The sequence below is a fragment of the Pieris napi genome, chromosome 10 (genome assembly GCF_905475465.1).
Source record: "Pieris napi chromosome 10, ilPieNapi1.2, whole genome shotgun sequence".
Lineage (NCBI taxonomy): Eukaryota > Metazoa > Arthropoda > Insecta > Lepidoptera > Pieridae > Pieris > Pieris napi.
The window spans coordinates 4,922,386-4,994,474 of record NC_062243.1 but is presented as its reverse complement, the minus strand read 5'-3'; the positions used below and the strand labels follow the sequence as shown (position 1 = coordinate 4,994,474).

Below are 72,089 nucleotides of genomic sequence, written 5' to 3'. Positions count from 1 at the left end.
GCATTGTGTGTAATCAGCACATATTTGCTTGCGAATTTAAAAGTGTGTCATGTATAGGTTATATCACTATTCCTGCCGTCAATCTCGCCGGAGATCCGCTACATGCAAACAGTTTTAAAGTGTTAAATTCCTTAATAATTTCTCTTGGATTATGCTTGCGTATGGAACCATATAAAGGAGAGAAACGTTTGTTTGCTAAACGTACAATTGCTACTGTAAATAGTGTTGACGGATATGTTTGAGATTGTAAATACGTTCTTTAATATTCATAACCGGCAAGAAGTAAAGTAGGTTCTTCGTATTAATATCATTTCACTTTTAGCAATAGCAATAAATTATGAATATGTATTATTTAATAGCAGTATATAACTATATAAAATGCATTTTTATAGTTATATACTGCTTAAATGCGGAAGTTGCTCATTATTTATTTATTTTATTTATTTATTAACACTTCAATGCATTACAATATAAAAATTGAAGAAAATTAAATGACAAGGAGGGCAACTGGCGGCCTTATCACTTTCGAGCGATCTCTTTCAGGCAACCACTGTGAGAAAAGATTTTTTTTCTATTAAATTAGATAATGTAGGCAAGAAGTGCAAAAATACATATTACATTTGTTATTAACAAAAAAAACTAAACAAAAACAAAAAACAAACTAAACTTATAAAGGATACATGAAAAATAAAAAGTATTCTTAGAGGATGCACTATTTTTCTTAATTATAATAAATTATATTCACATTCCATAAATCGTGGAAAATCGCACGTTCGATCGAGTAGTTTTATTCGGAATTTCCCTAACATTAACAACAAAATTAACAATTTTCTTTCGCCGTTCCAGCGTCCATTGCAGCACAGCCGGGGATCGAAACTACGGCCTCAGGGATGAGAGTAGCCAATAAGCCAACGCATTATAACCATACCGGTGCAGAAAAGGCGATCGTAATAATTAAATAACCTCATTTAATATGATTATAAATTAGGATTAACTCATATAAGTCAGTTATATAAAACTAGATGCAATAAAATCGGTTTAGCAAATCGATTTAGAAATTTTCAAATATGCGAGTTTAATTAATGTTTACGGAAAAATTTTGTATTCGTGTCAGTGTTTGTAATCGAGGTCAGTTGGCTAATTCCCGTGACAAACGTTAAGGTAATTGGGGCGGATCGCAATTACGATCTTAACTAGCTCATAAACAATCAAATCTCTGGGATGTTTACGCGATAAACGTAGTTAGAGCACTCGTTTAGTGATGTAATTGATGGGTTAAGATTATTTAATACGGATTTATACACTATTTTCTTAGTTGTTATTAAACCTGGCCCTGGCTCGGAGAAAATTTCAATTTTTGTAATTTTTACGTTTTCATAATATATTTTTTTAAGTATACCGCCTTGCCTCAGTCGGGGAGTCGTTTTAAACGGAAGTTCGATTCTCAGCCAAAAATATAAATGTTTAGTATTAATTATAAGCCTGTATACTTTTTAAAGATAATTTCATCAATGAAACACACGCAGGCGTAGACACACTTAGATGTAAAATGTAAAATTACAAAATCAATATACAGTGTAAAGTCTTTATAACGTCATTCGTTATAACGAAAGTATTTTTTTTCTCTATAACGTAAATATTAATTATGTTTGTTTGGTTCAACACAAAACCCATACATTAATACTCTTCATAACGCCACAACCACTCTCTATTACGAAGAGATATTTACATATTTAGACATCAACAACATACTTAAGTGTACCTAATTGTTTTTATAATCAGCTTACAAAAATAACTTATAGTGGTGTCGAAATTTCTAAGAAAGACCTGATATAGAAAACACGGCAAACATAGTTAACAGAATATATGTGTTTGGAATAATTTACCTATTGATAGTAATAAAATTAGAAATTATTGAAATTGGTTAAATTTGGTTATTTTCTCTTCTCTCCATATAACGAATACTCTCCATAACGAAAGAAATACTCGCTCCCTTGAAATTCGTTATAAAGAATTACACTGTACTTTTACTTTTTGAAGTTCAAATATTATACAGACATAAATAAAATGAGACATGAAAGATCGAAAAGAAGCAAGTAACGTGGGCGTGCGCATTGTAAAGCCAACAATCTGAACAAACTACTCAAGTGCAGAAATTATACGCGAAGGATATCAAAGTGTTTGCTCAAGTGAATTCTTGTGTGCTTTTAGCAAACAGTTTGCGGATAGTACGCGATTTTGTATTAGCTTTTGTGGGTCACGGCTATGTGGATGGGTCATACATTGTTTTAAAGGGGCTAAGTAACTATTACCTTCTATAATGAGCCGATGGTTGTGCTGAGATTACCCGATTTTAAAAGAATATGTGCAGAAAGCTTTACCACGATGCAATGAGATAAAACTTACGTTGTAAGTTTTACTATTTTCCCATCCCGGTAGGTATCCCATCACAGGTAACAAAAGTATTTCATATGACCATACAAGATTGTCTATGGTGCACGCTGTTTACATACATCTGAATTTTACCTGTATCAGTTATAGTCCAAGATCCCAGAGCGTTCTGACATAACTTATTTTCACATGGATGAAACCTTCACGAATTAGTAACGTCTAGTATACTTTAAATACCTGCCTACTTGTGGAGCTTGCCCTGTGACACCTGGGCAGGTACCAGGTGAGAAAGGTAACTAAAAATATGAGTTATCTAACTTAAATTTGTATGGCTGAATTTTATATATACATATTTTGTAGAATATTATTCTAAACTAGAATTATAAAGTGTCAGACACTTTTCATGGACCAGAGCTTTTGTCAGACGCTTTAAAGCTCGACAAAAAATTAATGAACTTTACTTATTTTTTCATGTCTGACTTTTAAATATATTATTCAAGTAACAATAAGATCTATTAGATGTGTAACGATACCTAAGCCTTATTAGAAATAAGGGTGTTTTATACTCTTTCCTCTTTCTTCTGATACCACTAAAAATACATAGTTAAATTTTGTCAACGTTTTGTTACCATTGTAGACCTAAGACTATTTTAAATAAATCGCTTTAGTGATATGTATATCGCAGTCTATTGAACGCTGGCCATTCCTTATGATACAAGTGTCCACTAGATGATATTATGCTAATATGCTATTCAAGAAGAGCGCTAGTGCACTTGTATTGTTGGCGCCCTCTACAATCTACATATATCATCACATACAATGCGTTGCAATATTGCTTTTAAACTGTTTATGTCAATGTTTTTATTACTGCTGTCTGGGTTGCCACAATTTAACTTTTAAATTGAAAACTTTCCTTATACATTACGCGTTGCTTTTATTTTTTTATAGAACGGGGGGCAAACGGGCAGGAGGCTCACCTGATGTTAAGTGAGACCATCGCCCATGGACACTATCAATGCCAGAGGGCTTTTTTTTATAGAACGCGGGGCAAACGGGCAGGAGGCTCACCTGATGTTAAGTGAGACCATCGCCCATGGACACTGTCAATGCCAGAGGGCTTTTTTTTATAGAACGCGGGGCAAACGGGCAGGAGGCTCACCTGATGTTAAGTGATACCGTCGCCCATGGACACTATCAATGCCAGAGGGCTAACGAGTGTGTGTGTGTTCAAGAATTGGTACGCTCTTTTCTTGAAGGACCTTCAATCGAATTGGTTCGGAAATACTTTAGTCGGCAGCTGGTTTCCACATAGTAGTAGTGCGCGGTAAAAGCTTCTTAAAAAAACGCTGAGTTGTGGAACGACGGACGACGAGGTGATACGGGTGGAATTTCGTATTCTGCCTCGGCGTCCGTTCGTGGTGGTATGAACATATTTGGGGATAGCTTTTGTTGTATAGTTTGCATTTAGCAATTTGTTATATATTTTGAAGTCTGAGTCAGTCATTGAAAGCCCTAACCCTTCTATTCCTATCAAAACGTGTTTGCAATGTATGTACTTTTTTTAATTTACAAGTAAAAGTATAAAAATAATTGTCGATTGCTAATTTCATTTCAATAACGAAGTAGCTTTATTAAAATAATCAATAATAAGTCGTTGTAATTTACAAAGCTACCGAAGAATATAATTTATGTCACAGACATATTATTCATATTTTCATAATATCAACTAATAGCTTATTTATAAATCGATTTCGAAGTCGATAAATAAATTTTACGACAGTAATAAATATAGCTCCGACGTATTCAATCGGCAGAACTAAAACAAGATTATTCCGATAATATCATGATTGTGACGATGGTTCATTCACTGCTTGCGATTGGGTGCGTTTACTGAACAATGCTGTATTGTGCAATTATATTATCGTTTGCATTTCATCTCGGACATCGACTGCCCACGCGGTTACTTCCTCAAACATTTAGTACAGTGAAAGATACATACGCAATTCTCACCAATGACGCACATTGTTCAATCAAAAGCATGCGATGCCTAACAATAACATGACATCGGTGTTTTGAATGTTATGTCATCGAAATTGTCTGTATAACGGCGTACTGTCAAGGTGCCTCTTGCGTAAGCGCATCCGTTTGGAGTCATTGACATTACGGATGTGATTTGATTTGTAAATTTTGTGAATGAATTTCGAGTTTTCCGTATTTGTTATCCATGCATTTAAAACCTACCGCTTACTACTTTGAATTGAAAACATTATTTTCAATAGATACAAATTATTGTTTCTAAGGTTGCATTACTGGTTAGGTGATACAAACCTCTTCCAAGCGACGGAACTAAATTACTAAATAGGAATTTAATTAGACCTGTGAAATCAGTGGCGCTACAATCTTTTAGGTCTCAGGTTTCTGTTTGATGATCATTTGTCAATATAATAGGCAACTAGGTGATCACCCTTCAGTTTCCTCACGATGTTTTCTTTTACCGTTCGAGCGAATGCTAAGTGCGCACATAGAAAGAAAGGCCATTGGTGCATAGCCGGGGTACGATTCTACAGGGATGAACCCTGAGGTCGTAAAATCGAATCGAAGTCGCACGCTGAAGCCACTAGGCCATCGCTGCTCAATTAGACCTGAAGTAGATCTAAATTATATTAATAGTAAAAACTAATCAAATCTCCTATAAACGTTATTCTCGTATACACAATTATATGATGTCATACTAGACCAGAAGTTTCCGTGCCCACTCGTTTTCTTTTTACAAAGCTGCAATAATTCGTGGTATCAGCCGCGTAACTTATGCAATCCGTTCGCTATGAATTTGACTGGTTTATAGAACAAGATATTATGATATATGAGTTAGCAAACGGTGCGTCGTGACGCGGTCTAATCATATCGAGTTAAATGGCTAATGGACACTAATGGATATAATCAGAGAGCATCAGAGCAGTGCTGTCTGCGTCAGAGAAAGTGACAACTCTGCTATGCAATATCTTAAGGCAAAGTTTTACACATATTACCGTAATATATCCAATTAATGGGCCGAGATATACATTACTTAGTTTTAATTCGAATTATTCTGATTACCTATTAACTCATAATTAATGGTTTATATATTAATGATTTGCATTATTTTTCATAGTATTGAAGACAAAATTCTTTATATTTGTAAGGAATATATTGACTTTATACTATCTATTAAAAATATAATCAAATAGGTACATCATTTAAATAAGACCAGCCTTAATAAGTGAAGCAATGAAGATCAACAAATGTACATTTAATTATAATTACGCAAATCAATCATGCATTCATATCGTAATAACTAAGTAGTTTTTTATTTGCGAGGCAAGTAGTAAATATTGTTTTTGCAATTGTTTAACAGATCACATTTAGAGTTGAATGTAAACAACTTTAATTATTTTAATTTCACTAAATGAATAATTATTATCACTCAACAACTGAATGGATTTTAGTCCTACCCAACTCTCCGAACCATAGGCAAAAATATTTTTAATTTTATTTAGATCTATTTTAGATATTTTTATCTATTTTCTAAAGGTCAGGCCATACTAATTTTCATCCCGATTCCATATTTCTTAACATTTCAAATAATAGTTCCATATCTAAAGATCTTCCTAAACGTATGTGATTAATTAAACGAATTCTTTGCAACACAAACGACTTTTACCAGTTGTTAAAAACGATCAATTACCAGCTTCTTATGCAATGGACGGGTCACATTTCGTGATCGATGTCTCTGGAATATTATAAATCGGTAATTAGACAATATTAGCATTTTGAATTAAGTAACATTAAGCCGTGTTGATCTGATCAGTGCCTGCGCAATGATTTCTACATGTCAACGGATTGAGAAAACGTTTAGCGCGAGAACAACTATCATTTTTATTAAGAGATAAGTGATACTAAAAATTATGTATATTATTCTTCTCTGTCTACTCTATACAGCGTAATAGGTAATTCGACGTGTCTCCGACGTGTGAGGTCAGGGATATTTAACGCCATATGCATGCAAAAGTGAACCATTTTTGAGCTATCAAATTATAATATAATATAATACTTTTGAGGTTTTTTCACCATAAGTCAAAAATGTATTAAAAAGATATCAATTTAGATTTATTTATTCCATATAATTATTCTATCTTTACAGCAATTACTAATTCGATAGAACGACACAATATTTTACCCACACCAATTAACCTAAATACAAAACATTAACAGAAATATGTATGTACCTAAATCTTATAACTAATAATATAGGAAGCAACTCTTGTGAACTCAGCCAGTGTGCAAACAAATAAGTCTACCTTAATAGAAATCTTATTTAATATGTGTATTGCTCGCGTGAGTGGTGCTTCGCTAACCAAGTTGGAATGTGCGCGCGGTACATCCAAAATTTGAGACTTCCGCCTCAGGTTTCTACTTGGTACCCGTAGACTCAGTCTCTCCATTATGTCCGGATTATGAACCCGACCCGTAAGTATCTTAAATATATACACCGACAAGGCTAGCTCTCTTCTGAGGCGTAGCTGGTCATATCCCACCATACCCAGAACAAACAGGGTCGGGTACATAAGTGGATACAAAGGATACACTCCGTACAGTCTCTTGTAGAGGTACCGGGTGAATTTATTTTGTATTCGCTCTAGCATGAGACTGTATTTAGCCTCATATGGGATGTCATATTTTCTCCTGATTTACAATAACGATTAAACACTGGTTATTTATCAATATTAAGATAAATATTTTTGGGACTAATGAGGTTTATTCAAAGTACAATTATTCATAGTAGATAAGCATTTTTTAGTCGTAGAAAAAATATTTTACATGATACTTCCCAATAACGTAACGTAAAGGCAATCAATACGGAACGTACGTAACGTAAAGTTTACAAATTACGAAATTGATTTTAACTGTCCTAAACAGTCGATCTTATATGACAAGTAAACCTATTAATATTTAAATATATGGGGCACTAAAATTCTGAATCTACTTAAGTGTTTATCCAACACTTTAATTATTTACATTACTTCCTGAATAAACGAAGACTCCATGTACACACTATCTAACTTTAGTTACGACAATTCATTACCATTTACAACAGCGTACATTCTCCGAGGAAAACTTTATAAATAACTTATGCAATTCTTTCCTTTGTTCCATTAAAGGTCTCTAAAATGGCAAGAACTTATTAAATTGTGACCCTGACGATAGCACGATAACTCTTTTCAATTTAACTTTACAATTTTTAACCATTCATACGTGACCTTGTTGGGCTTAAGAAAGGTACTTGCGATTGACTAATACGCTGACGCTGTCGATATTACAACGAATATCGACAGCGTGAAACTTAATTAAATTAATTGTATTGACATAAGAGATGACATTGAGCAGATAAGCTTTTAGGTGAATAGGTGTCAGCGGGCCTAAATCTTGTGTTTTGTATATTTATATGAAATTAAATAATAAGACCTTAATGAAGCAAGTTTAAAGCAACTTGTACAAGATATTAAAAAGTGGTTTTAATGATTTATTAAATTAATTTCCAACACACACATATATACAGTATTTACAATTTACTTGACCAATATAAATGCTACATAGAAAAAAACTAAAAGTTTGGTCCCTGTGGCAGTGTACCTTTAATTACATTTTCATATTAATACTAGCTGCAAATGTATGTTTTGCCATGTATGTTATTTCTAGGAAACATTTTTTAGTTCAATAAAAATTCTACAATAATAAAAAATAGGTGTTGATCGTAGAGGGGTGAAAATTAGGGGTTGTATGTATTTTTATATGCTGTATCATAAAAAAATAAAAGCAAAAAAAATGTCAAAAAAATAAAAACAAAATTTTAGGGTGGACACCCCTTATCATTTTGGGGTTTGAAAGATAAATAGTAGCCGATTCTCAGACTTACTGAATACGAATATAAAATTTCATAAGAATCGGTCGAGCCGTTGCGGAGGAGTATGGGAACGAACATTGTGACACGAGAATTTTATATATATAGAGATGATTCAGTGACTAAAGCTTAATTAGGGCCTAAATAGTTATTTAAAGTTTTAAAGACCCAATAGTTGAATCCGTACCGAACCGTGTCATATATGTATACAAAGATATTATAATTAGAAAAATCTATTCAAATGTTGTTTGCAAATTAAAAATCGACAAATTTTATACTTTGATTTCGCTCAATAAGTAACCCAAGTTTATAAATCAGTTAACCTTTCGACAACATGTTATGTATCCCTTCACATTGAATTCTATTACACACTGTCAAATTCAATAAAACTAAACATTCAAAACACACCTGCTGACAGCTAGACCTTAATAAGACCAGGCATACGACCGTGTCAGTGCACAAACATTCGTAACCATATTGTATAATTTGGCTACATAACGCAAAGGTGATGTAGGATATGGATGTTAGGTATCTGTCAAAACGTTTTGACAGGCTTCCGATTGCCAAACTGACAGGGCCGTGAAAATGCCACACATTGCATCCGACTGTTCAGAGTACTTTCATTTTGCATAATATTTTACGTATAAGCTTATTATTAAATGTAACATTTATCGAATACAATCGATTTCGATATATTTTATAATTTATAAAAAAACAGCTAGGCTAACTAACTCACTCTTTGTCTTAAATTAGTTTTGACTAAAATAGTCGAAATGATGTTTTTAAGACAATGCAAATGTATTTTTATATTTAAAACGTGTTAAACTTTTTCGTACTTTACTTGTCACGTTTCTTTTGTTTTAAAATGGGTTTTTATTATGAATGAATAATGCGTTCAAAACAATACAAATACATCAAAGTACTACACAGTAAAAGAAAGAGAGGTCGCTCTATTGCATGGTGGTGACGGGCTGAAAGACGTCGGTGGAGAAGATTGGGAGAAAAATGCTCCAGATAGAGAGAGATGGAGTTGGAGGGGGAATATACTCTATAAGAGGTCCTTGAAAAAAATATAATTATTTTGTATAAAATTGTGTGTGTATCTTTTGTAAAAATGGCTGAATATTTTAAGGAATAAATGAGTCTTAATTATTATTATTACTCCCCAATTTACCACTATAACACAAAAGTTTATTTAGAAACGTAATAATATAGTATCTCACATAATGCTATCTACAGAAAACATGTAATCAAATTCTTAGCAATTTTTATAAATACATCGGTTCGGTTACAATCAAACACTTCGCCGTTGAGCATAAAAATATCAATACTAAAATCTTAATATAATCCTACCCTCTTAGCAATTAATAACTAAAACCATTTAAGCTGATAATTGAAAGACGGCTTCATCAGACTGATCTTCACTTTATATGAAACCCTTTAAGAGCTTCAACGTTTTTTGCAATAAAAACTTAAGCCAGTTAATAGTTGAGTGCACAATGAGTACAGGCGTGACGAGATAAAATCTAGGCAACTCTGTGAAGCTTAAATTGAATAAATACCTATCAAATTGAATGCAACGCCCTAAGGACGGCATTAAATGCAATTACAAAGTGAGAGCACTCGATATATTTACTGTAGAAACAAAACTGTTTTAACTTATTTGATTTACTGTTAAGTGTTTGGTGGATATGAACCAGAGGAGTGAGAATGTTTAACCTCGTGGTTTGTATTTTAAGTAAAACTATCTCAGGGTTCACACTATACGATCGCCATTAATAATCTAAATATATAAAACAAAGTCGTGTTACACCACTTATAACTCAAGATCAACCGATGTTAGTTATCTCTTTTTTGGTGGATTCTTCTCCGCTCCGAATAAGTAATAAAATATCGTAAATTAGACAGACATCATGTGCATCTGTTGACAAAACTACGCATCATTTTACGTCGAATTCGTGTCAGTTTAAGAAATTCCGATCTTGAGGTGAATGAGGAGATGCATAACCAGGCTTTGATCTTGATCGAAGACATGTGTTACGTCATCAAAAAAATTGTATATCAGAAAGTGCTTAAACATGCACCATCGCAATTTTGGCGTTAGAGAGAAGAGGCCTGATGTTTGAAATTGCCATTCTTCTTTCGCAAGCAAAATGGCAAGCAATAAAACATTTCTGTATTTGCAAAAAAAGTTGTACATATTAATGTTATTATCTTCATGAAATCCTTAAATATGTTTACCTAAAGTAACAACGATGTTATTAGGCTGTAAGGCGGAACGAAGTTAGCCGGGTCAGCTAGTAGAAAATAAATCAGTGTCATAATATGTCAGTTTTCCTTAATCAAGTGGCGTTAACACAATTAGACAGAATACTCTAGTTAAAGACGGCAATTCAGCGATTTAGTTATTATAAATAAAGGTGAATATAAATACATTAAAATATATGTTATGTATAATGTGTATTAAATTAGCACCTACCGCAATGTGTAAAATGTTAATGTAAAAACTAGTACAGCTGAGTCAGCGCATTTGTCACTTAAAACCGTAATGGTATTCGGGTTACAATACCAAATGTATGAAATCAGACCCAACTTGCATGTCTTCATTTCTTGTATAATGAGTAGTATAATAAACAAAGAAAACTTAAACATAAAGACGAAAGAACGGCGAAAATACAATTTCTATTTTATATATCTTAAATAAAGGATCAAATAAATTAAAAATACTATACAAAATGTTTGATATCTGAATGCACTGATAAATTGTGTTGTGCGTGTAATTTTGCACCTATTTGCAATGCTCAGTCTAGCTACCATAATGAGATGTTTTCCCCAGGGGATTTGATCGATATTTGCAGCAATTGCTTTGAAGTGCGTGGTTATTTACTGTTGGTTATTTATAGATCTATTCATGCGGCTCCAGATTTACTATGAGCGTCTTTTATTTTGCAGTCACAGAAATACTTGATTATTCGCGTTTAATTAATGCTGGGACATTATTTACAGCTTTTGTGTGAATTCTTGTTTTGAAAGCTAATTGATTGAAATTTATTACCAACACATCAATTTGAAATGAAATTTATCAGTTCACGGTAGTTAAGTAAATCATGCTTTTACGAGCTTTATTCGAAGTTGTAATGACATTTTGAAGTTTTTTACCTTTTGCATGAATAAAGTAATGTAATAACATTTATTATATATGAGGTGAGTTGAATAAAAATTACAATTTTAATTGGATTGAAAAGTTATTCTGGCTTGTTAGGGACGCAGATTTGTGGTGACTGGTTGTACTTGAATTCGTGTATTCGGTGATGTTAGTTGTTTCGTCTATGTATTTGTGTGTTGATCCCACGAGAATGTAAGTGCGTGCTCCTATTTCACCATGCCTCCTGCTGATAGAGTACAAATCTTTGTTTTTAATTTATTTTATTATTATTTATTACTTAAGATGTCATGTGGAACATGGTGTAATGGTTGCAGCTCCTTGTCTAAAACAAAAAACTTGGCGATTAAAAAAAGTTGCGGAGAGTTTAATGCCAGTTCTTCTGTTTCGTTCTACGCCCTTGATTTGAGAACTGGCAGTAAATGTAAAATTAGAAGCATTTAATGTATATTTATTTTTTGACGTTCATAAGTGTACATTGTATTACCTATATGAATAAAATATTTTTGACTTTGTAGACGAGTCTCTTTCAGACACAACAATATTTTAGTATTAAATTTTACATTGTTTTTTTGGAAAGGAATACGTCCTTATGTGATGTTCCTGGAAAGTAAAGGCGAGAGTTGTCCATTCATAAAATACTTTTGTGCCGATATAACAAATCGATGCACAAATTACCTGTCAAAGAAAATTCATTAAGTCCCCTTTATGGAAGGTTAAAAAGGGATTCCTCATTACTGTCATGAAAGGATCCGAGAGAAAGTTATTATAATGGCCATACATCAAATTCCTAATTGTTTTCGCTTTCATGTCCTGTCAATACAAAATTCCGACACTCGTCGGGATCGATGCTATCGGACAGATGGAATTACGAGACGTTGAACGTTATGCAATTTACATAAAGAGGCGGTGATGACGTGCCAATAAGGTTGTTCTTTTGGACTACGCCAGCATTCTTTTATTGTCGCGAATATATTTGTTGGCATTTTTTCTAGATTTTCACATTAAGACTTTTAACCTTACCCGATATATCGCTGTTAATGTGAATCTATAGTAAAAAAATCGCAAATATATTTTAACTTATTTGGTTTTGAAATATTTACTGGTGTTATTTTAAAATTATGCAAAGCTTTGATACATAATAAATCTTTATCCTAGAATTATTCAGAACGTTAAATCGCACACATGTCTTTATATATAAAAATGAATCCCTATTTCCCTTGGTCACGACATCACGCGTGAACGGCTGGACCGATTTCGCTAATTCTTTTTTTGTCGTGTTTGTTATTGTCAGTAGAAGGTTCTTATGGAAGAAATTAAGAAAATTAATAAGTAATCCTGAGCGCTTTAACAATTCAAATTCAAAATTCTTTTTTTATGTAACCTTATGGCGTTTGACATAACGTTGACAGAATGCGTGCTCCAAATATCGTCAAAGAGGATGTAATAAAATGAATATCGTTTAAAACAAATGCTTCAGTTGGAGTTATCAGTTATTATACCAATTCGATATCAATATTCATAGTTAAGACAGGACAAGGTCTGTCGGGTCAACTAGTTGACTATAGTTATGCTGATTAATATGTCTGAAATATTATTATTTTTACGTCAACAAAAAATATAATTCACCAAAAGTAATCGTGACAAAAAAACTTGGTCTTAAAACATACATTAATATCGTTTTTATCACAGCTACATGCTTTAAAATACGATAACTTGATAAAAACTTGCCGCCGATAAGGTTTTTAATATTGTATGGATATTTATGGATACAATTGGTCTTGTACCATTATACTAGAGTTATCGTGTGTATTATCTACCGTATGCCCATAACCGCCCCCGCGGCTCAGTTGGTCACAGTAGGGTCCGAAGTTCTGATCTAATTTTGGTAAATTAATAAGTTTTGCTTTGGAAGAGAAAAGGCAACTGAAAGAACTAATGTTATTACAGTATGTTTTGATATTTTAAATTACGTGTATTATTTTTATTTACGCATGCTCTCATTACCTAAATGGTAATATATCTAGTTAAAATTAAAGAAAATATGTATACACATTTTAACAATGTTGAACAAGTTAAACGGTTTTATTAAAATAAAGAATAACATTGTATAGACAGTGTACTAAGCTTATAAATAATTCGGTAATGAGGTAAGTACTTGATATTTTGTTGTTTGTTGACCAAATAAAATCGATGAGCGTGCAATTTATATCAAGTCAATCGCTATTTACATATATATGCAGGTTGTACACCCGGCCAACGATTTTATTGTTTTGTCTGATCATTGCCGTAGATTGCTGACAAGGGTGCTGTGATGACTAGTACCTAGTACCTACCAAATGATTTTGAAGCTTTTGATACATTTTAGTCTATATTTAAAAAAACTGCGTTCAACCTTAAAAAATGTTAACTGTTTTTTGAAGTTATACATCCTTTGGCGCGTTATGAAATGATGAGAGTAAATTTTTACGATGCGCTCCACAAAAAACCGACACCCTGGAGTTAGCTATAGTGAAAATTTTAGTTTTTTCTATTGTTAGTGTAGTTTTTTGTACAAATGTAGAATAAAGTTTTTGAAAAGATTTTTATCTTGATACGCCAAAGAAGTATGACTTCTAACGCGTGTGCATAAGTACACACACGTATTTTTTTTTATCCAGACATATTAGCGTTTAGCTAATGAGATGATACGTATTGAAATAATTGTCTGCTTAAACACGAAATTTGACACAAAAACTGGTGCTACCTTTCAACTAAATTTAAATTTTATATTATTTTTAAATACTTATTGAATTTTATTTTTGTTGTACCAATGTATCAGTCTGTCGAAATAAATAAACGTCAGTCGAATATATGAAAATGCTTTATATATATATACAGTCACAGTCTAACAAAAACGTTTTCGTATCAACATTAAAAATAGGTAATATACATAATAAAAAGCAACGTTAGTAATAAATAAGATTCAGATTTACTTTCGAACATTATTAGTAGTTTTCTCGCTAGTAATCATTAAATCATTAAGAATTAATCTCTTTGTTCATGAGTCACTTTGCTGCATTCTCATAATATCTTGAATATAGTCCCCGTATCTTCTACACATATATATCAATTTGATTAATGTTATCATTATTTTATAGGATAACAACAAAGTTTTACCGATATTCCATATATCTTGTGTCAGTTTAATGATAATATATAATTCACATAATTTATACATAAAAGGAAATTTTTAATGTTCCGTATTGGCTTTGTTGAATGAACGTGCTCAGACTTATGGCGCGTAGTTTAACGAGGCAAAGTAAATACAAATACGTAACAATATTAATAAACTCAGTGGTAATTAAACTTAGAATACGTTTTAGAAGCGGGGTTTTTAATGAACTTACTGTTTAGAAAGAGATGTATTTGTGTTTGGCACACGAAAACACAAATATTTGTACATAATTGTTTGTAGTAAAACTATTTCGGCTGAAAATAAATTATTGCCATTTGTACACGAATTTGTGTATCCGCAGGTTTGGCAGGTTTATACCCGATGATAATTATATGAAAAATAAAACTTTTTCGTAAATCTTAATAGCTTTTTTGGGTAATCAAATGCGATCATACTTCTTAATATATTGTGGTCATTTAAAAAAAATATTTAGGTTATCACAAAAAGTCACGAAATTTTATTTCTTCATACATTTGCATTAAGCTCAAGGGTAAAAAGTAAAGTCTGTACTAGTATTTGAAATAGAAACATTGATATTTTTATATCCTGGTAAAAAATAAACTCAAAAAGTACTGGACCGATTTCTTGTAAATTGTCTTATCATTAAAATATTACATTATCCCTACACATTATTAATTTGCAATATGTAAATTCGTAGTAGGCTAGTTAGATATTTTTATACGAAGACGTGACGTGACAATCAGTCTCTTCAAACATTCTATATGATAGTAAGTATCAAAAATGTAAAACGATAAAGCTACATGATCGTTGCATCAACAGAACCTGCGCCATCCATAACGTGGATTGGATAGGTTTAGTAATTGTTTTTTTTATTGTAATGTTTGTTTTGTTTAATAATTGTTTTGATTGATATTTGTATGATCTCTACGTGTATGTCATGTTTATCTTTAAGGCCCTATCCCAGCACGAATTGCTGTGTCAGTGTCTCGGGGTGGACTGCTCACTGCGGTGCGCAGAGAGGCGCGTCGCGTCGGCCCGTAATAACAATTAGTTATGTAAAACATTAAATTAATGTAATTTTATCATTTTTTTTCTGAAATGGATTACTTGGCTTGCGATTAAATATATCGTGTAAATTTCAAAATTATGTTCTGTATACATTTTCGTCATAAAATGAATTCAAAGTGTTAAAAATTGGCTATGTTTGGATTTTTTTTCTATTGAGTGAAGTTATTTAAATCGTGTATCGATCTTTCAAAATGGATACATAAACAACTCAACTCCACCATATATTTTTTCCATTCGCCCTACTTCAAGAAACGATGACGAAAAATGGAAAGAAACTGACAACAAAAAATGTACTTTTTTGGAGTTCAGCGATAGGATAGGTCCTTAAGTGCTTGTCACATTAATAATTGTATTTTGTGTTTGGTTATACCAATGTATAAGTGTGCCGAGCGTTGGCAGGCTTTTTATCAATAAAAAAAAACGTCGTACAAAACTTGTACCGTGGACGCATAGGTCTTACACGTAACTTAACACATTCGACTAAATAATAGCCAGTAGATAAACAAAGCTATTACGAATGATTACCTATTCTATCGAATCCATCACCATCAAACTTTCACTAGCATTGTTGTCACCACGTTCTCACTTTCGCCAACGAGAAGAAATTTGCTGTGTTTTCGCAACTTGCCACTTGTGAAACATTGCATCATTGAAATATTGGCCCCAAATGTAAAACAAGGCTAATCTGTTACTTTAGTATCAATTCTAATAATTTATTCTGATTGGAACAATATGCAGATTCCAATAATTAAGATGTCTGAGACAAAACCCAATTACAAGCTATGATTGTGTTTATAATCGCATTTCTTGGGCTAAATGGTACCAAATTTCAATATTGAAGTCGAAATGCGAGTGGTTACCGTACTTTGACGGTTCAAAGTCCAGAGTTCCCCAAACTTTTTTGTGTCGTAGACCCCTTGCCACGTTTTTCCGTGTTGGGTAGACCCCCTACTTACTTGATATTGATTTCCTGTAAATTTCTAACTGTAGTGAAGTTTAGTGTTAAAAACTTAAAATAAAAACACAATATGTTAATTTATACATTTATTAATTGAATTTAAATTAAAACTACTCAAAATAAAATTTTGTATCTGTTTGTTTGTAATGTTTTGATATTATAAGATAGTATGATGTAAGTAAATAGGTACTATTAGTGTATGTGTCGAGATCCACTATCGTGGACCCCCATTTTCATTTCATGGACCCCCAAATTTTTTTTCGCTGACGTAGACCCCTTACAGGTTGTCCTATGACACCCTCCCCTAGGGGTCGACCACTTTGGGAATCACTGTTTCAAAGTAACGTTACCTACAAAGTATGTGTATTTAAAATCTATAAAAAAATGACATAATAAAGTTATAATTTTAGGGCTGAGATCAGTTCAATCATTTAATTTGATAATGTTCTTTATTATTTGTTGTGTTTTTATTATTGCATATTTAACATCGTATTGGCGTTGTAAGGATAATATTTTTTTAATGAATTAATAAACGATAAAAATAAATAAGTTATAAGGACTGCATGATGTCTGAATATGCCACTACAAATGCCAAATTGATAATATATGCTTTATCATTTCACCTGGCAGCCCTATCGCTTTCAAGCGATCTCTTCCAGGCAACCACTGTGAGAAAAATTAAATAATTTAGACAAGGTGAGCGCAAGAAGTGCACAACTACTTAAGACGAATAGTTACTTAGACAAAAGTAACGGAACCAATCAAAGCAATTAAAATATATGGAAATAATGAAAGGGACAATAAAAAAGGCAAATCAGTTACAGAAGAGAGCGAATGAGCATAATAAAGCCAGGCGTAACTGAGATCGTATTCTACCTTCCATTAAAGAAGCAACCAAACGCCTAAAAAAAGATCCCAGTACAAAAATGAATCTGAATGCAATACCATGTTTGTTTCAAGCTTAGTTTAACGTTAAGTTAAATATAGGAATCAGTATCTTAATAATCTTGGCCATCGCAGTTTTCTTTCGCGATGTTTGAGCGGATATGGAAGGAATGTAGATAATCCGGTTCCTGTCAGGATGCTAATTGACTATCAGTTAGCTGATAGCGGCTATAAGCACTTATCGGATCTTGATCAATGGCCTAATCTATAATAATAGGTGGGTTATTTCATTGATAGACCCGGTTTTAGATGCATTATTTATTAAGGGATGATATCGAAAGAAAACTGCGTGGAATGCTGTCACAAGTGTAAAAGGTAAGTGACAAAGTAAATAAATAATTTCAAATCACATCTCAAATGGTGCTTATATGAGTTGCTCGGATATTCGTAAACATAGCAGGAAAATTTAAGCTATTCATTTAAATATCTTTCGATGGCTTAAAGCCTGTCCACCGAGACTACCACACCAAGTTCAAAGAATAAAACACAATTTTGACCGGATTGAAGTTATGTATTATTATAAATTTACAACTATTTGACATAATTTTAAATTTATCCGACGTTTCGCGTGCTTTACAGCGTGCGTGGTCACGGTGACTGAAGACAAAAGATGTTGAATGTCAAAAAGTATCACAGCTGCAGAGAAAGTTGAATTATCTGTATTTATTTCCCCGGAGTTGGTATCGACTAAAAGATGGAGGGTTGGAGGGTTGCAGTTATGTCAATCAAAGACAATACCAAGTTCAAAGAAAATTAATATATTGTAAGCATCATCCAAAAAAATTCCAATTTTCTTTTTATTTTAATAGGACAGGAGACAAACGAGCAGGTTGATCACTTAATGGTAAGCGTTACTTAATACCGCCGCCCATGGACACCTGCAACACTAGGAGGTTTGCAAGTGCCTTCCGGCCTTTAAGGTCTGTGTGGTACGCGCTTCTCTTAAGCACCCTAATGTTGTAACGGTTCGGAAATACCTGGAATGGCTGTCGCTTCCATAAAGTGGTGGTGCGGGGTAAGAAAGGTCTTAAAAAGCGCTCTGTCGTGGTAAAAGACGTCCAGGTTGGATTTTTGCATTCAGTCTTGATATCCGATGAAGAAATTTACCCGCTCGTATATTAATACCGACCGGATTACCGAAGAGTTCTCCAGAACATTCCCCATGATAAGCAATAGAAGATGCAGAGAGAGCGACGTTTGCAAACTAATAAGTTTATTTATTTATTTTATACTTTATTACCTTAATCAAAAACATACACAGCAAAAATTTAAAAAGCAGCATACAAAAGTTATACGGCAACGGGCGGCCTTATCGCTAACAATCGATTTCTTCCAGGCAACCCTAACGTTGGTTGGTCAACCCTAAAAGTTTATAATACACAAAAAATATATATTACTTTGTGGCGTCCTTCAGTAAATCAGATTGCATTTAACGCCTACACAGTAAAGGAACGCGGCTGGTCCCAACGGTGCACGGATTCTGGTGCATACATTTGCATTATTAAGTTGTTGTTATTCTCAGTGCCACAGCGCACTCGCGTCTCATTCATATTCTATTAATAATGGCTATGGAAACATGAATGACTCATAAAATGTATTTTACTATACCAAAGCCACGAATAGTGGGTCGGTTTGATACTGTATTACGCGAGGTGTTGAATACGCTAGAGAAACATCAGGGTTGACTTGTGCAAGTCTCTTATATACTTCTATAAACTCCTTTCCTATTTCACTATGCCTACTGCTGATAGAGGACTTTGTTTTTAATTTATTTTATTATTATTAATTACTTAAGATGTCATGTGGAATATGGTGTAATGGTTGCAGCTCCTTACAAACATCGTGTAAAACAAAAAACTTGGCGATAGTTTATTACCAGCTCTTCTCTTCCATTCTACGCCCTTGATTGAGAACTGACAGTAAATGTAAATTTAGAAGCATGCAAGCAATTTCATATACATTTCTTTTTTGACGTTCATAAGTGTACATTGTGTTACCTATATTAATAAATGATTTTCGAATTTTGCCATCGTGAATTAAACATGTAATTCCTAACATCAGAGTAAATTTTGACCTTTAAAACAAAGCTTACCACTGGAGATTATATATCCTTTATTTTATGTAAAGTGCCTTCTCAATTGGTCCTTATAGTACCATAAAAATTAAACCCACAATACCAGACATGTCTCATGATTTAGTTCAAGTTTTAATAAAGCAAGCAGTAAAATAAACACAAGTTCAATTGCATTGTATATGAATTCATTTCCAATATATCAATTACCAGTTTATGAGAATGGCAATATTTTGATTACAAAGATCCGTATCACATTCGTTATCGTAACTACTCAATATTAATAAGCGAAAGTGTTTGTTACGGTATTCGATAAACCGATATTGATTGATTTTGATATCTTAAATACTCCGACTTTGAATACAAATGTGTACTTTCAATAATAATCTAGATTTAATCCCGGATTCACGTGTGTAAAATGATAATGTGTTTGTGAAATTATTATGTTATAATAATCCTGTTGTTGCTGTTGTTATAAATCCTGGGAAAGTCGGCAATCAGCGGTTGGTGTTAAACACTCCGTCTATTTGTTGTATAGCGTTGATTTCTTCACGATGTTTTCCTACATCGTTCGAGAAGTAATAGAAAAAGAAAAAACTGTAATAATATAACTTAGCTTATATTGAGTTATACATATACCTTATATGTTATGTAATATTATTCTATGTATCGTGAATAGTGTTTGCACTATACTATCTATTCATGATATATATATGTCCTTTAATGTGTTTCTATATGTGAAAATAACATTTAAAACCACTTATTAGACTTATGACATTATCTTTTTCAAAAGTTTATTTAAAAATTGAAATATACATATCGAAGCATAAATTGATGTTCTTACCTTGCTATTTTCAATACAACGTGTATTTTGATGATGGTATCTCGGGCAATTGAAGACAAAAGTACCTGTTGTCATTGAACATTCTGATATTAATTTTAAAGCCATTACTTCGATAGTAATTTGTATACATTGTCAGATTATAATTGCAGTTTCATTATGCTCAAGAACGGAATAAATTCGTTATTAAATTATTACTTAGCAAAATAGCAAGCGTTTTTATTAAACATAATCTCGCATTGAGAAAAAAATACAATATGACAATTTTGTATTTTGCCTTTTATTTATTTAAATGAAATTTTATTCTAGTTAGCAAATAGCAAATTTATTAACAGAAACTATAAAATATAGCAATAAGTAGTCTCATGTTTTTTTTAACATCGATATCCATGAATGATCGTCCTCTCTTAAGGAGATGTTTCGCAGCCCTTTTGAATTATTAATGCGTGGTAATTACATTTACATATTTACCAAAATATTCTGACTGCAAGGTAAACATTGATGATTAATGATGATTCATGCTCAAGGGTTATTATATTCGGTAAAATAATGTCGGTCAAAAAGCTCCTGCACTTTCACCATCAACAAGAGGTCAAGTTTAATGTGACTTCCGATCTTCCTGTCAAAAGTGGGTCGCATCAATACATCCATTTGTTACAATGACAGCTTAAACATAATTATATTCTCGCCGGTAACGATATTGCACGGACAATTGCTTTAAGCGACTCTTTAATTTTCACGCTTTCATTTGTCCTACTTAAATTGAGGACTGCATTTTCAAAATAGTAGGTAATTTTAAAAGCTTTGAGATTCTGTAACTCACTTTTCGAACTCGCATAGCGGTTTTCACAGCGGCGGTCGCGCTCAAATCAGTCGTGAAGCATTTTACGATTTGGCATTATGATAAACAATAAACTACACGCTCCCTCCGCTTGTCAAGACGTAATGTGAAATTGCTTAATAGAATACCATGAGATTCCAAAAATGACGTGAGTGACGGAGGGTGCGTTGTTAGTGTGAGGTGAACTCACGGATTAACAGAATCGCACGGCTGTTCTTTTGCGTATCTCAACGTCTAAGCAGTTCTATTAAATGTCTTGAAGTAACAGTAATTTTTACGCTTGGTTATGTTTAACTCAAATGCACTCCATTTTGACATAAGTTCTTTGAGAAGAAAGTTCTCTTTCTTCAAGAATTCTCGCCTCAGAGGCCAAGACACATTTTGAGTCACAGAGTCAGCGAAGTGAGTTTTATCTTAACAATCCCTTAGTCTTGAACCAACAGTATTACAGCATTCTACGTGTTGCCTTTAAAGGGATATCTACGAGCGTCCTACACTTGTCAGACTTGCATCCGTCTACTTAACCTATTAAATTCAGTATGCGTGTAACGTTACTGTATAATGAATAATATATGGGAGTCAATGAACTAACAACTGCGAAGTTTTACGTGAATTTCACGTGTAACACGTGGAGCTTTATTGCCAAACTTTGTTGGATCACGTTTTCTTTGTTATGTTTTAATACGTCATAACCTAAAAAGGGACATTTAATCATAGACGCTCTGTACTATCTTTTGTTTTTCCCAATATTAACTTATAGTAATTAATATGACAGTCACAAAAGTATCGGAAATCTGAGATCTTCAGTAGGGCACTAACCGTGATGGTATGCGATATAATACGATAGGATAGGGCATACGAGTTCGGACCTAGAACATGGAGCCTATTAAACGATATTTCTACCGATGTCGATAAGCCGTGCCCTATTTAGGACGCCTCATCCGTCTCGTTTAACGAATTCAAATTTAGAATTCTTGGTGTATCCTGTTCCCAGCCAATTAGTCTTTCCTGGAGTTGAAATGTAATTGCATAAAATTGCCACAGACAAAATATTAAGAAAGTAGGACGTAAAGTGACAGGACATGTTTTTTTTATATGCGGTGGGTGGTCTTTTGTGAATATCCGGGGTGTATCCATCGTCATTGAACCAGATTAATTAACATATGCGATGCATGCACGGAATTTGTAGTAAAAACTATTTTGTTATGTTAGTAAGTTGTGCAGTCTGGATTGCCTGAACTAATTGATAATATATTTTGAAAAAAAAAAAAATTAAAACACATGATATTGAAACAAATGATATAAAGTACATGTAGTAATATTACTTAAAAAAAATAAGAAGAAGCAAGAAAGAAGTATTTTGATACTTACATTTATTTTTTTATTTGATTGTTGTGTTAAAAGAAAATATAGACTTACCAGTCACTGGACTAAAAACCTCATTTCATTAACACTGTTTTACAGTTAAATAGTTTTTTAAACAAAATCAATAAAACGGATTTTTTCTCTTACAAAATTGTAAACAACATTTCAGCGCGTATTCTTTATAGTAATGCATATGTAGAGACAGACAGCCACAATAAATATTATAAAATATTTCTAGGTCACATAACTGCAGATACAGAACGAGGTTTATTTTGTGTATACTATAGCAAAGTTCTAAGAAACATATAAAATTGTGTAAGCTTATCTCGTTGATCGCGAACAGTAGCAGCTTTAACGGTTAACAAGGAATTATGTTTTCGATCGTTATACTTTGGAATAAGTGTGATTATCGTGACGTCATTTGCGATAAAATTGCTTGTATTACTTTCCATATATACATGTACTTACGACGTCCTTATTAAATATCTTAAATAAACCTTTAGATAATTAATTAAAAGGTCGTATGTATTTGGAGATTCTATAGCATTTACAGGTTCTATTATCTATGGAGTGGCGCTCAATTCGAAATTCAAATAAATTTTATTCGAAAGCAGTTTTAATTTAATTTCAAATTCAGTCATTTGTTTTTAGATAGCTTTTGGTTTTTGTGAAATTAGTGTGGTTTTTGACGATATAGATAAACTGAAAATTCGTACAATTTTCGAATATGAGTGGAAATACCGCTGCGTAAACAACTGCTAACCTAACCAAATAAATACGGTCTTTTTATTCAAGCAGTTTATTAGTTCAATCTTATGACTTGTACATCACAGCTTCTTACAAGCTTGTCGCAACAGTGATGGCAGATGTCTATTGCCATGAATAGCCAAGCCATGGAATCCGTGCTTCTCAACGACAATTAAAAAGCTATACAGCTGGAAGCTCTTCGTCACTCACCGTACCCGCCGCACTCACCGGACGTGTTGGGGAACAGGCTTTAACTTTCTTCAAAATTTAGTCATTTTTAAGTAGGAAAAAATGGAGAGGCAGTTCAAAACGCTTTCGCTGATTTCATCGCCTCCCATCCACCAGACTACAGTAAAGGTATAAACAAACTGCCATCTAAATGGCAAAACTATTAGATAATTTAGGCCAGTACCATGATTAGCTGAAATACAAAAATTACCAAAATTTTTATATTTAAAAAATTCTCATATAAATGTCCAATTTCATAGGTCGTTTTAACGTACTTTTTATTCTTTAACATTCAGAACGTGTGCTAAGGGTCGTAGATCACCAGCTACGAAAAGCTACCATAATATAGAGCTGGTCTCTGGGCGGTGTAAGACCACACTAAAACCCAAAGTTGGCATCTTCTACACATCGCACTGATCATTACCTATTCTCACCCCACACTATCTAAATCAGCGTTTATACGCTACAAAACAAATACATGTTGAATTGTTTATACTATTTTATTGGTCTAGTTAGTAAAGAATATAACATACAGTCATGCAGTAATTATAGATTCCAGCTGCTCTAGTTCATCATGCAAACATCACGTACCTGAATAATTTCTTCTTAGAATTAGGTTATATCGTCACGTGTTTGTTATTAGTAGGACAGGATCTCAATGTACTCAAACCAAGAAAAACGTCGTTAGTAGTGGCTTAAGCGTTCCTTCCCCTGGTCGTGGTTCAAGTCCCGACGGTATGGATTCCTATGTTCTGATTATATCATTCACACATATCTGAGATCTACGAAATGTGTAAAGTATAGAGCTGGTTGTGATAAAAATTATCTAATAAATAGAAGCAATTACAAGGCAGAAATCACACCCAGATATGGTTCTAGAGTGTTACCCAGGAAATTATTAGATATGTTAGAAGAAAAGAGCGCACCGATTCTTAAAAGGCACCACGAGGTGAGTCTTCTAGTGTTCTAACACTTGGACTCTTCTCCAAGGGCGGCGGTGTCAGTTGGCATCAGGTAACGTTTTCCTTCTGAAAAAAATGGTTCAAAATGATTACTGGTGGGCTGTACTACAAGTACTTGTATTTGAAACTTGATATAATATAGAGTATACATATATAACTATATATAAGAGCTAGATCACGTGATTATTCCAGTGCGTTGAAATACTTTTTTTTAAGAATACTCCAGCGTTATATTTAGCAATTGAGCAACATTGCGTAGCCTAGATTTTAATAACAATACATTTATTACAAACGCAACCTACATTAGAATTGCGTTCCGAAAATGCCTACCTTTGCGTTCGCCCACTATTCACCGAAATGATGCACAAGCCCGTTTTCCAAGAAGCTGTAAGTCACCTGCTGCGGCAGAAATATGATAAGATGTTATTAATTACTTCCTATTAAATTGACGTTAACTAAACAGGCCTCTTACAATGTATAACAGTACGGTTCATGCGTTATCAATCTATATAGTTAACCCTTGTAAAACAAAACACTACGCGTGTTAATGTTTTTTAGGAGTAAGCCGCTTTTTGGAGGTTTTTCGAGTAATAGTTTACTTTAACTGTTTTCTCTATTAGTCCGTTATTTCTTATGCTGGATGTTCGTGAGAATTACAAAAAATAGAAGCCAAAAATCACACCTACATGGGATGAAGGACCAATCGAACAGATGATAATATCGTTCGATTATAGTAGCGGTCGACACTAGGTTTATTTATTAGAATCTAACCTGGCCTAGTCTAGAAATAAATGACTGCATTTCGCCACGGGCGCTACAAATCTGAGTCACGAGGTATTTATTAAAATGAAGTTTCACACCTTCATTACCTCATCCAGGCTCATTTCTAGACTTTATCAATCAAATTAAATTATACATTAGAAACGACTTTTTTAAATTATACAAATTTTATTTATTTCGATGGCCTAGTATTAACACCATTTAAATTAAAATAGAAATCTTTCTTCTTTCTATTAGACATATTAACTTTATATTGGATATTATGAAGCCAATTAGTGAGAAACTAGTTTCCGTAATTTAGTCGAAATTTTGTGATACAGTGACGCTACGCCATAGCCGCGTGCGCAACATTAGTAACATTGGGAACATGCCGTACAGGGTGCGAACTACAATTTGTTGATGTACGCGAGAAATATGGCATGGTAACCGGCTCATTATAATGCCAAAATCTTCTTACTGTAGAGACAATAAAAGATAGATTAGTATTTTTTTTTTTAGAACAAAGGGAAAATCATCTGATGTTAGGATACCGTCGCTCATGGCCACTCTCAATGCCAGAGGGCTCGCGACTGGCTTGCCGGCCTTTTTAGAATTGGTACCCTCTATTCTTCAAGGACCCTAAGTCGAACTGGTTCGGAAATATTTCACTGGACAGCTTCCACATATCTATTAAATATGAATTAAATTCACGCCAAATATTCGTAACGTCAATACGATGTTGTTAGTTTTTGACAGCTCGAACGAGTTGATATCCTGTCTATGAATATTGGCACGAATTTTATTCAAACAATGTAGATTTGTGGATCCGTTTAGTTCCAAAACGCCCACGATCCATTTATTCATGTTTCCATACAAAAATCTATAGTCATTTGTTGACGACTTAACGTATAGTTTACGTTATATCGCTAGGCGTCTTATTTACCGAGTGTATGGACTCAATATAAGCTAGGCAATTGATTACAACATTATCCATTTAGGATCATTTCATCTAATTTATTCAACGCTACATTTAAATGATGATTTAGAAATATAATGGGGTTTTTATAGCTTTAAACTCCATTAGCATGTGATGTGGAAATGATATCTTTTTGATGATGTCTAAGCTAAAAAGTCCATTTCTCATAATGAAAACAATATTAAATTCGATCCGATGTATTTTTATAAATCAAAATTGATTATTATTTAGAAGTTTACTTTTTAATGAGTAAATTTTTTTATTGAACAGGGCGTAAACAGCCGGAAGGCTCATCTAATGTTAAGTGATATATATAAACATTCACACTGCCAGAAGGCTCGCAGATGCGTTGCCGGTTTTTTAGGAATTGGCACGCTGATAGGAGATTATTTACCTGTACACTAGAAAGAACATTATTGTTAGTTAATTAAAGCAAGTAAAATAGTTCTCTTGATTCCAAATATTATCTTATGATATTGTATACTTGTACGAAATTCAACCAAGGGTCCATTAAACTTATTTGCTTCGTAGGATTTTTTTTTATGTTTTTAAATAAGTTTCCACGTCTTTTGTTTGTAGTGCAGTAGAAATTCATGTTAACGGGAACTAATTACACAAGACCCCTAAGATTTATGAGATAAATATTAACAACGCAATGTTAAATCTAATCCCATATTGTTGACCTTCTGTTAGCAAGTGCGTTCCACTTCTACATGATTTATGAGAGCAAATCATAACATCCTGAGTGACAAGAATAAATGAGTCTCAATTCACTTCGCTTCGCTTGTGCCAAAACATGCAATATGCCTTATAATTACACTCACAATATTAAGAATAGTAGACAACAATTTGACAGAATTATTTGGACGATTAGTTGTTATAGATTATAAAGGTTGTTTAAAATTTATTATGACTTTATTGCTGTACAAATGAAGACGAATTACAGGAAACCCTTAAGAACGTGGGTTATTTAATTAGCTAACAAACATTTGGATTAGGAAAATCAAGACGCATTTTACTAGGTAAACATTTATATAAAATTAAAAAAAAATATGTAATAGGAGACAAACGGACAGGAGGCTTATCTGATAACTGATATATAAACAAATAATAAAATGAATTACAAAGGGCGGCGGCCCTTGACACTCACGTTTCCAGAAGGCTCGCAAGTGCGTTGCCGGCTTTAAAAAATATTTTTCCCCGTCCTCAAAACTCTCTCAATAGGTAGGTATTTTAATTAGAATACTAATCAAGTTTAAAATGTGAAAAAACTGAAATAGAAGACTTCTAAAGTGAGTATAGCAAATCGAAACTCATTTTCCATATGAAGTAATAGGCAACATTCCTTCTTGAGTTATGATAATGTGCTATTACAGTGAGCAATGAAAGCCGAGGCACGCATGCGCCGGCGCCTTACAATAGTTTATACACAGCAATGGCTTCTTTATTCCTTTTATCAAATTATATCTTCATCGAGATAAATGAATCGCCCACCATCATAATTTTAGTTTATTTCATTAAAAACTATAACTATTGTGTATTTTCATCTACGTGTAGTAGGTTAGACATATTATTTATTTAAGGATACATATATGTATTTGAATATGTCATACAAGTAAGAGTATCGCAATACAGCACACAGGGACAAAACTTTATAAATATGTTAAAATTTTCGATTTATCAATTTTTTATTATTATTATAACTAGGTTAATAAAATTGTAAATACTGTATGGTGTATATATGTAACCGTTAAATTGTAAACACCGTTAGATCGTAATCTATCTCGCGAGATTGTGAACTGTCGAAAGATTGTGAATCTCAACGCACTGCTTACAATTTAACGTATTATTATTCGGTAGATTGTAATCTATCGAAGTGAAACCGTCAAATTGTGAAACGGATCGCACCTCGCGCGCTGATTGGTTGAACGGAATATGCCACGCGCCACCATATTTGTTTGTTAATTCGTTGGGAAGTAAAATTTTACTTTCGACACGACATCAATTTACATTCATCAAAACAATCAATTTACATTCGACAACAAACTTTACAATTTACAATCTTTCGACAGTTCACAATCTCGCGAGATAGATTACAATCTAACGGTGTTTACAATTTAACAGTGACATATATGTGTCTACGAAACGTTATGTAAAGTTGTATGCCTATTGCCTATATATTATATCTATCATTACTAATCCCAGAAGTACAAATTCCCATTTCATAAATCGAATAATTTGTAAAGGAAATTTTAATATTAAAATTGATTATGGATTAAGTAAAGCGTAATTTGTATAAGCTTATCTGAATAAGTTGACTATAAAACTTTTTCGGATTAAATCACTAATCCACCGTGTGGGTAGTGGATTGATTTTTATGGAAATTTTATTGCGTTTCTAGTCATTTATACACGAAGCTTAATCAAACAATATAATTTATTACATTTTACTTAACTGCCTAGTTATGTGAATTGTAAAATGTGTTTTTAAACATATTATAATATAACCATGTGAATGCTGAGGCAATCTAACTTCTTGATACAATAGGAACAATTTAGGTACTAAAAATAGTGTAGTGTACAAGTGCGGTATCTCGGACACACGAACATAGTGTCAAAACATTATAGAAAACTAGGAGAGTTAATGAACCTTAGTTTAAGCTATAGTATTGTAGAAAATTAAGTCAACATAATATTTATTATTAGCCATAATTATTGTATAGACTAGATTGTAATTCTAGTAAAGTCGCACTCTTTTGTGAACTTTAGCAAGAAAAAAGAGTTATTAAATTATTAACCAAGGACAGCAGTAGGTCAACCGAGTGGCTTCAGCGTGTGACTCTCATTCTTGCACAGTCTCGGGTTCGAAACATCGTAGATTCGAACCCCGGCTGTGCACCGATAAAATTGTCTGTCTGTGTGCGCATTTAACGTATGCTCGAACGGGATAATATATAAGAACACATCATAAGGAAACCCTTACAATGTGTTCCTGTACCGGCATGCATTAGATCCAAAAATCGGCGGCGTTTGTCGGCACAGTTGTTGATCACCTACTTGCATATTAGAAAAACTGATTTGTGGGCAAAATAAATAAATATTAATCTTCTAAAGTTTGTTTGTTACCATTACAGTCTCAATTTGTAACTCAATAAAAATGACAAAAAAAATCGGCTGTTTTATTAGAAATTAAAGTTCATTAATATTTAGTTAAAATTAATATTTAAGTTAATAGTTTTAGTATTTTAAAATCTTACCTTAGGAGATAATGTTACTAAAAGCGTCCAGTTCTTTATTATTTATATTTTCCTGTTCAGTTTGTGTTGCTGATTGTACCTGTAGGCCAATTGAGCAGATAATTCGTGGCTGGAATTTCAAATAGAAATTCCATAAGACTTAGTCGGATATAATTTAGCAGGTGAAGAATAAAAGCTTGCATACTTTCTACATGACTCTTCGTCATCTTTTAAGCGTTTTAATACCGCATACTGCCTTTATTACTTAAAGTATTTCTATTTTGTTAACAATTATGCAGGCATTCGATTTCAATTTCACGACCTAATTCATTTAAATACTATCGAATCCGACACACGTCTTACAAGATAAAATCTAATAATCATCATTCTCGACTCGAACACACAAAAAATTTCATCAAAATCTGTCCAGACGTTTATGAGTTTAATTATGAACACATGCACAGAAGATTTATATATTTTATATTTATATTTATATTTGTGAATCTAAAACATCCAGGGCGCCACCCTAACGCATAAAAAAAAATTCACTTACATCGATCCAGCCGTTTCAGTGACATACACACGTACAGTATAATAATATATATAAAGATACACTATGCTAAAACCCCCTAAGGTCACTTTTTTGTATTTATTTAATTGATAATTTTTATTTATAAGCAACTATTTGCACTAGTTTTACTCATACCTTCATATATTACATATTTTATACAATTTTCCTTCACTGTATGATAAAGTGTTATGAGTAAGTGTTTTTGTACATAGATAGTAAAATTCATTAGTCCACAGCCGGGGTCCAGTCCGCGACCTTAGAGTTGAAATTTATTAACTAAACTATTGAAATATTATATGAATTACACTAAATTCTGAAACTATGCGTAAATTTTTAAGCGTAAAGTTTCTCTTTATTGCGAAATTTCGAATTTTAGTAACCATTAAACTTACCCAAACATTTATAGTCACTATTTCAACTGTTATCACTATTACCTTTTATTTATTACGCTAAAATTCAGGCAGTAGTTGCTGTTTATATAACAATCGCTATTTTCAACCATTACTTCACATTATTAGGACACTTGACTTCATAATGGTAATTTATAACTGATCGTGATGCTGGCTGAATTATAAGGGGTAAATAAGCTATAAAAGTCAGGAAGAGAAATTAATTGCGTTACTAAGACCACACTTAGGTTATGTTTTTCGAAATCGCTTTGACTTACCATTTTACCATCCTCTCTAATAAAAAAACTTGAAGCCTAAACGATTTTATTGTGTTTATTAAATAATTATGTACTTTTGCTATTATTAAATTAAATTTAATTAATTAATTATTATGATTTATAATAACTAATAAATAATTAAACATTTAAAATAGTTTTAATGTTAGTAGTAGCATTTATAGAACTATGTGTTTTAGGTTTTTAAAGGCCGGCAACGCACCTACTAAAAATGGGTGTCTATAGGCTGCGAAGACTGCCGTTTTTGGTCGTCCCTCAAGCTCGTTTGCCCCCCTATTATATAAAAATAAAAAAAAATAGGTTAGTTACGAATTCATTTAAAGAATAAACAAAAATGATTCAACAGCTATTTGAGAATTATAAACTTATAAATAAGAGGGTTTATGTGGCTATTTTACTTAACAATTGTCAACACCAATGATTTTAGAATTTAACGCTTTCAGGAAAGTCAATACTAATCATTATACCTCAGAGCTGTAAAAGCCAGTAATATTTTCTAAACATTCGCACGGTGTAATTACTGGCCTGTTCCTTCATGTCTATTCCTGGCAGGCTCTTGAAGGAAGGCATTTATCACATGCGCAGTTCATTGAAAGCAACTTGGATGAATAGACAGTAATTTAAATCTCTCTTGTTGAGTTCTGGTGGGTGTTACATCAATCTAGCACTAGGAACTAGTGAACAAAGTGGCGTAATGTTTTGTAATAATCCCATGCGAACTCCGTAAATTATAGTTCATATTCAGTTCGTATGGAGTTCATATATAGCTGAACATTGTAGCCACTAGCCGCTTTAAAATGTATTAATTAAAAGTTTGTAGCGCTTTTTAACGCTAGTCATGCTTTACAAATTTTCTTTGTGTGTTGAGATTTACAAACAAATATTTTAAATTGAAGTTAGTTCTCATAGTAACAACATACATTCCATGTATGAAACAACGTACCAAATTTAAAAAGTTTATTGTAGAAATTAATGATGGTAAGAGAATCCCAACAGTAAATAAAGATCAAAAAGGCCTGCAATGAAACTGTTATTAAACAGAGTCTAATTAAACATTTAAAACCGTTAGCTAGATTATAAATATTAACATACAAATATGATAAATACGACTATATTTCCAAACTTCATTACTTCATAGCGCCATGAAGAAAGCAGCTGCATAATAAGATGTACAGTTGAGCAGGGTCAAAAGTGAGTACATACATAAATTGCAAATGATTTATCCGATTGTATTCATTACAGTTATAAGCGTTTAATGTAATTTATGACACACGCTGCATTAACAAGAAGCCTATTAAGTGTACTGAGTTCTCAATATGACCAATCATTGCATCCGTATCCATACTAAGAAGCTGGAAGTAGTATGGATTCCCGGGCACTGCCTCACCCACTGCTTCGGTAAAAAAAGCTGTTTCGGAGGCAGCGCCCGCCTAAAAAAAAAAAAAAAAAAAGTTTGTACTCTAACCCCACTAAACAGGACGTGCGGAGTCGAATGCACTCACTCCTGAACTGATAGCTCTAACCGTTCCAGAGATAGCTTTCCCAAAACCTTGCTAATTACTTACTAATCACCACCTTATCAGTTACTATTTCCTGCACGAAATCCCCACTCATTATCTAATTACTTAATGACTCAGTACGAATGCATCGTTATCTACTTTCCTACATTCACTAACCCGATCTATGGCTCTAAAAGAAAAATAGAATAATATAATATAATAAACTATATCTAACCTAACCTAACCTACGGGTCTAAGCAAACAACAATAAATATACCTACATTAACACCATTATCTATAATAAAATTAGATGTAAGGGTTACATATTTAAATAAAACATTTTTATTCCAGGTATTATTCTTTTATTTATATGTCCATTATATTTCTATACAAATTTACTAGCACCGTATCATTGTTCTCTGAGTCACACGTAAAATTTCTAAGGAAGTCTTCTAATCTCATCCCCCTGAACTTGTAATATATGTATACCAAACAGTACTCTCCGCACACCGCCGATAGGTAATCCTGAACCGTAAGGTTATTGTATCTCCACATGCAACAATTCCTCCTTAAAAATCCTTCTATTGCTTCAATAGGTTTACGTCCAAACGAATCAAAGTATTCCCCAACTCTTTCGACGTTTATATGAATAGCCACCCAATGAGACCCCGGCTGTGAATCAGGGTCAAGATTGCATATGATAAGTGCTGGCACCTGAGCATACATCGGCAATCGATTTGAAGGATATACGTTGCTCTGGAGGCTGGGATGTATTCTACGAAGACTCATTTGCACTTCTAGTGTGTTCATACTTTAATACGCGTTTACTCCCCTACTCTTTCACTCTTTTACTGACTACATTTATTACTATCAATTCATATTTATACCAATGTATTTAAACACACATAATATGATCTCAACATAAGTAATGAGTCTCTTTGTAAAAAAAGTAATGAAGGTAAATAAAAACCATGTCATATTCGATTACATTATATTTTATTATTCTTAATATCATAATAATTACATAAGTGATTGCTTAACTACTATAATCCACACATACATTTCTGTTCTTATCTATTTCTATAATATTTGAAAACTCTGCGTAAACTACACAGTTAATTGTTTCAGTCAATGCGCTCTCGAATCTTACTTCCATTCTTACACTACCATGGCGTACAAGATTCCAATGCACATTAGAGTTAGCCGACAAGTCAGGTGTTAAATCAAAAGCTAGTAAACAGTATCCATTTGAATATTGTTCCCTCGATATTCCATTACCTTCGTTAAGAAAATGTATACCGGTGCCTGAGTACAGGGTGTGGTATGCGCTAGTAAATACATCGTTTGGAAATGATGGTTGTAACGATTTTGAAGGTATCTGTTGACCATCTATATATAGGCTAAATGAGCAAATACCAAAATTTTCAAAGTTGAAAGGATTTTTAACATAACTACCGTTGAATGCTGTATTATTCACAAAACCTATAATACATCTCTTAGGAACCTGTCCTAAAAATATATTGTCCAGTGTTTTACCCTGCACACCAGCTGGTATGGTCAGGACTTTCACTTCACCTCTTGTAATAGGATATTTAGCCGTAGTAGTGGCAAGAACCTTTTGATGAGCTATTAGTATTGATGGATTAATTTTTGCTCTGCGTATTATTAAAGTTGCATCTGTTATACAGACTTTGTACTTATTATCTGCATTCTGTGACATGAGGTTAAATGTTTCTCTCGATCTAACTAATTTTATAGATAATTCGACCCCGTTCATGAGGAATTTATCTTGATTGAATATATCCCCATGTAAATGCCCAATCATTTCAACATCCTTTCCATCCTTTGAAAGTAGTTGTCTTTTGTAAAAGCCCTTGTTTGCCTCATTAGTTTCATTCATTTTACCAGCTGTATCCTCGTACCACAAACCACATGTCAAATGTGATTGTTTGGCGGATGATGAATAATTTAATAGAGTTTCTATGAAAGCGCGATATGCATAAGTATTATTTGGGGGTGACACAAGTTTTTGGTTTAGGTAAACATCCAATTGGTTAAATAAAGAATGTAACCAATTATTGACTGGTGCCACTACATTAGCTGCATTAACTGCAGAACCGTCTTGATTTTTAATTTGAGCCTTGAGATGGAGTAGTGTATGCGAAAGGTCTATGTAGTCATCTCCTGTACCAGGTACTTGGAATTCGATAGGTCCATCATCACTTAATGAAGAAATTGGTTTGTAATGTATCCAGTGTCCATATTCGATACTTGTTTGTGTGGAAGGAAGAGCAAACAGATCCAATTCAGATTTAACGCACTCACATGAATGATTATGAATAAATGACATTATGATTAGTTTGAAAATATATCCTTGGAAATATTAATATTTTTGTTCCTTGTTTTCTTTGAAGCGCCTTTCACTTTGAGGGGTGAAACTCGAATGAGCTCATTACAATATTTTCGTCTCTTATTAACACCCGATCCAGTCATAAGTTTATCAATTTTGGTATCAACTTTGCGTTTAAGGTTAGAACTAGCCTCTTTCAATCGATTTTTAATGGATTCTTTAATAGGACGACTAGCTACAACATCTGACAAAAGCCCAATACCGCTGTTAAGTGCTTCTTTTCCAATCACCTTAGCACCACTAGTGAGTAAAGGTAGCACACTTCGAAATAACCCCCCAAGAAAACTTCCGATACCATGACCACGTTGATGTAAGGCTCCTTTGTAGATTACATTTATACCAGACCCAGCTTGTTGCGAATAATAATGTTCATAAGGACATATAAAAGTTTCTTGAGGTGTATACATTTTAAAAATGAAATATAGATTATATTTTTTTAAAATGAAGTTTCACACACGATGTACCGTATTGAAATGGTACCGCATTTCCCGTGGTTGTTCTTATATCTATCTCAATAACATCAAATTCTCTTCTCATTACCGGTAAATAATGTGGTGGTGAAAATATATGCATTTTATTTGAACCATATATGTATTTAGCAGGATCTAAGGGTATAATTCTCAATAGGGGTGTCATGACATCACCAACAATTTGTGGTTCTATAATATCGCAATACACAAATAATTGTGATGGTAACCCCAAATGTAGATTAGCATGGCGTTTACCGATATTATGATTTACTAAATTGGTATCTGGCTCAAATCCAAGTTGAAAGCTCAAATTAGGTGATAGAGATAGTGAAATTATTGATGGATCCTTTACTGCAACAGAGACAAACTTTGACACGGTGTCCTGACGAAAACTAACTTTCTCTTTCGAATTTAAAGCAATAAGAATATTTTGTATATTATCATAGTTGGTGGCTGGTATATGGTTCTTATACATTAGTGTGGTCTCTTCATTATTGATGGTAGTTTTTTTACTTATGTATATGATATTTTCATGTTCTTGCACGGAGAACATAGTAGAGGGATATTGAAACTCAACTATACCTACCATCCATTCTCCTTCTAATGTAATGGCTTTAGGTAGTTTTGTAGAAAAATTTGATGTCATATTTCCCGGGAAATATTGTGTGGAACTATTGCTGAGTAAAGTTAAATAGAAACTTTCCTTCATTGTAGATTTTTAATATTCGACAGTAAGACCCAAGAATTAAATTTGTTAGGATATCCTTTCCATTTAACTAATACTTCCTTTCTAATACCGCTTTTACGTGATCTGATGATTTTATCAATTTTATATTCGGAAGTGGGGGAAAAAGTTATTTTTTGTAATTCTTTTTCATAAAAAGTTCCTGTTATTGATTCATTTTCTAAGTCGTTTAAAGTGTATACAACCCACGGGGAACGATCTATAATCGAAGTAATGATAAAAATTTCATTACTCCAATTACTTTCATAACCTTTTTGAAAAACATGTTTGTATTTTGTAATTCTTACATAGTCACCAACGTTAAACTTAGGTACTTTGTTTAAACTTGAAATATAAGTCTTTTCATCATAATATAAATTCCGCCAAACTTCCATAATGTTTTCCATTTTAACATCACATGGTCTCATCTTGATACTAGAGTGCACACTGTGATTATAAGAACTAACCAAATCTTGTAAAATATCTATATAGCGATAAGTATTCTTATGTGTAAAATAACGCCACATTTTCATTTTCAATGTTCTCTGAAATCGTTCTACTATACTTGCCTTTATATCAGGATTATTTGTAGTGTAATAATTTATATTTTTACGTTTTAAATAAGTTTGGACATCCTTAGATACAAATTCCGTACCCTTGTCTGATTGAATATGTCTAGGAACAGTTTTAGCTTCATCAAAGATGCTAGTAAAACACGTTTTTATTGTGCATGAATCCTTCTTTTTCATTGCTCTAACATAAGCATACTTACTAAAGGCGTCAATAACACACAAAATATATTTATATCCATCATTATATTCTATGTAAGTTCTTAAATCACTTAAATCAGCTTGCCACAATTCATTAATATTTGATAAAATATATTTATTACGTGGGAATTTTTTTATAACCGGTTTATGTAATGTATATGTTTCTTGAGACTGCAACCATTTTGAAACGTCACTTTTTGAGATTTTTCCATTCATTGCCTTTGTTAACTTATTGACACTGCTGTAACCAGCTGGATGTGAAATATCATAATAGATGCGATGTAACTCTAATACGGGGTCCATTTCTCCCAATCACTTTTGTTTCTCAATTTATTGATGTGTTTAGATTGTGTTGGAGTTGGGGAAACCTCAGTTTGTGATTCTTGAATCAATGTTTTGTCTTTACTATTAAGGTCAGATATATATTTGATTCTTTTCAGATTACCAATGTATGTTAGCGGTGTATTTATATCATTTAAAAACTTGGCGAATATTTCCCAACCGATTGGATCAGATCTCTTCGAGGGTCGTAAGATGTCATTCACTAAATCTATAATATTACTCCCTGGTATTTCTTGTCCACTAATGAAAACTGTTCCATTTTTATTCCATTGCAATTGATCTGTTTTATTTACTATTGTATCCATCAATAATTCACCCCTCCTCATATAAGTTTTAGGAATTAATTTTAATATTTCTTTTGGTTGTAACCCATATGCGATGTCTTCACCCGTTGGGAGTTGTTTAACATTTAGCATTTTTTCATTTTCGCTAGTAGTTATATTATTGATGTTCCGGTTTTCATTAGTATTATCATTTATTACCTTTTCAGTTATTGTTATTTCTTGAGGTTGACGTTCTTCCATGGAGTAATGTAAGTATCTTTGTAAAATTTGTAGATAAAGCGCCCATTTTTCGCGATCATCCAATTTACTTGATATAATTTTTTCCATTTCTAAATCCAATCTACTTTGCGGTGTTGCTTTATTTTCATTCTGATGTTTAAGTTTATCAATAAAGTCTTGCTCAACAAGAAGCATTTTTTTTGTGTTCATTGTGATTTATTAAAACAACTTACAAGGGTACTTAGAATTGTACCCAAAATTATGGGAAGAAAGGACCCTCCTTTTTGTATTAATATATTTTTCCTGTATTCAAAACTTTTTCCTTTACTGATCAGATTACGTAAGAGATTTTTAATTTTTTTTAATTTTGTTTTTGTATTCTCTTTTAAAGGTACTTTTCCTTGTAAAACATTGTGAATACATTCACATATACAGTTAATTTCTTGATTATTACAAGACTTCAGTAATATCCTACGATGTTTGGGTTTTAATTTATGTAAAGCTGATAACAATTCCTTATGCGTTGTTATTCGTTGATACATGGTTCATTACTGACTTAGAGTGGCTGATTACAAAGATACTTATACCTTTTCATAGGAACATATATTGTACAAAAATTACTAGATTCAAATATTTTAGATTTTATGCGGCGAGCATCATCAGTGTTTTGTTTCAAATCAATCATTAAATAACCATGAGCTTCTTTAGTAGCATCGGTATATGAATCTTCAATAAACTTCGTGTCTTCCGGTGAAACTTGTCTAGCTAGAAATCGTATTTGAGTTTTGTCACGGGGATTTTTAAAATAAATAATATAACTTGAATTAAGTGAAATGTCGCGCTGTCCTCTTCCTTGATGAAATAAGTTTTGGGTTATGTAAAAAACACTCAAATTTCTATGGTGACTACCTTTTGTAAATATATCAACAACTCGACCATCAGATTCCCTCATTAAGTCATCTATTATAATCAAATGTGGATTTTTACCATCAAACATATGCAATTCCGGTAGTCCTTGGTGGTAATTTACTCCAGGTATATTATATAGCGGCTGCATTTCATCATAACACCATGTTATTTCTAAAAAAATCTCATTACATATACTACTTTTATGCTTAATGAAATTTGCAACAAAGTTAGATTTTCCACATCCACTAGGTCCTGCTACGATGGCAGCAAAGGGATGAATAAAATGAATCATTATTTTTTGACTTCTGTCTTCTTCAGGGAAAGGAATAAAACTAAGTTGATATTTTAAAAACAATTTATTTATATGAAATATACAAAAAATGTAAGTGTTATATCACAATATTAATGTACAGTACACGTTTATACATTATACATGTACAAAACAAATTTATTTTACATAAAAATTTACAATTTGTTATATTTACAATACTTAATTACATACTATTGATTTGGTAATGACCTATAGGTAACGTATCGATTTTGTTTGGTAAAATGTACCGCTTTGTGTCATTAAAAGATAAACACACCTTATTTATTTCCTGTGTAAAAATTGTATGTTTTAATGATCTAAACCGATACATTTTACAATGCTGTACGTTTTTATTAAACAAACATGACTTATAATTATCCAACGTTAATTTTTTAGTGACACATTTGTTAACACCCTTCGCCTTAGTAATAATTTTATCATCTACCTGTAATACATACATTTTTGATCGCAAACCCACAAATTCTGTAAAGATTTTACCACAATTTTCATCTTTGAAATAACCTAATTTTTTCTTATTTACTTGAGGAAAATTAAAAACATTGTTTGGATTATAATCTGATGTATCGAAATGTGTACAAATGTCTGGCTTTATATCATTATAAAAGTTACTAGTAAATATTTGATAAATGAGACTGTCAGTATCAGTATACAGTAGTTTCAGATTTGAAGTAAATTTCTCTTTCATGTAATTATAGTGGAAATCATACATCAGCGTTTTAGATATATCTAATATACAAAATCCGAGATAAATAGGTTTATTATAAATTAATTTCATTTTGTTTAATTGAATTGCAACAAGACTATCAGAAAATATTGAAACACTGTGAAAATGTGGTTGAGCAATTAGATCCCCAGCCCCCAATACTTTGCCCCTATTTTCCCAGTGGGTTAACAGTTTAACGTTAACTCGTTTCTCAATATTTTCCATAGTCTTACCAAAAACTGCGTTGTTCATGAGTTTATAGAAATCTTTCTCAAAATCAGAATTAGCTCGAGTTCTTAATTGTGTATTAAGGTCTATATAGTTCTTTAACCATGGACTCTGCTTAAATTTTAATATTCTATAAACTTTTAATAATTTTAAACCCATTTTCAAACATTGAATTAAATTTCGATAATGAATAATATATTTGGATTTATTTTTTAAGTTTGGAATCAATCTAATTTCCTTAGCGTCCCCAACTGGTATATTTTCTGGACAAAGAGGTAAATCTGAATGTTTATCATGTAAATCCACCGGATACTCCAGATCTACTTCTAAGATAAAACCTATATCTGATGAACAACTAACATTAAAATCTGTATCAGCACTAACCCACTCAAAACCACCTGTAGGTAGATATTGTGACATTGCCCAACCATATAGATTATTGGCATCGAAATACATTAAGAATGACTCTTTATCTTTCGCATTATAGTCAGACATGTAAACATTATTTGCTTTTGCATAGCGAGTGCTACATTGCGAAACACCACCACGAATTCCTGATTTAATAAAAGCAATCATATCTATATCAGAAAGTAATTCAATCTCTGTTTTAGTATGTTTTAACATAGCATCCCAACTTAATCCAGGTGCTGTATAGTAATGAGCCGGGTCTAAATCGTACGTTTTAATGCAAACACGCCTAAAATTTTCAAAAATATCTGCTAACAATAAAACATCAGTTTTTAAATAAAGATTTGAATAATCCAACATATTTTTACAATTGAAATGATTCCAAACATCTTTGGCATGGTTGTAATCTTCATTAGAAATAATGGAATCTGTGAGACTACTGTAAAAGTGTGGAAGATCTGGAAGTTGATTGTAGTTTAATGTATCAAAATCTTTAATAAATTCATATGGAAATACACCTTTTTTAGTCAGCCGTTTAAAGTCTTCTGAATTGGGAAAGCATTTTGATAATTCATTAAAATTATTTTTTGTTAAATTTTTTGCTAAAGTATCTAAGCTACTGGGTAAAAATTTTAGGGAATCCACAAAACGTAAAGTTACATTACTGTTATTGATTTTAAGAACCTTTGAAAATGATATGTATTTTTCTTTGTTTTGTGGGAGAACTTCTACCTGACCTTCATCAAAGTTTAAGGCATGTACGATAAAATGTGCATCATAATGGCTTAAATTGTGCAAGAAGACTGGTATAGTGTAAGGTACTCTAAATTTTTCTGAACAAACTTTATGTATGACCCCAACAAATTCCCCAGTAAACCAATCGTGGTAAATCATTGAATTCCCACACAAAATTTTATTACAAATATAACAATGAATAGATTTGCTAACTATATCTTGCTGAATTGGTGATATTTTATTAGCAACTTTTTGGAAACCAATTTTTTTAACAATTGTTGTCAAATTATCTTTCAGGGTTTCCATAAATTTTAAAGCACAGTTTTCACCAGTATATGTTACATATTTAGACAATTTATCATCGTATGAGCATTTAATGTAGTATCCAAAACTATACACATTATGTTTTTGTACATTTATTGTATGTGATTTTGAAGGATCGTTTGAACATGATGCTAAGGGACTTAAAAAAGCCTCAAAATCCGCATATATAACAAAAGGTAACATCAATTTACGTTGAAATTTATCAAAACTTAATTTATTTTCAGATACAATATCGCCCCACCAATTTTTTTTATTTTTATCTACGCTTGGTATTTGTGTACAAATATGTCTGCAATCATTTTTTTGATGGTTATTTAAACGTTCAGATGTTGAAAAATATTGTAAACAAAAGTCACATAGATATATAGCTTCCTTGGATTTCGAAACTTGACTACTTATTAATCGTGACATATTTTTTATATAACAATAATGACCGATTTTACCCTGTGTCAAATATAGTAAATTTATATGAGTCTGCATTTTATTCTTTGTAAAATACAATGGCCCAACAATACAATGCTTTTTTCTTTGTTCATTATATTCTAACCCAAAAACATTAATGCTTATATTATTAAGACTTTCAATTTTGTGTATATCCTTTAATTTGACTGGAAATTTAATATTACCGAACTTTAATTTATGACTGTATTTGGTGTATGATGATACTCTATCCGAATTTTTATGAATTGGAAATAAAGCAGATAACAGTGCCCACTTAAAACAGGCATCATCAGTGTTTTTAACATTTATCACAGCTTTTTTTATTTTTATATCATGTGGTAACTCAATAAAGGATTTTCCTCTTAAAGGGTTAAATTGATTTAAATTCATATCCAAATGTAAAAAATTTTTCAGACTCCACCCACTATCCTTTCTCTCGAATGAATTTATTAGAGATTTCGTGAGAGTTGTATAAAATATATTTAAATCATCACCAATACAAACAATAAAATTCATTGATTGGAAATCAAAAGTGTTGTTAATGTTTTTTGTCTCCTGAACAAAGTCACCATATAAAATGAAATTTATTTTTAAAATTGTATGATCTTCTATAGATTTATTTATTATTGTAAATATTGTATCTTTGACAGATGCAAGAAATAACTCTGGTGTCTCAAACTGTAAATCATTTTGATTTTCTGAAGTTACTCTATAGGTTATTATTCTATTACCGAACGCAGTCTCAATTATCTTAACATTGGGTTTTATTGAATGTTGTTTTTTATTTACATTATTTTTATGTGCATTGCTCCTTAGATGATTAGCGAAATATTTTTTGGAAACATTTCTATTACAAATACAGCAAAATTTCATGTTAAAATTATTACCTTCATTCGATGTTGATTGCTCTTGTGAAGACCGTGAAAGATCCATGTTCGATCCAGATTTTATTCTTTTGATGTCAGCAGAGTTAATATCAACAGCTGCTTTCCTTTTAGTTCCACGACCCATTTGATCAACCCTGTCGAATAAAATTTTATTATATTTAACTGTTAGAAATGCGAATAGAGAAATAAAAAATAAAAAAATTAAATATATATAGAAAATATGATTATTAAATATACTCACAGTTTCCCATCGAATTCATCACATAGCACCATCATTCTTTGATCATAAAATGGGTGATTTAAATCATTTCTTTCTATTTCATCACAAACGTTGAAAAGTTCAATTGTATCAATGGATAAGCTTTCAAATTCATGATCCATTTCATCAAAAAAAACACTAACACATTCTTGAGACATTGTATATATGTATTTGTTTCACAACTGTTTTTTGTCTCACACTTTTAACCTTAATGCGCAAAGGTCTTCAACAAAAAGCACAATGATTGACTTTGTACAATGCAACATAGTATTTATACTAATGGAAAACTGAAACATTACTTAATTATATAAACATATGGTATTAAAATCTGAAGCATGAAGAAACTAAATGAAACTAATTTTTAAAACTGTAACGTTTTACACTATCTTCCTCGGATATCCCCTTTGTTATGTTGTATACAATATCCTTTATCTGAACATCAATGTTGGAATCGTTTTTCATATAATATTTAACACGAATATCTGCATTTTTCCAATGTTGTGCCACTGGGATTTCTTTCAACTTTTTTAAACTATATAATTCCATTTTAACAAGTATGTCAGCGTCCATTCCATCATCTTTATCAGTCGATATATATGAAATGCTTCCCTCCTTCCCTGCACGGCCAACACTTGAAGAAAGTTTAGTTTTTTTCTTCTTCCGGTCAGGTTCTTGAAGAAAAAAGTCATCTAAACGATTGGTCTTCTTATTTTTATTTTCTGTTATGTTTAAAACCTCTTCTTCATCATCAGATAAATTATAATAATTATATGGTCTGAAACATTTATCCACATCTTTCAGGTTGTATGAAGACTGAAATATAACATAAACAAATCAAAATGCGTTTCAAAAAATAAATAGGAATTATTAAAGAATTTACTGAAACCAAATTTATAAAATTTAAATAACTTACCTCCATTGTTGTTTATTATTTCAAACTTTCAACCACTTCACTTTTGTCGAACTTAGAGCACAATACTAAATCTTTCTACAAGTATCGGGTTATATAGACTGGTAATGGATATCATTATCTAGTTACGATATTCAACTCGACTGCATGTTTGAACAAGTATCCATACCTATCAGTAAAATGTGGATAAGAAATACAAAGGGCACTCTAAATACCCTTTGCAATCTTAATAGTCATTGCATTTTTTAAATATTTTTGAAATAGATAATAACAGAAATGTGTGTATCTAGTAGTTTAGCAACCACATATACGTATAATTATTATAATATTAAGAACAATAAAATATATTTACGAATATGAAAATATAAACGAATAACCTTATCAGGTTTTTATTAACCTTCATTACTTTTGAAGTATATTATAGGACAGGTTCCTAAGAGATGTATTATAGGTTTTGTGAATAATACAGCATTCAACGGTAGTTATGTTAAAAATCCTTTCAACTTTGAAAATTTTGGTATTTGCTCATTTAGCCTATATATAGATGGTCAACAGATACCTTCAAAATCGTTACAACCATCATTTCCAAACGATGTATTTACTAGCGCATACCACACCCTGTACTCAGGCACCGGTATACATTTTCTTAACGAAGGTAATGGAATATCGAGGGAACAATATTCAAATGGATACTGTTTACTAGCTTTTGATTTAACACCTGACTTGTCGGCTAACTCTAATGTGCATTGGAATCTTGTACGCCATGGTAGTGTAAGAATGGAAGTAAGATTCGAGAGCGCATTGACTGAAACAATTAACTGTGTAGTTTACGCAGAGTTTTCAAATATTATAGAAATAGATAAGAACAGAAATGTATGTGTGGATTATAGTAGTTAAGCAATCACTTATGTAATTATTATGATATTAAGAATAATAAAATATAATGTAATCGAATATGACATGGTTTTTATTTACCTTCATTACTTTTTTTACAAAGAGACTCATTACTTATGTTGAGATCATATTATGTGTGTTTAAATACATTGGTATAAATATGAATTGATAGTAATAAATGTAGTCAGTAAAAGAGTGAAAGAGTAGGGGAGTAAACGCGTATTAAAGTATGAACACACTAGAAGTGCAAATGAGTCTTCGTAGAATACATCCCAGCCTCCAGAGCAACGTATATCCTTCAAATCGATTGCCGATGTATGCTCAGGTGCCAGCACTTATCATATGCAATCTTGACCCTGATTCACAGCCGGGGTCTCATTGGGTGGCTATTCATATAAACGTCGAAAGAGTTGGGGAATACTTTGATTCGTTTGGACGTAAACCTATTGAAGCAATAGAAGGATTTTTAAGGAGGAATTGTTGCATGTGGAGATACAATAACCTTACGGTTCAGGATTACCTATCGGCGGTGTGCGGAGAGTACTGTTTGGTATACATATATTACAAGTTCAGGGGGATGAGATTAGAAGACTTCCTTAGAAATTTTACGTGTGACTCAGAGAACAATGATACGGTGCTAGTAAATTTGTATAGAAATATAATGGACATATAAATAAAAGAATAATACCTGGAATAAAAATGTTTTATTTAAATATGTAACCCTTACATCTAATTTTATTATAGATAATGGTGTTAATGTAGGTATATTTATTGTTGTTTGCTTAGACCCGTAGGTTAGGTTAGGTTAGATATAGTTTATTATATTATATTATTCTATTTTTCTTTTAGAGCCATAGATCGGGTTAGTGAATGTAGGAAAGTAGATAACGATGCATTCGTACTGAGTCATTAAGTAATTAGATAATGAGTGGGGATTTCGTGCAGGAAATAGTAACTGATAAGGTGGTGATTAGTAAGTAATTAGCAAGGTTTTGGGAAAGCTATCTCTGGAACGGTTAGAGCTATCAGTTCAGGAGTGAGTGCATTCGACTCCGCACGTCCTGTTTAGTGGGGTTAGAGTACAAACTTTTTTTTTTTTTTTTTTTTTTTTAGGCGGGCGCTGCCTCCGAAACAGCTTTTTTTACCGAAGCAGTGGGTGAGGCAGTGCCCGGGAATCCATACTACTGCTGGAGTTATTTTTCCTATCTTGTTTCACATGTTTTGGCTTAATCCGTGTAGAAGTGGGACTGTATTAATCGGTGAAAGGTGTTGATGGTCTTGCTACCGTGTTAATGCCATGTTCTTACTGAAGCTTAAAGTTTTAAATAGGGTTTTACATAATGGAAACGAAAGTAACAATTGTTATTTTATGAAAATTTGTAATGTATGAATGTACTTTTAAATGTGTGACTTGCCGCTTTGATTTCTTGCCTTCTTAACCTTTCTTTAGTAATTCATAAATTTTAAGTGGTTTTCTTACACCTCTAGATCCTAATCTTTAACTTGTCTCACTCTGAGGTTGTGTTATATGTTTTGACCTGATAAATAATGACATCTTAATTTGTGTTAAATCTTACGTAAATATAGTTGTCTAAAGCTTGCAATTGATAACTAATTTTCTCTAATATTTAATTAAAAAGTTTGGGATTTTAGATTTAGATCATAGTTAAGATAAATTAATATATAATTTTGATTCTTAAGCATTAGTTTATTATGTTTTTATGGCGCTAATTTTAAATTTATTCAACCAATAACTATGAATTTCGGTATTAATATGTACATTTTTTTTCTTTATCTTATTTAGATTTTAAACTTAGACTCAAATGTTGGTGACATAAGGAAGTTTGATGATCTACTTGTCTCTGAAATAGAAAATTATCAATAAAATAGATGCATTCTGAGACCCATATAGGGTTGTAGCGCCATTTCTTATATGCATTTAGAGTTGTGGACATTAATTAATTATAATGTAAAACTTTCAAATAGAACATCGACTTTAATGAGTACAAGTTATCGATTCATAATACAATTACGAAGTTGTCGGAAACAGAAATACCTAGGCTAAGCCTTAATGAAACTCGCGTGGGTACATGCACTGTAAATTTGCAAGTAAATGAGTATTTATTAAAACCAGTGGAATTCTGTTTTCCCTTTCATGTCTTTGAACCGGAACTAGAAAACTCAAAAATCATAACTACGCATGCAAATATATTTCCGTGACTTAAATATTTGCTTGCAAATGTGAATATGTTTTTAATTATTTATTTATATTTTAGTAAGTTTAATAAGATATTTTATTATTAGTTGAGCGCTGTCCGATCGTATTTGTATTAAAAACCTCTTTGTTCGGGATTTGTTCATCCGTTAAAATAATAAGTATCCATTGATTGCACTCAAAAGTCTCTTACCTTCAGATTAAGAGACGAGTCTTTCCACTAAGGTAGTCATCCGTTTATCAAAAACATATGGGATTAGAGATACCGGAGTGCTACTTAAGTCGCGACTCTGAGAGTAAGATTCAGAAACTAGATAGCGCTAAGACTAACTCCCGTACGAAAAAAATGGATTCATTGTTCGCGTTAAGTGTTGTCTCTGTTTATGCCTAATCTAAGTTTATTCACGTTCAATGTTCTTTATTCAAAACAGTTGCATATTGATTTTAGGATGAATTTTTGTTGTTTCCATAATTCTTTTGTATTTTAACTATTGTTACCCCAGTACCTTCGAAACTGAAGTATCTTTGATGGAAACCGCTACTAGTATAAGCCACGACGTTATAATCGTCTTGTTGGCGCCATTTAATTTGAATATGTTTTCACAATGCGGTTCTTGAGTAAAAGTGTACTCCTGTTCTGATACAAGAGTCCGCAGTAATATTACCTTGTTCTGCAGTTATGATAACTGTATATTGAGCAATTGACCACTTTTATTGGGATAAAGTATGATTATTCTTGCAATTTCGTCATTGCTCTTATTTCCTTTATAGATTTGAAATCTTTCGGATACAAGGACAACGATTGTATTATATCCTAATATTCGAAAGTTTCGCTTTCACACTTAAATACAGTATAGTCTATATAAATGGATCTAAACTGTTATTATGAAGAGGAAATATTTGTTTGTTGTCAGGCATTTGAATAGGCTCCAAAATTACTGGATCGATTTGAAATCATAGGTTATAGAATATTTTCATAAATTATGGGATCTGTATGAAAACTTCGATAATGTAATCCAATGTTGAAAAAATCCCATTAAAACTCCCTTATTGCTTAGGCTGTGGAAACAATTGACAATAGAACAAGATTCTATAGTTTTGTAGAAGACATCAGTATCTACAGAAAAGACCCTGATACCATATGTCTAACTATTACATATTTAAATAAATATCTAACCGTGTGAAGCCGGAACTGAAGTAGTTAATAAATAGACAAATAAAAAATGTTTTTTTCAACAAACATGTTTTATTAAATACATATAGGTACAGTACAAAAGGTATATGTATATTTAGAGGCATAATATGTATCCAAATGGTCCACTTCTAATCATTTAAGCAGTCTTATTTATACAAAGGTGGGCGATGCTATATTTATATGAAACAAAATTATCTTTTAAAAACATAATCTTAGTACCTATTTGTGTTTATGCTGCACAAAAAATCTGCAAAGTATAAACAGATAAATACATTATATTCGTGTAATGGGTAGTTATTACAAAAAAATAATATAACCTACAAATTAATGATTAAACACATCTTTACGAACTTTAATGATAATAGTTATTACTTAACAATTAATATCCACATTTATGTGGAACAAAATTCGAATTTCGAACGTTATCAATAAACCCTGCATCAATTAACACTTTCCATCTTTACTTCATCCGCCTCAGCCGGATATCAAAGCTTTATCTGAAAGATCTCTAGGCTTTTAGCCCACAGAGCATACAAACTCCTTCTTGGAGTAAACAAAAACCAGCCTTTTGAACAGCTAGATCATATACTAAGTGATGGACGTTTCTTTCTCACACTCTTGTTGCTCAGCCCCAGAATTGTGCCGATTACCTGTGAAATAAGAATTATTAATTAGTAACAACGAAATATATTCAAAACCTCCAAAAAATTCTGTCCAACGTGTACCATAAAGCTCCTTTAGTAAGTACGAACACTAGAGATAGAGATAGTTGTCAGTCTAAACTCATATAATAATATCGTTGTTTAATAAAGCACACCATATGATCTAATACATATTCTAGTGTTAATTACAATCTAATTTTTTAATTATACCACAATTTCGGTGAACCTAAAATTCGATCGAGATATAATGTTGGGTGTGGCAGAGAAAGAATGAACGAAGAATAAATGCCGTGGAAATGAGAGTATATGATAAGCGTTGCGTTATAGCATAAGTAATAATGATATGCAGAGCAGTGTTGGCCTAGAGGCTTCAGCGTGCGACTCTCATCCCTGAGGTCGTAGGTTCGATCCTGTGCACCAATGGACTTTATGAAACAGATTCAGAAATCTAAGGCGCAGAACTAAAGAAACCTCTTTGTGGCGCTACAACCGTATCCCTGGTATGTACAAGAACCTCTTGCACCAAATCCAGGAGGTATTAGAGAAGCGTGAAATTAAACGGTTGTACATAATCGACGAGCAGGCTTGGTGAATGTCATGAAAGAGATATATGTCAGGTCCGTAGCAGTTAGAGATCCGTCTACCTCCCCCTTCTAAGGAGTGATAATATAAATAAATAAATAAAATACATACAAAAACATTTCACTTAAAATAAAGAGAAGAAACAACCATAACTTAATGATTACCTAATGCGGTGTAGGTACCTGATAGGTGATTTTTAAATTGATCAGACCACTGCCAAATATATCAAACTCTGAATATATGTTCATTCAGTTGCATTCGCGAAAAATTCGATTTAGAGTCGCCTGAACTCCCGCCTTTTTTACGCCACCTTAATAACATAGCATATCTTAATAACATACCTTAGAAACAGAATAGGCAGCAAGTTTTCGTCTTGGGGTTGGTAGCAATAAAGCGATTGAACGTGCCTCACGAAGCAACGCTTGGAAGGCAAGGGCCGCACCAGCTGACGATTCGGCTGCCGACACTTCGTAAAACTGACATCGGAAACGAAGAGATAACTCCTGGCCTTCTTCAGTTTTGACAGCCCTATAAAAAAATAAAATCTATTTATAGTGACAATGAAATTACTAATACATTTTAATATTTCTAAAGCGTTCTGCCATACAGATATAAACTCATAAAAATTACGCTAGCCGAATTGGATTTCGATTCTACGTATTTTGGGATGACTATGAGGTTCCAAAAACTAATTCAGACACAGCGCACGCTTATAACAACTCTCAAATACACGTAAACACACCCATCACATACTCAACATTTACGCATACTTATATTCTTACGAATTGTGTTTTATTAGATGGAAAACTAAGACTAATTTTTCTTGAAAAAATGTTTTAAACATGTACCATGTAGGTACCACGGGCTAATTGTTATCTATTTACAACATAGGGACTCCCTTGTGTCGGGACTACAGATAGATGAATTTTGTCACATATCATATATCGGTTATTAATAATGTTTTTATTATTATTACATATGTACAACAAATAAAAACAATGGATATTTGAAAATCGGTATTGTGAGTCTCGTGTTTTGTTACGCAACTTTTTACATAATCCGTAATTTCAATCATATATAAATAAAGGCGGGAATAATAATACAGCATGTGAGGAAATTTAATTGGATAATTAAATCATCAACACTAATTATTGTCATTTCAAAAACACAAAAATAGGTCTCCCAGTAGACAAAGAATGCATATATTTGTTTATGAATTATCCGTCTACAATGTGTTAGGTATTTCAAAACCGTAGACAGTGTTAGCAGACACACACTTTCTCATTTAAACGCATAAATTACGCAATAATTATAACTGTTTTTTTTTTTGTAAAAAGTGCTACAATTACGAGAGCAAATTACACAAACACGTGAAAAGTGTAGACTTTCTACATATTCAACAACAATTAACACACTATGCGGCGACATGCAGACTTTTAAGCTTTAGTCTAGAATTTTGCGTCCATATGACAATTATAATTATAGACAATTGAAATCAATTTTTGACCTCAGTTAAGATATTAAATATCTTAATGTTACGTAAAAAACATATATGTTGTTTCATATTTGACTGAATCAAAAATTATTTAAAAGTACGTAGTTAAAAAATATATTACCTCATAAAAATTACGTTAAAATAAGTAACTTTAAAACCTGCGAATCAACGGACTGCGTCCCACGTCCAGTGCACAAATTTAATTGTATTCAGAAAATTTTACGTATTACATACAGGAAATTCTCAGCCATATGTATGGTGTTAGAGATGTTAAGGTATCCAAAGAATGGCATTGGCGCCAGGCACAATTCTTACGCGACTAGTGTCGCCACCGTGTCGCACCAAGTAAAAGTAATGTGATAACTTATAAACTATTATGACATAAACTTGTTTATGACCATAAGTACGGGGAAGAGATATTTATAGCTACTTGAAATCGATAGCTCTGTCTACATGAAAGCGCAAATACGCTGGAGAGCTTGGTTATTTGCTGTTCATGATTAGTTTCTACGTGAGTAATACAACGACCGAGCTTAAGTAGGTACATACACTTTTATCGGGTTACAAAACGTATTTCACTATTTTGAATCAGAAAAGTATTTGGACGTTTCGCGTGCTTCATCTTGACAACCAATAATAAACGCTAGAGTAAAATAGTTTTATTTTTATCTTATTATGTAATCCAATCTTCCAATAGATATTTACATAATTACATAAAAAACGCGCTCACGTTATTCTAAATACTCAACTTAAATAACACAAATTTTAAAATTTAGCGATTTGATTTTGTGTCGATGTTATGTCGTTGATGAAGAGTTTATATAAGGAAATATCTTACCTTGCATGTTCCAAATCTCTCTTATTTCCCAGAAGAGTAACTGCCGTGCATCCTGGCAGTCTTGTTCGTTCCAACAGTGCCAATAATTCAGATGCAGCCAGAAATGATCGTCGGTCACAAACCGAATACACGACCGCAAAAGCATCACCCCATCTTAGGTGTTCAGCGAGACATCCCCTTTTCTAAACAAAAGAAAATAATAAAAAACCTCCATAGATTTGAGACATTTCTTATATATTATTTAGATGCAAGGTCACTTTATAAATATACAGATCACTTTAAATAAATAAATAAAAATTACTTTATTTGACACAAAAATATTACATTTTTACTTTATTACCTGGTATCAAAAATTATCAATGAGATTCCAAAAAGTGGCTGGCTCCTGGGTCTTCATTGAGACATTTACGCATTAAAGTGTATTAGACAATATTCCATACAATAAATTCTTATATTCGAAGCCCGTAAGTTGATAATGAACATGCCGTCTAACTTATAGATTTTTAGAAACTAATAATTTTGCCGGCCAGTTGGCACAGCAATCATAAAACTACTTAAAATAATGAAACTAATGCAGAAACATTTACATCTTCCTCACAGGAATGTTACCCGAGTTGCAAAATAAGATATTATTTTAGTTAAAAAGCACAATTTGAAAGAAAGCTATCGGGTAGAACCAAGATCCAAGATCATTAGGGGCTTGAAGAGCTTTTCACCTTGAGAGGATGTGAAAAATTAACATCCTATATTGACAAAGTAACTGTTTCATAATAAATAAACTCACCGCACATCCACACGTATCCAAAACTTCGACTTCTGATGAAACACCGTCAAACGTCGCCCGATGTTGATACAGAAAATCTAGAACAAAATCATTTCTAAGATTTCGTAGCCCAATTTTGAATGTTTATCAACAATATTTGCCAATTGAAATCTGGGTTAAAGAATTTGATTTTCTCGTTCGCCCTTGAGGCTTAATTAACATCGCGAAATGATCAACATTGATCAAAGTTACGAAAAAATGGCGTAATGCGTGAAGTTAGTCCATAGTATTATAATAAAATCGAGTGGGATTACTACACTGTGATTTATTATTCTCAGCCGGAGATTTCTGATTCTGAGTATTAATTATCTTTTTTAAAGGTTCCTGATGCATATTGACTTTTAAGATATGCTTGACATTTTTTTTTCTTTACAGTCTTAGTAAGTATTAATTGCGCATGGGAACAAACGCGTCGTGCGTTTGATTTGGTTTGATAGTTCCACGCAAGTTCAATACATCGTATAATATCCCATTAAAGAATGCAAAATCGCATCCGAAATGACGTAAATATATTGACTTAAAATATTTACACAACGATGATTAACTTGGTGTAAAGTTTGCCGAATCATATAATAGTGTTAATAAGTCAACGGCCTAGTGCTATCGGCGCCGCGCGGCCAGCCTTGATGTTATCCACTTCACTTGCCAATATCGCAAATAAACTATTGGCACCAAACCTTTGGCAGATAAGGGCCTGTCTTAGCCCTCTTAACACAAATAATCTTTATCAATGGCATATGCGATAATAATATAATAACATACACCTATGCTGTAATCTGATATTACTTGGTTACCGGGTTAAAAAAATTAGATTGAGGTTCAAAATATCAACAAAGTTTGCAAACAATCAATAATTGTGCCTAATACTACCAACTATTAGATGTTGAAATAAATTTACTTACCGCCAGTTGAACTATATTCTCCAATGTATCGCTTAGTTAGGTACCGCACCACAACGGCTGTAACAAAAAAAAATTTCATTAATTATTTCACCTATCGTGGGAGCAGTGTTAGCCTACTTGGCTTCTGCGCCTTATCATGAAGGTCGTAAGTCGTCGAACCCCGGTTGAGCACCAATTAACTTTATGTTTATGTTTTTAATATTAACCCTCGATCGACGGGAACATCTCGAAGAAAAAGGTAGTAGTCACTGGTATTTTTTTTATTAGGTCATCAAGGCAAATATTTTTTTTTATTAATAGTGACTTTGATATTCTTCCTTTATATTAAATATATATTATAATTAACAATGAATCTTAGAAGTTAGAATTTATTATAAATATTACATATATTCTTTGTATTTGTATAGGTGAAACTGTGTTTTGTGCATGTTTAAATGCGTATTCCGTTTTTGGCTTTTGTGTACAGTGTAATTGTTTGAATATTGTTTAGTAAGTAGCTGTAGCAATACCGTTAAGCAAATAAATAAATAAACATATGGTACAAATTAAAAAATATGCAAATTTCCTTCTATATTTCAAATTTTGTTTCAGTCTGAAATCGCCATCATCTTCAAGCTGCTATATCTCCATCGTATAAAATTTTTGTATACATTAATTAACAAACATAAGAAGCCTCTTAATATGCACAAAAATGAATTTAATAAACATAAATTAAAAATCGAATGAATACGGCTATTGATAAGCCACGATTATAATTTATTATTCACGATAGAGACAGAGAAAGCTGCAATTAGCTATGAGGTGTTACTAAATATATCCTGGAGTTAATTTATAACAACATGGCGCAATTAGTGGGAAAGCAAACAAAGACCTAGAATTCATACAACAATAACATTTTATCGAAATGCAATCGTAACAATCCGTTATTGCATACCGTTTAATTATGCGTTCCTTATTTTTCATTCGCTATATATCCTTTCTTTTCTATTCGTCTCTTGAAAATCGGCATGTGTCAGGCATAGGATAACATTCCTTAATAAAAATGATTAATGAAACGTGACTTATTTCAATATTAGCAAAGTTAAAAATATAGCAAACTCAGCGACAATTTCTCAACACTGGCTGTCTGGAGCTATCGAATTTAATATTAAACTTTTAAACGAAATGTACCTTATTACTTATTACAACTGGTCTGCATACGTTGACAAACCAGTACGATATCTTAAGTATTATCAAACCAAAAATTCGATAAAAGACATTCAATTAAAAACACGAAATTGCACGTATCAAAATATTTAATCCACTCAAACGCAGTCGAAAGCGTGTCTCAATACTGATAACAATACGTCAACCACATTTAATTCACATTGGTGCGGTTGTCGCAATAAAAGCAGATAAAATAATTATTAAATTCTTCAAGCGGACCATTCAATTAGATCACGTCTTGCGCAGGCGCAGGCCGCTTTGTTTCCTTTAATCCTTATCATTGACAACCTCGGTTTATTTGTTAGTTTTATATGTTTCCGATAAGTCTTAACTTATTAGAGTGGTTTTCTTTTTATAACTTGACAGCAGGTCTCTTAGTAGCCTTAACATAAACACAATACAGTTTTATATAGTACAATTTTACATATGAGGAAAATGCAATAAAGCAAGCCCTTCAAGGCAAAAAGTCCAAGTAAGTTTTTTGAGCGTTTTGGTCAAAGATCACCGATTAAGTATTCTGATAAACGAGCTAGGTCTGGATATCCATAGTTGCTCCCCTCACGCTATAAAATCGATTTTTGTTAAGTTTTTTGTAATTTTAAATTTTTTGATTAGATATTGTTTTTTTTTCATGTTTGTTTTGTTTAATAATTGTTTTGATTGATATTTGTATGATCTTTACATGTATGTCATGTATGCCTTTAAGTGCCTGTCACATTAAAAATTGTATTTTGTGTTTGTTTTACCAATGTTTCAGTGTGCCGAGCATTGGCAAGATTTTTATCAATAAAATAAAAAAAGAAGTCTTAGGGTGGGTTGCATCAACAAATTTTGACGGACACGTAACCGTTAAATATGGCGCTAACGAACGTTAGACAAAAAAAGTGTTGATTCACCATCTATGACAGCTTACGTTCGTTAAAAAGTTACGCTTACGTTAACCAGTGCTTGAACCATTGGTAATCGTCAAATTTTGGTTTGTAACTTCGTAGTTCGTACTTCCTAAACTCTGTTTCCTCTGAATTTAATATTAGAGATGGTTTGATTAAAAATTATTTTGCAAGGTATGTTAATATTACGATTATTTTTGACTTCAAAAAAATAAATTGCAAATTTAATATTAAAGATGTCTTATATTTTAGATTATAACTTTTTATGGCATGGGTGTATGGGTGGTATGGTGAAGGACTAAGATATTCTATACTGTTTATATTGCTTATTGCATGCCTTTGGTAAAGAAATAAAATATTTGTCAAAAATAATATGCCTTTACTAACTGAATTACAGCCTACAGATTTTATTCATTTAGATAAAAGTTAACTTCATTGACAACAAACAGAAAACTAGTTTTCTCTTAATTTAATTTTATAGTAATATGTAAGATACATAGTTTAATTATTATTATTTTGCAAGGTATGTTAATATTTAGATTATTTTTGACTTCAAAAAAATAAATTGCAAATTTAATATTAAAGATGTCTTATATTTCAGATTATAACTTTTTATGGCATGGGTGTATGGGTGGTATGGTGAAGGACTAAGATATTCTATAATGTTTATATTGCTTATTGCATGCCTTTGGTAAAGAAATAAAATATTTGTCAAAAATAATATGCCTTTACTAACTGAATTACAGCCTACAGATTTTATTCATTTAGATAAAAGTTAACTTCATTGACAACAAACAGAAAACTAGTTTTCTCTTAATTTAATTTTATAGTAATATGTGAGATACATAGTTTAATTATTATTATTTTGCAAGGTATGTTAATATTTAGATTATTTTTAACTTCAAAGAAAACAAATCTCAAATTATAATTTTAAAGCTATCTTATTTTCAGATTATAACTATTTTATGATATGGATGTGAAATATGGTGAAGGATTAACATAATATATTGCTATTGCATGCTTTTGGTGGAGAAATAAAATGTTTGACATAAATAATATGCCTTTTTATTACCGAATTAAAACATTACATAGTTATGCCTGCCTATGCACATAAGAATTAATTCATCTTAAAAATCAATTTTTTTTAGTTTTTATTATTTTTTACACTAATTTTATAACATTGATACACACAACTGTTTAATTATTTTGAAGAGCATTTTATACTAAGTTTCAAGTAATTCTGATCAAGTTATAGTAAGTTTATTTTTTATTGTAAAGGTAAATAAGTACCACTTTTCATACATTTTACATTAGAAATGGCACTTTCATACAATCTTACATCCCTTTAGTATAATTAATAGTAAGTAATTTTTTTTCTTGTAGTTTAAAAATGATTTCATCGTTCTTCCTCTTCTCATTTAGATGTTGAACACGCAACTCAAAAATTTCTTTTTCATATTTATTATCTGAAAGGGCATTAAATTCTGCATGAATCGCACTCCATGCCCTCTTTTTTTGCAAATTGTTAGAACTGTCTGTCTTTTTATTAAATAAGATGTGTTTATGTTTTTCTATTAAATTTCTAACTCTGTCCTTCTCTTCTTTTCCAAAATTTACCGAACGTTCTCTGAAAGTCAATGAGTCACGTAAATAAATACACTTCTAACTATGTATATCTTTCAATATAATATATATACTTTGCGCATATACAATTCATGCAATATAATAATAAAATAATAGCTTTATACTTACTTTGGCGAAAAGGTTCCCATTATTTATGTTAAAATTAAACACTTTTTAAAATTATCCTTTCGTACAAAACAATAAACATCGATGTCAAACTTGACAGAATGTATCAAATGACATTGTTTTTATCAATGTTGTCATTACTAAAAAAAATTCCCATAAAACATTAGGTCAAAATAGCGTTACGCAAACAGGCAACCCCATTAACAATAACGAACTCATTTTTTAACAATGAAGCAACGCTAACAAGTTAACAGACGTTAAAGTTCATACGTGTCTGTCAAATTTTAACGAACGTAAGTAACGATAGCAAATGGTTTGAAACAACCCACCCTTAGTCTTAGTAGTTACCTGTATATATTTATTGTAAACTTGTGAAGAGCAAATACAACTGTATGTATTTGTAACAAATAATATCTAATATATAATTCTCGTGTCGCGGTGTTTGTGGTTAAACTCCTCCGATACGGCTCGACCGATTCTCATGAAATTTTGTGTGCATATTCCGTATGTCTGAGAATCGGACAACATCTACTTTTCATCCCCCTAAATGTTAAGGGTAGTCCCTAAATTTGTTTTTTTTTTCATTTTTAGGTTAAATTTTTTTATGATACAACATTAAAAAATACATACAACGCTAAATTTTCAACCCTCTATCACCAACTCTGAGGTTTATATAGAGAAAAAGGTCGGCTAAGTAAAATCACATTAAGGAGAAACGAAGTTCGCGGGGACAGCTAGTTGTATTTATAAAAATACTCTGTAGTTCATCTCTATGAAACATAAAATAATCTAACATTCATTGTAAACAAATAAACATGTCTATTCGTTGCATTTGTACCGAAGTTTACGATGTACTCAATTGATTGTCAGGAGATAAAAGATCGAATTCTATGTATGGATTAAAACCTGACCTAAACGTGTGACCTATTTTATATAAGCAGTGATTAATAGTAGCATTGAACTCCAAACAATAGTTTGTGCATAACTGATGGTTATCTTATCCGTTCGTCAAATGTTTTATGGGGATATTTGATAGATCTATGACCTCTTGTTATTTAAAGATGCATGCTTCGTGTCTACCATTTAAAGTTTCAATATAATCTTTGATTTTAACATACACAAGAATACTACTAACATTCAATTGCCACTCAGAGAAATTGTAAAAAATAAATCGTTAGTTAAGATTGTTCTGTCGTGGCCTGAACGAAGACTTTACTATTACGCCCATATCAATCAATATTAATCAGATATATTTTTAAATATTGACGCTACTCTAATTATTGACTTGAGATAGGCCGCCCAGGCCAAGAGGATTAAGGGAACCTGTTATCCTGTCTTTCATCGCCCCCGCCTTCCGTCCCGGTTGTGGGTAGAAATCCACTGCATCACCGCGTCAATTTAACAAGTTGCCCCAGCTAGGGCTGTCATATCATAGCATAAAGATTATATCAGTAATTTTTTTTTTTTTTAAGACAATTCACACCAATTGACCTAGTCCCATGCTAAGCTGGTGAAGCTTGTGTTATGGGTACTAGGCAACGGATATACATACATTTTATAGATAGATAGACATATAAATACATATTTAAACACCCAAGACCTAAGCACAACATCAAATGCTCATGACATCGATGTTCGTCTCAGCCGGGGATCGAACCCGGGACCCATGGTTTCGCAGTCAGGGGTACTATCCACTAGACCAATGAGTCGTCAATTAAATATTGCTACATAAGTAAGGGTTTCGAAAATATAAGTATCACTTAGGTGAACTACTTTTTATTAAGATCAAAGAGGACGTTAAAATGCTATCGATACATTACCGGTATTGCTATTTACACCAATACGGTCCCACATAACGAGCATTTAAATAAAATACTTTCACTCCGATAGCCGCCAGTTCAAGGTAACCAACAAACACATTATTTATGTGTGCGAATTTCTTGATTTCTTACTGTTATAATTTAATTTATTGAACCCCTTTTTGAAATTAACGAGGCTTTATATAAGGTATCGTTACAAGATATTCAACTCTACACTTAAGGCTAATTATTGCATGTATGAAAAAACTCTGCATACTGAGATGACAAAAAATCAAATATTTTTCTGACGTTATGTACACGCCCATAAAGACCTACAAAACCGAACCACGCATAATTAAATTTTTACATTTACATACCACAGTTATATAATGAAATTTTTCTGAATAGTCTAAGTAAGAGAAATTATTTGACGTATTTTGTGACGTTTCTTAAAGGTGGGAACTGACCAACGTTACGAGATGTAATGTAACATGTAATGTAATGTTACACAGCGAGCATTCGTGCAGTCAGTACGTCGTGTTACGGGGAAACCAGCGAGCAACGAGCCGCTCGTTGCTCGCTTTGAGTGCTCCACCCGGCAGTCGGTTTTTTGGCGAATCCTTTGAGTGTTACGCGGCTCGGTCAGTACGCTCTTTGTCAAAAGTCGTCCCGAGCGCACGCGCGTCGCGATTAATCACACGTCAATCAATCAATCAATCAAACATGGAGTGGAACAAAGAAAAATCTCTGTATTTTTCTATAAAATGGAAGAAAAGAGGAAGTGTTGTGGAACCCAGCTCATCCAGAGCAAATAAATTCAACAGTTCTTCAAAATCGATCGGAGACATGCGTACAAAGTTTTTATACTGTCCAGTAATCATTTGGTTTTTCAAAGTTGCTATCAATGACAAATCACCACATACGCCTCTGTTTTTAAATAAGTTTGATCTCCAGTAACGATTTTTCTTCTTCTTAATTTGGAAGAAACAATAATTAAGTAGAATCAAAGATACCAACGCGTCCTCGCTGTCGGCCATCTCGTGAACACTGGCGGCGAAAGCGGAGCACAGACGTTTGACGAGCATGTTACGCCGATTTTAATACACAGCGTAACATGCTCGATACGTTACACGCTCGATGCGAATGCTACATTACACATCGTAACTTTGGTCAGTTCCCACCTTAACATATATGATAATTTTATGGTATCCCCTACATTATTTATAAGATTATTATTTTTGATGGTACATTGCGAAACATTAAATTCTTGAATGCAATCATTGTACATATTTGACTTAGTGCATTCAAGAAAAGAATACCCATTCTAAAAGGCCGGAAACGCACTCGCGAGCCCTCTGCCATTGAAAGTGTTCATGGGCGGCGGTATCACTTTGACATCAGGTGAGCCCCCTGTCTACAAAAAAGTACTTCTACTAATATAATCTTAATATACATAAAATCCTAACCAGATATTTTATAGCTAGCTAAAATGCCGATATAGGTCAGTGCTGGCGTAGTGGCTTCAGTGCTCGATACTCATATTTGAGGTCGTAGATTCGATCCCCATCTGTGCACCAATAGAATTTCTGTCTATGTGCGCATTTACTCACTCATACGTATAGGAAATTGTATATTTACTCATGAATAATAAAAAGTTCTTTACAGTAATTTATCGCTGTTTGTAAAGTGCCGATTGCAGACAAATCTTAAAGAAGCATACAGCATTTAAAACATTTCTACCTCACCAATCAACCTGACCAATTTTATTGCCAGTTGCTCAATTAAAAACACTTCATTAGCTTTCACCAAAACGCACTGAGAGACATGCTAATTTGAATTTCTCCGGCCGGTGTGGATTTTGACAGGTAAAATCTAAACAATATCGAACATATGACCTAGATGTCTAGATAACTAAATGCACATTCATGATGGGCCGTACAAATTTAGAGAAACGCCCATTATCAAAACTATTATCTGGAACAAGGTGAAACTTTTATATGCAATCATTCAATCAATCACCCGTTAACATATAACGTTAAAACACTAGAATTTCTCCGTTTTAATGTACATTTTGCGCGCGTAAGTGGCTATTTCGGAATGTATCATTGCGGTCGTCACAGATAACATGAATAAACAGTGAGACGGGTGTCCCGGCAGACGCTTGGCCGACTGACTCATTCGTTCAGCTCTGTGGCATGCGGCTAAACGCGTGCTATAAATACGATTACAGCTGGCATTTAAACGTTCTCGATCTATGATACCAACACACATTCTGCAAGTTTCATGTCGTGATTATAATTCTAATTTGTTCGAGTCAAAACTAAGTTTAGCCCGCGAACAATAGCCGTTAATTTGTTTCCAATCATGTAAATCATAGTATCAATTTTGAATAGCAGCAATTAAAACATGACTTATTTCCAACGTGCGGTTGGAGTGGATTTATTTGCAATTCGAATTGGGTTCTGATATCAATCACGGATAAAAGTATCGAAATTGCAATTCACACTGAAATCTTACGCCATCATTTAATCAATCTTACTTTTGTCTTGTTAAAGTGCAATATTCTTAATGCTAGTAATTATAAGAACTAGTCTTTTTTACCGTTCTATATCAAAGCTATAATACAATTCCTACGTTTACAGTATAACCATATATAAATAGATTACAAAAATCAACGTAAACCCGACACTGTATTTCCTAATGAAATTGTCATATGCCGTGCCGTATAAGGGAATTGTATCGCTATTGGTAATGTTTTTAAAAGATAAATTTTAAATTAATTCCTTTTTTATATTGATAAATTGAAGTTACTTTATGTGTGAGGTTTCCTCTCATGCACTCGCATTCTTTTTTGCGATAAGAAAATCACATTAAAATAATTATAGGCCTATTTGTGTGATTTGTTTCTCCCAAAGTTGGGGTATTATCCATCATTATTATCTAAACAAACCCGTGGGCTCTAACACGAAACGATTGCGTTCTCCAGTTAAATACTAATCACATAATCTGGCTTCGGGCGTGATTGATGGCATGCAGTTCTTATACTTTGTAGTGATCAAATGGCCAGCCGTTTATGTAAAAGTCCCGTAACCAAACGATGCATTGAGCACCTGCAGGAGGCAATAGTACGAAAATACGCTGTTCATCAAATTTTTTTTTAATATTTTCTCAGACATCGAATCCGGTAAAGGTAAGCGCATTGATTAAGCCAAGCATTTGGACCTACGGAGTTGTTACGTTCTTTATATTTAACGTAATGGCAACTCGAAGCTTAGTATCTAGACTGAAAACTATCGGATTCACTTATTAAAACAATTTATATTTAATTATATAAAAGACGTTATCAATCTTTACAACATAAAACATCTCTATGGCTTAGTGGTTAGCGCTCTAACTGGATTCCATTAATGAAATAATAATAACGAGCGGTAAGATCTGCCCCACTGCTAATTCACAAAACATACACAAAACCCATATATTACATGTACCCTTCCAAACGGCCTTAACAATTTTTAACCGAACAAGAATCTATATTAATTTGCATACCCATCAAACACCCGTAGACCAATAAAACTGATTGATATTACCCAATATAGACAACGTCGCATCATCTTACCTAATATATCTTAATTGTTATGTTAATGTTTGAGTGTATAACGACATCCGAGTGCCGTCACGATAAATCAATTTCTCCTATGTTAACTTTCGCCAACATATTGTTTATACTTTCTATTGCCGGACGATTTATTTTCAATGGTAGCTGTTTATTAAATAAAGATTATGTAGTTTGACTCACGACTTCTTAATTTGAGGTTATGAATTCAACCTTGTAAGCACTACGCGAAACGTCGCGACACTTTTAATTTTATTATAATAAATATTTGCGAATTGATTACATTGTGATAAACAAATGAAGATTTTGAGAATTGAGTGTTTTATGCCTCGCATAGAGCATCGGCAGACACATATCTGCGTCTGTTTTATTGATTATTTTAAAGCTAAAAGGATGATAAAACTATGGCAAAGCATTCATTGTTTTACCGCAAATCGTAAAGTTGACTAAATAACTGTAATCAAACCTTACCATAGATTGAAGTTATTAAAAATCTTAAATTACATACTGACGTATCGGATACAATCAAAGGTTGGTTAAATTTAACCGAACAGATTTTGAGTATTATAATTTACTGGGGTTTTTATTGAAGACTAACGAGCAGACTGATGAATCTCGTTTTTATGTGATGAAAATGAGGTTGTATGTGCTTTTTGGTGAGGTACTTTAAAATCCATTAAGTTTTTTTGAGACTTTGAGAAATTTAGCAAGTTAAACCATTTTTGGTGATATTTTCACAAATTTCTAACACACATATTATACAATATTTTTTTTAGAATATTTTGCAAAAATAATGTAGATAAATACTAGTGATGTTTCTTAATCATTCATTTGAACACAGTACTCAAATGAAAGAAATGATCGCTGGAAATTACTCGCAGACACGTTTTTGTTCTAGCTAGTTCCTTCATCATGAATCATCATCTTCATCATGAACGCAAAGGCAAACGAAGTTAATACTTAAAATTCAAAACTTTATTATTAGGGATCGATCTTTATTGTATTCACTCTCAAAGAGATCCTGTGTTTATTACACTATAATAAAAATTAAACTTAATTTTTTTTTTAATACCATTTCAGTAGTATTTTTCATGCAGTAATGGTTAGCGAGAGACTGCTCAAAAGGTGTTTATTTCCCTTAAATAGGTTCTATTTAATCTTTAGTATATGTATATTAAAGCTATGGTAGGCCAAGCGCTTTGATATAAGCGACTTTTCTTGAAACTGTTAAATGTACTCGCCCAAACGCATACTTTACATAATGGGTCAATATTGATTGTTATTATTTGTTCTAATTTAAAAATAATACTGTCAATATCAGAGATCATCTCCAATATATTTAGAAAACTTGGTTTGTTTTTAATGGTAACAGATAGCAGTCAAACACAGGAATAGCTACCAAGCCTAATGATAAAAATATCTCGTGCATAATACGCCCAGTGTGTAAGAAGCGATAGCTTCCTCTGAACCCTGAGTCAACAATCTATGTCGAGAGAAAATAAACAACGCCTCTGTACTTTATAAATATAGATTATGATTTTTGTAAATTCCTAAAATTCGTAAGGGTATTAAAATAATCTACATCTGTGAACTGTCATCGTACAGTCATTTTGATGTTACGAAGTATAGGTACAATAACTGACAGGTTTGTCTATGTATCGGTGTAATCAGAACGCATGCTATAAGCAAGATTATTTCATTATTACTTTGAAGTTGACTGTGGCACTAAAATCCTTGACCATGGCCGCAAATTTCTTGCATGCATTTTATAGGCATAGGCCTGACACACGCTGTCGATTTTGGGTTGATATTTGTACTGATTTCCTCTAGGTTTTTGCACCATGTATTAATACGCAAATAGATTGAAAACACCTATACTGTATTGTTTGTTTTAAAGCACGGCCATAGGGTTGAAGTGTCGTGGACCTGGTCACTAAGCTAACACTGTTATTTCTGTATGTGATAATGCACAAAAATGTTATATAATAAGTGATTCTTGCTGATGGTTACGGTAACAAGTTACTTCAGCATTAACAAAATTTAAAGTCGATTAAAAATAAGTACAAACATTTATGACCTTATATACGGTTATTTTATGTGAAGTTATCATAATAATAGTACTTATAAACCACTAATACAATATTTCTGTTTGTATATATTATTACGTTAAAACCACAGATCTGTTTCTCTCATATTTTGCATCGACCGTGATCTCATTGATAAATATCATAGTGTATTACATGAATACATGATGCCTCAAAAACGTCGTTGCTACTCTAGAATCACTACCTATTTCAATTACTGACTTGATTGATACTTAATTAGCACTTGTATTCCTTAAAAGAGAGCTTATCAGCTAGCTAACGTGAGAGCTTAAAGTATTAGAGTTAAATTATTTTATTTATAATGTAAGTAAAATTGTATAGACAATTGCAGAGCTAATTAAAATGATGTACGTAATAATTACGTAACTCACGTACGCAGTTTTAAAATTGCAATATTGGAAGACTGCAAATTGATAACAAATCACAGATAAAAAATCACTTTATCGTTAAGCAAGAGTAAATTGTCACGCATGTCAATTTCATAAATTTGAATTAAGAAGTATAAAAGGATTGCATGCTTTTCCAAAGCAATTAAATATGTAATTATATTAAAACGATTTTGTTCCCTTTGAAGTACTACTCTTGGACTATGGGGTTTAAGTGCACAGGCGCTAATTAAAGATTTAAGTTGGCGCCTGGTAGATAGTACCGGTGACCCCAGAGCTAGTGCTTTCCTCGCTCAACGAATAAGTATCGGAATACAGCGAGTAAATGCTGCCAGCGTTAGAGGTACACTGCCAGAGGGATCAAACTTTTTAAATTTGTTTTAATTTTCTTTTTATAAATTTTTAATTATTTGTATTATTACTATATGAAAATTGTAAATAATGTATATTTAATTGATATGTTTACTAATAAAGAAATTATTTATATAATACATCATTGTTGCAATATGTCAAAACCATGTTAAGTCGTAGTTCTGGTATGCTAACAATGCTTACAACTGTCAAAAAAGATTAAATTAGATTCTGTTAGATGTAGAACAAACAGGTACTGGTCACACCTGAATTTAAGCTGCACATGGACACTTACATGGCATTGGCATGCGAGTGCACTGCACTTATTTCTTTATCATATAGTTCTTCATGTCTATCTATTTATTTGTATATGTACTATCTATCCCCGATATTGGAATCTTAGATATACTTAATAGAGAACTAACATTATTGCCGTGGATAATCCTTTGAACCCGGCTTTAGTATATAACGCTAACGCAACCGTGACAACGAAGCCCGGCGAGTGACATGACTTAATTTGTTTGGTTTCCTGGTATTAGTTCGTTACATATACACAATACTTTTCTTATTTATAATTACGGCCCGTAACGTATCTCTGTATCTTGAGCATCGTAGCTCAAAAACCTTTTTGTCAAAGAGCAGACCTGCAAGGTATCTTAGCTACCATTTATCAAAATCTGTTCGGTGTTTTAATATTATTAATTATTCTTTGTTGGCTGTGGCGGAAACGACAGTTCAGTTACTTGTTAAATGATGCCAAGCCCAGGAGAAATCTGAGGTACAGGCTAACTTTGGGCTGTTGTTAGCGTCATCCATCTAGTAAACATTAAGGTAGTTTAATTTAAGGTTTAATTGAAAGCTAAAGAAGGTTTTATATAATCGTTTTTAGCTGTTTTGCAACAACTAGTATACGTTTAATTGATATTTAAACTCAGTTCCAGCCACTTTTATTCTTGAAAACATTGGTTTCCAGCCCGCATACTCTGACAGTACGTCAAAAAAATAAAAGATTTCTAAGAGACTTTTTAGTCGATTTGCGCATCATTAAATAAATCGCCCTATTGTACAGTAAAAGACTTTGTAAAATAAGAAAGCCTACATGTTCCATGTTATATACTCAAGTAGCTATGTACTCTTCTTTATATGTGATTAATTACATCCATAATAATGTTATATAAAGCACGACATGTATTATAACTGTGTAATTTAATACAATTGAAAATGATACGTTTGATTAAGTTTATAATGTATTTATTTTTCATCTTAAAATATAAAACAAAGGGTTTATTCGAACACTTATAACTAGATGTTCATGGCTTTTCGAAAATAGACCAAAAGGAAAAATCCAATACATGTTTATTGTTTATGGTTTCGTAACTGTTCATTCCGTCGAAACGGTAAACTCTCCCCTCTAAGTAAAGAACGTATTTAAATAAAGTTATTCGAATGATGGCGTATTTTAGATTTTTAAAAAGGATTGATTTGATTATATATGTATATAACCAAGTATTAGAAATGTATTTTGTATAAACTAAGCCAAATATATGAAGCTACAACAAATCAAAGCACATTGTAGCGTTAAACCTAATATTTCTTTTGTATTCATTGTATTACTTTCATATAATCTTAAATTAAGTTTAGCTAATAAACACGATATTTATTGACGGTACGTATAGGCGGTACGAAGTTTGTCGGGTCAGCTAGTACGATAAGAAGGCCTTTAGGTATCTACAACTTATAAAACTTTGCTTTAAAACAATTCTTTTGTTTCAGGTCAAACACATCTAGATTTGAGTTCTCATATTAATATAAAACCGCGTTACACTCATTATGCATAAGTTGCAATTTGACTAATGAAAATTCAGTTTTCAATCGTGTGAAATATTTTTTTCCCGGGAATTAAACCATAAACTTAAACTGGACTACAAGAATAAATAATATTAATTGGTTGTCGACGATATAAGCCAGACAGTACTGATAATTACCAGATACAGCAATATCATTTATCCAAACAACAAAATTTTCCGTGAGCGCGAATTCATAAACAATTTTACGACGCAAATGATAGAAATATGTTTTAAACAAAGTCCCGACATGACACTATCTTATTTGCTGATGCGATTTGCAGAATCGGCCACCAACCTATTGACATAGTTGTTATCAATGCAACTGATAAGACTACAAACAAAGCGCACCTAATGCGTTTTAGTAAGAATTTTCCCTTAATCGTTATTAAGGGAAAACTTACTTCTTACTTTATAGGAAAAGATAATATGCTTGAAGGGGAAGATACACTACGTTTATTTTGTTAATTCTATCCCAATAATAGTAAATCCTGAATCATATTTAGGGACTACCCTCAAATCAAACTCAGGTATATTACTTTCACACTCTATGGTTCTTATGTGAACACGTTAAAGTCCCTAGTAATTATAAAAGTAACTTAAAGAAATCCCAATCGTATTATAAATAAACAATAATCCATCCATGTCCATGATAAAGATTTGATACAACACAAAGTATACGGAAAAACCATTTATCGATCGCTAAAAGACGGAAACACATGCACAAAGTTCCATATGTTCCCGTAATTATAATATAAGTCTTCATAGGTCTCACGTATGCACATATCTTAATGTATTTTACAAGACACCAATCCTTTCTCATTGCTTATATTAAAATTATTAGAATTCTGTTGACTTCAGATAAATGTGTTGCAAATTAAAAAATTTAAATGCATTTTAAAATGGTGAATTTACAGTTCTTGCTTGACTCATATTTGCAAAAATTAAGTTTTGAAGGATTATACGAGTAGTAAGCTAAAAATCTTTACACAAACAAATAATGTTCAAATGTAATTTTAATTGAAACAATTACTTCATGTTTAAAAAAGATAAACATAAATCGAAAAGTAAAAACATTTAAATCAATCACGGACCAATTTACATTCAAACGCACTAATTAAAATAATGGGAATAATATCAAAATGATTTAATTACCCCGTGATTGACGCCGTACCTTTCCAGCCATTAAAAATTGATTCGGGTATTCGAAAGGGCCAAACAAATAAAACTAATCAAAATCAAAGCGTCGTTATATTAATCTGGATCGAGGGATCACAAAAAACCGGAGAAGGGTAATTCAAAATAAAGCATTCGATATTTAAATTTAAAAGCTTACCAGATTTCCCGCTTCTAGCGCTCCCGAGCACCACGACCCTTATTCGATTGACAGTCATTTTCATCTGTCACACACAACACTATCGAACAGTCAATATATCATCTAATTGTATTAATTTAATTATTTTTATCGCTGATTTGCGATCTTGTTCGCGTCAAATCAGCTGTTATTGAAAGATTGCGGTCGCACGCGCGCACAACGCACCTGCTAGTGAGCGACTGCAGTGTCAAACGAAATTGGCGCAAACCACGCTCGCACTATCACCTAATGAAGTGAAAAGTTTATTACTGCATCTAGATCTGTCATCGACATCGATCACGCGTCATCAACAAGCGCAGGTATTATTTTGAATATCGAATACAGTTTATTAAAAGTTGTATGTTCCTTATTTAAGTTGCTCTACTTGGACCATGTTTATTTACAGTTATAAGTTTGACATGTTCGATCTGAACAAAAAGTCAATTAATACGAATTAGTTATACAAATAAATATTTGTGACATTTTGTCAGCACAGTTAAGGCGTGCTTAATCCGACAGTTGCCAATATTCGAATGTTGTTAAATAGGACAGTTGCTATTCGCTAAATATCAGGCACATTAAGGTCATTCACATGACAAGTGATGAGGGATTATGTCAAGTAAAAAATTATGTTTCCGCTGCAGATTAAACATGGGAACCGCTCCGTAAGTAAACTGCGCTTAATTTGAACTCGCAAAAAATGCTGTTATCTTTGCTCCGGGTGTCAGAATTTCTGGATTAATCCTTCCAATCTGACACTTAATTAAAAATGTATCATTTTTTAAAAGAAATTTCAAATTTTTTTATAAAATTGCATGTAAGAACATTTTTGTATATAATTAGTTTTATTATCATTATTATTTCTGAAGGCTTAATTACCAATATATACCATATTTGTAGTAGACAAAGCCATATTCAAACCTCTTTGATCAAAAATAAATTATTCTAAGTGCATCGTAAGTAAAGTCATCTGTCCCTTTTTATCACAGCGAAAATCTGATTTGACAGAAAGAGACGAAAACGGTCTATTTAAAAAAAACAATTCTAGATTTAATTACTTTTTGATTTTTTAATGAAAAAAATTTAACTGTGTAACTTTAATTGTGTTATCGTAAATAAATGATTCACAACTATAAGTCAATGTAAAAAATGTATGTAAAATTATCTTAAGTAAATGATTACACAACATTAATTTTCTTCGAAACGTGGAAAAACATTCATGTAAAGAATTCAAGATAATATAAGAATTTTAACAAGCTCTTTGTTAACATTCCGGTTCGTCGTCAGAATTCTATAAAAATAAACAATTTCATATAGTCTATATTATTATTCGAAACTAACGATAGAATATGGCGCTTATATCTTTTAAACATAAGAAACGCTACGTAAAAAATTAAGGAAACACGTTATAAATGTATGAAAAACTTTATTTTTGTACCTTGCATTTGACTATCAAACATATACCGAACATAGCACGTTTATAATGTCTTAATTTATGATATACGCTATGTTTATCAAAAACAAAACTGATAAAATGAATTATATTACTCAGATAGTTTAGTACCACCATTTAGCTCGCTTGTCGATACAGAAAAAAATGGCTGACGATATCCTAAGATTAACCAGCGAGTTTCAGAACTTCCATTTTTAAATAGAGAAATATAAAGCAACCGGGCCGACTTCCTGTATATAACTAATGTAGATTATACATTGACCTGGATGATTTAACTCGCATTACCATTATCTATGCTCGTTCATTTGTTCTTGTGAAGTGCCCGCATTCCGTTTTACGACAATGCAGTTACGGATTATAATTTACTAGCTTTGACTCACGACTTTACCACTAACTGTTACTTACCATTTAGAAAGACAGCTTATAAATTAACTACTAGACTTGCTCCATTTAATCTATAAAAATATATCACAAATTAATGATTTATAAAAAAAATCGTTTGGAGTGACGAAATAGTCAAAGTTAAAGTCAAAAATCATTTATTCATGTAGGTAACACAATGTACCTACACTTATGAACGTAAATAAAGAAATATACATTAAATGCTTCTTTTTTACACTTACTGTCAGTTCTCAAGGGCGTAGAACGGAAGAGAAGAACTGGCAATAAACTCTATATATACTTACGGATACTAATACTAATGGAATACAGAAAATCGTCAAAATCAATTCAGCGGCTAATAGATTCACTTTCAAATTTATGAAAAATTAATACTTACCCCTTTTATACATAAGCTACAGCACAATGTATGGCGAGGATTAATCAGAAAACACGTAATACTGTATCAGATTTATGTAATACATAGAAGTAGAGGTCACTGTTGTCGTTAGGGCACAAAATCTGTAAACTTCCTGCGTAAAGGGATGATGTCATAAAAAGGGCAGACGACACCTGTGATATTGTAAGTCTTCTTTGCGGTTTCAATCCAGTATTTGACTCCATCCGCCCTTTGATACATGAGAACCTTAAATCGATTTACAAAAAGTGGACATAATATTTAAATATAATTTTAGATTTTATATATAGGCCGGGAGATAGTGACACAAAATAGTGGGTCTTTTGTACCAGTATGGCGGTTCTTCAGGGGTCTTATTACGCAATGAAAAAAATAAAAATGATGGTCTTAGCGCTGGTATCGACGGCCCAGTCGCGTGGGCATAATTAACTGAGCAAAAATTAGCCTGGTACAAATGGTTGAATTCTTTTAATGATCATTTTCCTATTTTTTCATTGCGTAATAAGACCCCTGAAGAACCGCCATACTGATACAAATGACCCACTATTTTGTGTCACTACGAGTATATCCCGGCCTAAAAAGACCTATAAGTGATAGAATTAGAAATAATGGTCCGTAAACGTCCTGAAGTCGTAGGTTCGATCCTCGACTGTACCAATGGACTTTCTTTCTATGTGCGCTTATAATTTTTGCTCGAACGGTGAAGGAAAACATCGTGAGGAAACTGGCGTGACCCGAAAATTCGTGACCCGAAAATTCGACGGCGTGTGTCACTGGAGGCTGATCACCTACTTGCCTATTAGATTTACAAATGATGATGAAATAGATACAGAAATCTGAGGCCAGACCTAAAAAAGAGGTTGCAGCGCCACTGATTTATTTTTTTATATTATTTCCTAATATTTAAAGCAGCAATAATTGATTAATATTGTAGTATTAGTTCTTTACATATTTGAACAGATTGTATTGCATTCTTTTGTCGTGATGATTCTCGAGACCTAAGATACTTTGAATCTATAATTGTATCCGCGTTGTGTACGTATTGTTTTTTTAAAGCCAGCCTTTTAAATTAATAAGTTGACCTAAGTGAATGTGACATTTGTCAAGGTATCGAGTTACGCATTCGGTAGCCTCACCACAAAAACAACTGTTTTCATATATC

At 32.4% G+C, this 72,089-nt stretch overlaps 1 protein-coding gene and 2 long non-coding RNA genes across 3 annotated transcripts; all 3 read right to left on the bottom strand.

Annotated features, from left to right (window-relative positions):
* Positions 1 to 42,170: 42,170 nt before the first annotated feature.
* LOC125053210 lies at positions 42,171 to 45,852 on the bottom strand. Its single transcript, XR_007117542.1, has 3 exons — positions 43,779 to 45,852; positions 42,848 to 43,678; positions 42,171 to 42,740 (listed from the first exon to the last, which is right to left on the bottom strand). It is a non-coding gene; the product is annotated as an uncharacterized LOC125053210 (long non-coding RNA).
* Positions 45,853 to 48,105: 2,253 nt separating this feature from the next.
* LOC125053267 (ras-related and estrogen-regulated growth inhibitor-like protein) lies at positions 48,106 to 68,896 on the bottom strand. The gene is made up of 6 exons (XM_047654556.1): positions 68,661 to 68,896; positions 53,382 to 53,438; positions 52,441 to 52,517; positions 51,657 to 51,838; positions 49,665 to 49,851; positions 48,106 to 48,729 (listed from the first exon to the last, which is right to left on the bottom strand). Exons 1-6 carry the CDS (start codon positions 68,722 to 68,724, stop codon positions 48,661 to 48,663), a joined length of 636 nt encoding a protein of 211 aa, XP_047510512.1. The 5' UTR covers positions 68,725 to 68,896; the 3' UTR covers positions 48,106 to 48,660.
* LOC125053268 lies at positions 56,528 to 57,559 on the bottom strand. Its single transcript, XR_007117553.1, has 2 exons — positions 57,230 to 57,559; positions 56,528 to 57,104 (listed from the first exon to the last, which is right to left on the bottom strand). It is a non-coding gene; the product is annotated as an uncharacterized LOC125053268 (long non-coding RNA).
* Positions 68,897 to 72,089: the final 3,193 nt, after the last annotated feature.

Excerpts from the sequence above, each read along its gene's own strand:
- LOC125053267 (XM_047654556.1), bottom strand. The coding sequence starts at position 68,724 with ATGAAAATGACTGTCAATCGAATAAGGGTCGTGGTGCTCGGGAGCGCT. Across the intron at positions 53,439-68,660 it reads CGCTAGAAGCGGGAAATCTG|CCGTTGTGGTGCGGTACCTA; the intron begins GTAAGCTTTTAA and ends TTTTTGTTACAG. Across the intron at positions 52,518-53,381 it reads AGAATATAGTTCAACTGGCG|ATTTTCTGTATCAACATCGG; the intron begins GTAAGTAAATTT and ends ATTTTGTTCTAG.